The sequence below is a fragment of the Hemiscyllium ocellatum genome, unplaced genomic scaffold (genome assembly GCF_020745735.1).
Source record: "Hemiscyllium ocellatum isolate sHemOce1 unplaced genomic scaffold, sHemOce1.pat.X.cur. scaffold_957_pat_ctg1, whole genome shotgun sequence".
In the NCBI taxonomy this organism is placed as follows: Eukaryota; Metazoa; Chordata; class Chondrichthyes; order Orectolobiformes; family Hemiscylliidae; genus Hemiscyllium; species Hemiscyllium ocellatum.
The window spans coordinates 86,240-149,552 of NW_026869326.1; the positions used below are offsets into that span (position 1 = coordinate 86,240).

At 43.4% G+C, this 63,313-nt stretch overlaps 2 long non-coding RNA genes across 2 annotated transcripts in view; one reads left to right on the forward strand and one right to left on the reverse strand.

Moving 5' to 3' along the window:
- LOC132814829 (uncharacterized) overlaps nucleotides 1-19,118 on the forward strand; it is a 22,517-nt gene extending 3,399 nt beyond the window's left edge. Inside the window, exons 2-3 of the long non-coding RNA XR_009644517.1 lie at nucleotides 17,925-17,994; nucleotides 19,038-19,118. This is a non-coding gene — a long non-coding RNA (uncharacterized LOC132814829). The remainder of the gene's footprint in view (nucleotides 1-17,924; nucleotides 17,995-19,037) is intronic.
- A 23,966-nt stretch (nucleotides 19,119-43,084) lies between these two features.
- On the reverse strand, nucleotides 43,085-46,684 carry LOC132814830 (uncharacterized). Its single transcript, XR_009644518.1, has 3 exons — nucleotides 46,585-46,684; nucleotides 44,136-44,226; nucleotides 43,085-43,163 (listed from the first exon to the last, which is right to left on the reverse strand). It is a non-coding gene; the product is annotated as an uncharacterized LOC132814830 (long non-coding RNA).
- Nucleotides 46,685-63,313: the final 16,629 nt, after the last annotated feature.

The following is a 63,313-nucleotide window of genomic DNA, read 5'->3' on the forward strand; positions in this document are numbered from 1 at the left end:
GACAAACTTATAAACCAGACAACACCAGGTTATAGTTCAACAGGTTTATTTGGAAGCACAAGCTTTTGGAGTGTGCTGTGATTTTTAACTTGATCAGGATTATCTCTATGGTAACAGTTAAGTGCTTCAACAATGAGAGGCCGCATTTTCCCACACAATAGGTTCCCCTCTCACAGTGTAAACTGCTATTCCGGCCCTGGGGACAGCTACTCATCACTTTTCTCCCCCAATCCCATCTAGCTTTCTGTTGATCTTTAAAGTTTTTTTCTAATCTCCTAGTTTCTCCGTGGTCTTTGCCAATTTGTCTGCCTTCTATTTCAATTTGATAGACTCCCTTATTTCCTGAGCCACTCATGGCAGATTACTCCTTTTCCTATAGTCCTCCCTTTTCCCTGATATATACTTTTGCTGAGCACTTCGAAAAATTCCCCCGTTGTCCGGCAACTTTCCCACGGTAAAGTCTTTGCTTCCAGTTGACATTAGCCAACTCCTGCCTCATCCTATTGTAGTCTCCTTTGTTTAAGCACTGGATCCTGGATTGGATCTAATCTTCCAGCTTTCCAGCTGTGTTCTAAGTTCAACCAGATTTATCAGAAGTCTTTTATCAGATTACGAGGTGAGGCGAAGTTTCCTGGATGTTTTGCGTTTCATTGTCAAGGACCTTGGCTTTATATTAAAGTATAGGATAGATATTCACAACAGAGTATTCTGGACGGTGTGAATGTCCTCACAGTCTAAAACCATAAATCACTGTCTCCCCTCAGTTTAAAATTGCAAAATCATTATCTCCCACATGCTTCCTCACTATCTAAGTTTGGAACACTAATCCACCTGACTATCCTGCCTTTTCCGAAAATCTCCTTTGGTGAAGGTGGTGAGTTTTGGATTCAGCTTTCCAGTTATTACCGTAAGAAGATAAGCGTTGGGCGCAGGAGAGGCAATGCAGCCCTTCGAACCAGCCCCACCATTTAATACGGCGATGATTGAGCTCACCTCGGTCTCAGCTGGATTTTCCCACCTGCTCTCTCTCACCCTTCATCTCATTGTAAATTCAACATCTGTATCTCTGCACTAAATCTGCTCAATGTCCTGGCATCCACCGCATTTTGAATAGGGAATGCCACAAATTTGCAACACATTGAGACAAGTACATTCTTCTTGAGAATAGAATAGAGTCCCTACAGTGCAGAAACTGGGTATTCATCCATCGAGACCACACCAACCTATGATGAGCATCCCATTCAGACCCACCCTGTCCCTGTAACCCTGCATTTCCCATGGCTCATGGCCTAACCGGCACATACATGGACACTGTGGGCAATTTAGCATAGGCAATCCACCTAACCTACACATCTTTGGACTGTGGGAGGAAGCTTGAGCACCCTAGGAAACCCACGCAGACATGGTGAGAACGTGTAAACTCCACACAGTCGCATATGGCTGAAATAAAACCTGGGTCCCTGACGCTGTGTGGCAGCAGTGCTCACCACTCAGTAACCTTTCAGTCTCAATTGCCAGTTCCAGTCCATGAAGCAGCCAGTTAGATGCCAGTGAATTGAATTCTAACAGCAGCATTGCCCTAGTAGGAGAGATTGAGGAGCTTGAAGCTGTCTTCTCTGGAGTATCTAAACATGAAACACTTCAAATGAACAAAATCGTCAAGAGCTCGATAGGATAGATACAAGAAGGATGTGCTCCGAGGCGGGTGTGCCTGGAATAAAATAAGCACTAACTACAGTATCTTTACCCAGCATCCCCTTTAGCTACATAAGTGTTGAAGATTTATTTGCTGCTCTAATTCCACTCTCTTGATCACTCCCATTTTTCACTGCTGTAATGTTGATGACTGTGCAAATGTATAAAATTTAATTTAATCCATCCCAAAGCCTCTCAGTGCCTGTGTCTCACTTGTGCTCACCGAGACACTCATTCCACCTGACCTCTTTACAAACCCTGCCCTGATATTTCCTTAGAGGGCTCAGAATTAATTATTCCCAGAATTGTTACTGTACAAAAGGAGGCTGATTGGCTGATCAGCTCTCCAAAGGAACACCTCACTGAATGCCATTCTTCTCCCTTTACCCCATAAACATTCCAATAACACCAGCGAGTTCACAACTAACCACAGCGATTGGATTTGTTTTCTTTGTTCGTGGGATGACGGCATCACTTGCTGGGGCAGCATTTGTCATCCATTCTAACTGCCCAGGAGATGGTTCAGATTGTTAACTCAGACAAAAAGACAGAAAGAAAGATGCACATTTAGATCGCACCCTTGATGCCCTGGGGCAATGAAACATGCTTCAAATCCAATGATTTCAACCTCAAATCTCTGAAAATAGACACAAAGCTTCCTACTTGTACCAGGCAGTCTCTCCAGCGTCCTTTATTTCTTGAGAAAAGAGTTTTGAGCTGTGTACCCATTCCTGGTGATTGTAACCTCTGTGTCCTTTTAAGACGTATGACTGAACCTTTATTTTCCTGTTCCCTGTGAGCGACATCAGCAGAAACAGGGCCTGACCTGTGCGGGTTTCGGTTGGAGTATTTGTATTGACAAATTCATTCTCACCCTCACATACAGTGTGAAATTGCTGTAAAACAGAAGGAAAGGATTGAGCGAGAACCAACAGAAACACAAAGGCAGCGTGTGTTCCTGAGCTGAATGAACCTGGCATGAGGAAAACGTGTCGACAATCACAACTAGTTAGAATCACAGACTCCCTGATGCGCACAAAGAAACTATTTGGTCCATCGAGTCTGCAATGACGCTACCTCCATAACCCCACATTTACCATGGTTAGCCCAACCCACCTAACCTACACACTACAGGCCCTGTTAGCACGGCCAATCCAGCAAACCTGCACATCTGTGGGAGGGTCACATATTATGTCTAAGTGCTCAGGATTGTGGATGAAGGCTCACAAACACTTGACTCTGACACAAATGCTCTTTTTTTTTCCAAAGTAAAATCTGGGGGCAACTGCAACCGGAAAGATTTCTGATTATCTCATGAGGAAGAGAATTCAAAACTCATGCCATTGACCCAGGGGGCGCAGTGAAAGTTACAGAGGTCTGGGAACCATCAGAAATGTAACAGGTTGTGAGCAAGGAGGGGGTGAGACAAGGACAAAAGGACAGTCTGTCACTCGGGGGAAGACCGGAGAGATTAAACAGCAGAAATGTAATCCCTCAAGGCCACGGGGAATGGAGTTAGGGCTGGGAAAGAAACAAGGAAGCAAGGTGAGCAGCTGCCAAAGAAATACATTGAAAAAACAGATCATAATCACATAGAGGGCAGAGTACACAGTCTGAAATTGTTGCTGTCATTGGTGAGTACAGAACGCTGTAAAACCTGGATCGTTCTATTACAGCCAACACATACAGGATGGACAAAGTGGCCTCAATCTGTGCTGTAACTTACTGACAAATTTACTTGAGTTTAATATTCTGGAGAAGTGTCAAATAAATCGCAATGATCCCATTCTGCAGACTTTAGTCCATAGCCCTGCATGTTCCAGGGTTTCAGTTACATCCATGTCCTTTTAGTCTAATGTGATGCTGGCTACTGCCTTTACAAGCCCATCAGTGAGTTCCTGCCCCCACCATCCACTCCCCTTCTTTCTGAGAATTAGTTTCAATCTAAAACCTCCAGTTTCTGACCTCTCTGTTAATGAATAGCTCCTTCCTATTCACTCGATCTGGATTCCTCAGCATCTTATCACTTCAATTAAATCTCAGCTCATCCTCCTCTGAAAACTTCCCCGACTAATCCAACCTTTCCTCAGAGCAGACATTCTCCAATCATGGAAACATTCTGATCAATCGCCTCTGTACCCTCTCTGGTGAGAACACATCAACGTGGGGACTCGGAGTGAGTGCAGTACCTTTATCATGGATTAACTTGTGTTCCTGACATTTCCAGTGTCACCTCCGTGTTCTTGTGGTTGTCGCTGATACAAGAAGTGTTCTGGTTTTCCCACATGGAACTGGATGTGCACTCCAGGGGGCTGGGATTCCCTACCATTTGTTAACTAATCCTAAATTAACTTCAGATTAAAACAAGATTATCAGTTACCCAACAATCAACTTCTTTCATTATTCTCAAGTTACTTTTTTAAAATTATTACTATCTAAACACAACAGGCTTTAATTTGCTGAACAAGTATTCAGGTATCTTCTCTGTTAGAATTACTTGAAGATTATTATCTTCAGCTACATTTGGTGAATTGAACACTGATTGTAAATATATGAATACCAAATGGATTTGAGTTTGATGATAATTAATTTAGTCTGACATTCGTGTTGATTAATATCAATATAAACAGCAATGAGGTTGATTCATACCTGCCCTCTGGGCAATTAGGGATGGGCAGGAAATGCTGCCGGGCCAGCGATACCCTCATCCTGTGAATGAATAAAGGAAAATAAAAGTCTCTACCCAGTGTGAATGTGTACGTGTTCCACAATGCTGTGAACATTCCCAAAGCTAAGTTCTCTATACGCAAAATAACTTGAAGGACTGCCAATACCATTGTTCATTACTTGGTGTGAAAAGAGAAAAAAAAGTCCTTCAAGTTGTGTTTATGAGTAAATTCATTGGTGTCTCAGCAGGATGGCTGCCTGAGTGAATCCCTTACCCTCATCCCCTCCCCTCCCCCCCCCCCCCCCCCCCCCCCACACACACACACACACACACACACACACACACACAGCAGGTGAACAGCTTCTCCCCTGTCTGACTGGTTTGGCCCGTTTCCAGGTGGGAATGGGTAAAGAATTCCCTTCTGGCATTCCCCACATTTCCAGAGTCTGTCCCTAGTGTGGCTGCACTAGTGTTTTGATTTCGGATAAGTGCTGGCAGACTGTTATACACACTATTACGCACCCCACCCAACGCCCCCTCCCTTCCCCCCTCCCAGAACCCAGTATAGGGCAGTAAAACTTTATCTCCTGCTGAGGAAGGACAGCCTGTGTTAGACTGAGTAGGAACACTGAGCATATTTACCTCAATGACAATTTAATCGGTGACCAGAGCAAGTTAAGCAAGTCCACATAAAATGCATTATAGCACAGAGAGAGGCCCATCAAATCCAAGCTGGTGCTCTGTAGCAGAATTCAATATTCTCATTCCCCATACGTCCCCCAAACTCTGCAATTTTATTTCCCTCGGATCTGATCTAATTGTTTTTATCAATCATTCATCTTCTCTGCTTGCACTACCATAATAGGCAGCATGTTCTGCATATTTCCAGCCAATACAGTCAGCAGAAACACTTGCTCATCTCCCGCTGTATCAAAACTTTACATCTGATCTTAATTCTTGTGCCATCACCTATTGAATACAGATATTTTTTGTCTGCTATATCTAGGTGTGTTATAATCTTATATAGCTCTATCAAAAATATATTCAACTTGTTTAATTCAAAGAAAATACAAATTTCTTCAAATCAATTCACTGAGTGCATTTTCTTCATCAGTGAACCACACCAGTAAGTCTGTACTCCACACTCTGAAGATCACTCATATCATTCAATATTGATGTCTAATTTGTTCCACAAATCCAGATGAGACAAGTTTTCTGCACAACAGCAGTAGTTTTATTATTGGACAGCTGGCGGGAGTTTCAAAATGTCTCTAAAGTAGCCGAGTGTCTCCTTGCAGAGACTGTTCTTCATGAATCTCTGCCTTACCCACAGAGACAGTATATTTAATAGGAATTAGACAAAGACATATCAGTCACATGGGCGATTGTCATTACATAGTTTAAAGCAGGTAATTATGACCTTACAAAGCTTGATGAATGGCGATGTCCTGTGATAAAGTGTGAATGGATTACAGAAACTGATTATCGTATTGTTCATGATTATGTGTTGATGGGAAGAGATTAAGGCAGAAGGGTTCTTCCTTCAGTAAATGGGGGATTCACTTACCTATGCTAATATGGAGGGGAGGTAAGACAATGGGAGCGGGAGGCAGTTTAACAGGGTTGTGCCCAGGGCTCTCAGTCTTGTCTGGAAAGGGCAAATTCCTCTGTCTGGGGTTACGGGGCAATCCCCATGTGTGGCTGCAATGCGTTCTATTTTGAAGGTACAGTCCGCCTCCCCCTACTGAGGTGTTATGTCTGTATTGTAAGAGTACAGGCCTCGTACTGTTACAATGCAGCAGTAAGGCTTTTGGCAGGAGAATGTTTAACCCTTGAGTCGCCAATGCATACTGAAAGAAAGCAAAGTATGGAACTGGCCCCTCTGTGGTATTTTAAATTCCCCATTCTGACCAGGAATCTGGTGACCAGAATTGGATGCAATGATTGACTGTGACCTAACTAGAGCTTTGTCAATGGTCAGCATCTATTCCATGAGTTTGTTATCATTCCCTCTATTAATGAAGCCCAGTATCCTATACGTTTACTCAAAACACTTTATGTTCTCTCTCCTTTAATGATTTGTACACATTGTCCCCCATCCTGCTGTCCTGCTCCCTGTGTCTGTTCCAATCAAATATATATTCCCTTTCTACACTGCTTCTCTCAAAATGCATCAACTTACTATGTGTTCTAATGAAGAGACATATTCCACTCAAAATATTATCTCTTGCTCGACACATTCTACACGCCCCGGAAAACAGAACAGGACAGCACTGGGATAATCGGCCCACTATGTCTGTACGGATCATGATACCATTCCAAACTAATTCCATCTGCCTGTAAATGGTCCATCTCCCTGCCAACCCATGCCTGCTTATGTGTCTGCCCAAATGCCTCTTAAACATTGTGATTGTTTCTGCTTTTACCAACTCTCAGGCAAGTACATTCTAGTCACTGACCACCTCCTGGAGAAGAAACTTGCCCGACATAACTTCCTTTAAACCTGCACAGACATTGTTGGAAATGCTCAGCAGGTCATGCAGCATTTGTGAAGAAAAATCAGTTGATGTTTCGGGTCTGGTCACACTTCCTCAGAAACGTTATCGCTGATTTCTCTTCACAGATGCTGGTAGACCTGCTGAACTTTTCACAAAAATGTTTTTGTTTTTGGTTTACAGCATCTGCAGTTGTTTTGGTTTTCATTTCCTTTAAACGTCCCCCCTCTCCCCTTAAACCTACGGCCTCTAGAATTTGTCGTTTCCACCTTGGAAAAAGAGTCAGATTATTCACTCTGTGCCTCTTGGTTCACCCCGCAGCCACTGACTTTCTAGTGACAACAACCCAAGATGTTCCAACCTCTCCCAATCCAGACAACATCCTGGTAAACCTGTTTTCAATCTCTCCAAAGCCTCCACACCCTCCTTATGTGGTGATCAAAACGGCACACAATACCCCAAAGGTGGCCTAATGACAGTTTTATATTCACTCCCCTGACAGAAGAAGGCAAGCCTGCCATCCACCTCCTTCACCACTTTCAGGGAGCTGTGAACGTGCACCTGAAGATCCCTCTGTATATCAATGCTGCTCAGGGCCCTTCCGTTTAGTGTATACATTCCTCTTGCAATGTGCCTCCCAAAATGCACCACCACACATTTGTCCAAATCAGATATATCTGTATTTTCTCCGTATAACCTTCTAACTGATCTTTCTTGCTGTGTCCTTTGACAACATTCTTCACTGTTCACAGCTTCATCAATTGTACCATTTACAAACTTGCTAATTCAGTTGTTTACATTTTCTTGCTAATCACTGATATATGTTGCAAACAACAGATGCCCCAGTTCTGATCCTTGTAGAACAGATGCACTGGCCACAGACCTCCAGCCAGCAACATGTCCCTGTACAACTGTTGCTGGGAGAAGTATCAAAGAGGAGCCTGAGTTTAGCAGCGCGGTGACCTTTATACAGCGCTCCTCATTTAAGCATGGTGGGAGAGTTCCCTCTCGAGAACTCTGTGGCTTCCCCAGCCAAGTACTGCTGGGTTTCCTTCATGCTTTCCGGTAATATTTTCACTCGACCTGATCTCCTGGGTTTGGAATGTTAGCTCGGATATTTCTGTGCTCCCTTTCCCAGTTTCTGATTCGCTGTCCCTCTGCAACTTCCCCTCTCAGCTCATGCAGTTGCTTTGCCAGTTCATTCAAGAATTGTTTGACCCTATCCTTGCCATTGGACATCTCGGGCACTCCCACTGCCACACCCTGTGGCACCTGCGTAGTCCGTCCGGTCACTAATACAAAGGGGGACTGCCTTGTTCCCTTTGCTGGGGTTGATGTTAATTTAATTAGGATGGTGGGGAGTACTCTAACCCATCTCTGCCTGTCTCTGGGAGGGCCTTAGTCAGACTAGCTTTCAGTGTCTGCTTCATTTCTTCTGCTGTACCTGAGCTCTGGGGGTGGGATGGGAGATGGGGTTTCTGTTCAGTACCAAACAGGCCACAGAGCTGTTTAACTATGTTCCCTGTAACATGTGTCCCTTGGTCAGAATCTGCAGGGGAATGCTTCCACCCACTGCGTAAACCTGTTTATTAAGACCCAGCAGGATCTCCTTCCCTGGGATTGGGATGGGTGTCTGTGTCAAATCCATCTGTAATTGTTCCCATGGACCCCTGGGTCCCTGCTGCTGCCTCCATTTTATCCTGATTGCTTTCACTGGCTCACACTGTGAACACACTACACACCTTCGACAAAACCTTGCTTTATCTCTCCCTGTTCCAGGCCTCCCCCTGTAGCGGAGCATCTGATATTGCATTGTATCCTGCTAAATATGGGCTGACCCATGATATGGTTTTAATAATGTTTGCCTTATACAGTGTGGTGGCACTGCTGGATCATCCAGACTCTGTCTTGTCCTATTACTGCCCCACCTTTTTCCCATTCCTCTTTCTCCTGTTGTGGGACTGTTTCTGGGAATATCTTTAAACCTTCCTCTCTCACTTCTGCAGCTCCTGCCACTGCCATCTCCTCAAATGTCTGCACTGTTTCAGTCAGTATTTTACCTGCCTTATCCACATACTCACTGCCCTGTTGGTGTGGGGTTTCTACTTCCCTGTGAGCTCTAATCTTTATTATTGTTGCTTCATTGGGAAAGTTAGCTGCTTCCACTAACTCTCTGACCGGTTCCTCATGCTCTATGTGGCCCCCAGACAAGGTGATGTACCCTCACCGAGCCCAGACCAACACATGGTCATGAACAATACCAAAGGCATGCTGACTGTCTGTGAATATGCTGACTCCCTGACCCCTGGCTAATGTCCGTGCTTCTGTCAGGGCTTGTGATGGTTCTGCCAATCCTGGCCTCCACAAAAGGCCTCCAATAATTAAACAATCTAAAGTTTGCCTTACCCTTTCGCGATGTGCAGATGGATAGTTTTAAAATCCTGGTCTTTTGTTCCAATGGGATTATCCCCTCTGCCTTCCTGATTTGATCTCCCTGATATGATGTCCCAGGTACGCCTCTACCTACCTTCCCAGTTGCACTCTCTGTGGGTTAATTTTAAGCCCGGCCTGCCTGAACTGACACAATACTATGTTTAATATTTGGATATGTTCTTTCTCACCAACTGAGGTAATAAAGTGTTGGTAAGATTAAATAGACTAACTCCATCAGCCATACATCGGTGGGATATAATGGAATATTATGGGATCCCTGAGGTAACTGGATCCAGGTCGACTGTTTTCCTTTGATAGTAAACATCAGCTTATTCTGCCATTATGGACCAGAACCCATTCACAATATCAAGGGCTGAGACCATATCCTGTTGCGATTTCAATCCATTAAATACAGTGGTGTGGTTTGCTACTGTAGGATACTCTTTAGTGGCGGATTTACCGAGGGAGGTATAATCAATAGTGAGGTGGAATGAGCCGTCTGGATTCAGTGAATTAGTCTGGGATACTGTCGGTCTGACTGTTCCCTGCTTCTCTCAATCTGATACTGTCACAATGACTGCCTCCTCAGCCCCAGCTTTAATGGGATCCTGTGTGTGTGGGGAGTGAGAGGGCCCTCGATCTTTACAGGATCCACAGATAATAACCCACATTCCTGTTTGAGTTCCCCGCACTGCTGTATGGGTCCTAGCTATAACTCCCCAGATTCCCTGACTGTTCCAGTCTCCCTGCAAGGTAACTACTCTGGAGATGTCGCCTCTCCTTTGCTTCCTGTCTCAGGCCTGTTCAGGTTGTTCCCATATTACAGTTCGGGTCTCTACGTCAATAGTTGCTCCGAACTGTTCTAAAATGGCAACTCCCAGAATGGTCCCTTCCTCAGTTTCACACTCCCATATCTGAGTATATTTTGCCATATCGGTGATCTGCATCGGGTTATTTCATCCAGCTTCTTCGATTCCCTCTCCAAATGCTCTCATTTTAGTAATTGAGAGGGTGGGGGCAAATCCATATCGGTAACTGATATAGCTGCTCCTGTATTAATATTTATTAATACAGCAAACACAGCATCAATAAATATTCATGGGCTCTGCATGTGCCTACGTGAGCACATGCCACACACAATGTGAACATCTATCTTCCTCTCTCTGCCTCCGTTCCTTGGCTATGTGCCCTTTCCTGCTTCCCTTGTAACATTGTGGGTCTGATTACCCTCCCTGTATTGAATCTATTCTTCTGTGTTTCTGCGTTTGCCTCAGCTCTCATGACCAATTCAGCATTTGATTAGAATTATCTCCCACTGGGAGTCCCATGTTTATAATTACAGTTAAATGGGGTCCCATGTCATCTTTTAAACACATCAAACCTATTTCATCATCACACTTTGGGGTTTGGTAATCCCCCGTGTTCCTTACACACCTCAGGCTTCCTCTCTGTATGATCCTCGATATTACCCTTGGCTCCATGAGTCACCAAGGTTATTTTAGCCCATTCAGCCTGTCTCCTCCCCAGTGTGTCCCTGCAATATCTGTAAATGCCTGGAGCCACTGATCGGCTGTGCACTGGGGGGAACCGGCGTACACCCCCATACCCTCATTGCAGGGACAGATTCTGCTGTACACGTCAGGGCATCTTGGCCTGAGAGATCTTGGCTGACACCATCTTCGGTGAGACTGTGTACCTTACCTAATTCATCCATATTGTCTCAATAAGGCCCATTATTACCATTTCTCCATCAGGCTGGGTGTTCATTCACCAACACCTGTCGTTCAGCCGGGTAAACGGTTAAGGTTTGGTTTCTGTCAGTTCCCTTTGTTGCTCCCTACTGTCTAGCCACGTTGAGCTTTGATGCCGAGCGGTGCCATGGATACGGCCTTCTGGGCCTTACAGGGCAGTGGGTCATCCCACCCATTGCCGTCCCTCTGTCCATACGTGGGCGCTTCGCCATCTAACCTGTTCTACCCAGTGTCACCATCCTCACTGTCTTCTAAGGAGAGCGGGGCACTAGGTACCTCCCCCACTGTAACTACCAGCTGGCCCTTTGGCTTTTAGGTCTCACGTCTGAGAGTCACCACCTTCACTTGTTCCTGTTTCCCATAATAATGTAACCCATCCTGTCCTTCCTGGAATAAAACAGAACAAAATGTGAATTTGGTTTTACTTGACATATTTATAACTTGACATTCACTTTACAGATCTATAGAGGTGAGAATTGTACTGTGATTATTTAAGTGAATTTAACATGATCATACAGTGAAAATAACTCTTAACATCAACGACAATGAATGAACTGAATAATATGTGATCATTTGTACCAGTTCTTGCAATGAAAATTCAATTTTATTTAATGCTTGTCACCCATTACACCATAGGCATTGTTATTAGGGAATAAAGTAATGGAAGGATATCAGAGAAAATAAATAGACTTTAATTTTAGCTTCACTGCAATAATGAACCAAAACAATATTTGGAAATATGGTTAAACTACATAACAAAGTTTCCAGTGTCATTATTGACATGAAAACTATTTTAGTTTGCAAGTTGTTTTGCTCTAAGAATAATTGGAAATGAATTGTGATTATGAATTGACCATTTAAAATGTACTTTGAAGAGAATAGTTAGATATATTTTTGGAGGAAATTAGGGAAGGAAATAAATATGTATACATTGGTATTAATAGTTTAAAAATGTTTGGAAGTTGACTGGGATTCTTTGATTGAGAGAGGCTGCATGATTATAAAGACTAATTCACCTTTTTCATTGCATTGTTGGTTTCACTAGAATCTGTTGTGGTCTAAGCTCTTGTTGTGTGCAATGGACTGTCACTAATAGCTTCATTAACCTGCGAGTCTCAGATCAGGTTCCCTTTGTCTGTAAGTCAGTCTGTAAGTGCGCAATACACCTGCTTTTCTGAGGGGAAACAGAGACTCTTTTCAAAGGAAATAAGTGGCAGTTCACACACCATCGGCAGGGAAGTGTTTTTCTGAAGAATTTCATTGTCTATCTATAAACCGATTGTATCTGTGTTTGTCAGTTTGTGGAGGATTCAGCCCCTTTGTTCTCAGCTGTTTTTATACAAGCAGTAGCTTCATTATGTCTTTGCCAAGAATGTTGTTTACTTTCCCCTTTTACTGTGATTGTGCAGGTTAGAATATTCTGTGAATCAATAATGTTCAGTAACTGAACATTGAATAGTTTAGACTCTAACAGAGTAGTTGCCTTGTTTTCAGCTAATTATTCATTTCTTTTATTTCCTGGTTGTGTTGAATGTCACAGAAACAGGCTCTGAGCAATGTTTCCATTCACTTGTGTTGGAGACACTGAGAGCCATGTGGTCAGTCAGTTTCAGGCTGAGGGATCAGTTTCTCTGTCCTATGAGATGGTGGTCACTTGCTCAGTTTCCGATGGCTCACCTCAGCGTCAGTCCATCAGCTGCTGAAACCCTGCATCCAGCATTTGTTCCCTCTCACCATGACTATTCCAATACAGTCCCAGCTTGTCTCCCACATTCTACCTCCATTACCTCATGATCACCTCAGATTTTGCTGTCTGTGTCCTTGCAGCAAGTTGTGTCAGACACCTTCCTCAGTTTTAACCTGATCTACATTATGTTCAGAAAGATATTTTCAAAATTTGGTTCACTGCTTTTAAACCTACCCGGGCCTTCACCCTGTCCTCCCTGCGTAGTTCCACACCTCCCTGGGGTATCTGCACTTATCCAGTTCCAGCTGTGTGAGGGTTTCTTACTTTGTTCTCCTCCCTGTTGGTGGTTTTAGTTTCAGTTGCCTTGAACCTAAACTTGGTCATTCTCTTCCCCCATTCCCTTCAATGCTCCTTAATTCTCCCTGTTTGATCAAGGTTTTGGTTCCCACCCTTTGTAGCTCGGGAACAGTCCTGTGGTATCATTGCTGAACTGTTAATGCAGAGACCCAGCGAATATTCTGGGGTCCCTCATTCGAATCCCACCATGACAGACGGGGAACTTGAATTTAATAATCATCTAGCAATATGAGTCTATTGATGAAATTATTCTCCATTGTCAGGAAATACCCATCTGGTTCAGTAATGCCCTTTCAGGACGGAAGCTGCCATCCTGACCTGGTCTGGCCTACATGTGACTCCTGACCCACAGCAATGTGGTTGGCTCTTACCTGCTCTCTGGGTAATGAATGCTGCCCACAGCCAGTGGCACCTACATCCAGTGAATGAATTTTAAACAAAAATCTCAGTGTTGGGATCATGTGAGAGAAGCAGAAGGTGACCATTCGGCCCCTCGAGCCCAACCATTCATTAAGACCAGGCCTGATTTGTTCGTGATTTGTATTCCATCTCCCCTCAATGTCCCTTAACAAGAATCTATCAACTTGTGTCTTAAAAATACTCAGTGAGTCCACCTTCTGGGGCCGAGAGTTGCAAATTTGCACAGCCCTCTGATGGGAAACAAATATCATCATTGCTGTCCTGAAAGGGTGAACCCAATTTTAAAGCAGTTCCCTCTAGTTCAGGAATGACCCACAAGTGGAAACATCCTTTCCACATCCACCTTATCAAACCGTTCAAGATGTTAGATACTTCAGTCATGTCACCCCTCACTCTCCCAAACTCTAACTGTAACAAACCTATCCTGTCCAACCGATCCACATTTTATTTCTGTCACTCCGGGTGTGAGTGGGGTTGAAATGTTATGTTATGTTTATTATGCAGTGAATGTGTTGCTTCACTGTGTGGAGTCTAAGAGTCAACATGAGCCATACTAGCTTCCCTGTCTCACTGTATTACATATATCTTACATCACTGTCGTGTTTCCATCCCTCCCTACCTCATCGAACTAAAAAGAATGACAGAGATCGAGAAAAGTTGTTAGAAAATTTGTTGTTGCATAAAAGGTATTTAATCTGTTTGTACAGATTGCATTGTAATTGTAGTAACCAGTTAATTAAAAGTTACTGACAAAATATTTTAAGAGGATCTACTGTTGGTGGTGGAAATGCTGCTGGTTCATATAAGAGAGGGCTGGGGTGAATACTGTACTTGGTTTTGATGAGAAAGTTGAGCAAGGTCAGATTCTTTTATCTTTTTCAATAAGGGGCAGAGATTGCAGCTAGGACAGCGTGGAGCTGTTTTGGTCTTGCAGACATTATAATAATATTTATTTGATGTGATGTGGGTGTCACTGGCTGGGCCCAGCATTTATTGCCCGTCCCTAGTTGCCCTTGAGAAATTGGTGGTGAGCTGTCTTCTTGAGCCGCTGCACTCTACCTGCTGTGGGTATACAGCACACAACTGTGAGGAAAGGCTGAGGCACTTGGGTCTGTTCTCATTGGAGAAAAGAAGGTTTAGGGGAGATTTGATAGAGGTGTACAAGATGGTTAGGGGTTTAGATAGGGTTGACAGTGAGAACCTTTTTCCGCTAATGGAGTCAGCTGTTACTAGGGGACACAGCTTTAAATTAAGGGGTGGTAGGTATAGGACAGATGTTAGGGGTAGATTCTTTACTCAGCGGGTTGTGAGTTCATAGAATGCCCTGCCAGTAGCAGTGGTGGACTCTCCCTCTTTATGGTCATTTAAGCGGGCATTGGATAAGCATATGGAGGTTATTGGGCGAGTGTAGGTTAGGTAGGCTTTGGTCGGCGCAACATCAGGGGCCGAAGGGCCTGTACTGCGCTGTATTTTTCTATGTTCTATGTAATACCTTGGGGTGGGGATTTCCAGGATTTTGACCCAGCGACAGTGAAGGAACAGCTATATATTTCCAATTCAGGGTGATTAGTACCTTATTGGGGAACTTGAAGATAGTTGTCTTTCCATCTAGCTGCTGCTCTTGTCCTTCTCGATGGAAGTGGCCATGGGTTTGAAAGGTGCTGGTTCGTGATTTCCTGCAATGCATCTTGTAGATAGTATACACTGCTGCTACGGAGCATCAGTGGTGGTGGGGGTGTGGGGGGTGGATACTTATGTATGCTGTGCCAATCAAGCGGGCTGCTTTGTTTCGTATGGTATCAAGTTTCTTGAGTGTTGTTAGGGCAGCACTATCCATGCAAGTGGGGAGTATTCCATCACACTCCTGACTTGTGTCTGGTAGATGTTGGACAGGCTTTCAGGAGACAGCAGTTGAATTACTCTTGTAGCCACCGTGTTTATGTGCTGACACCAATTCAGTTTCTGATCAATGATTATTCCCAGGATGTTGATAGTGGGTGTTCAATGATGGCAACACCAGCGAATGTCAAGGGATGGTGGTTAGATTATTTCTTATACGTGATGGTCATTGCCTGCATTTGTGTGGGATGTATGTTACTTGCCCCTTGTCAGCCCAAACCTGGATATTGTCCAGATCTTGTTGTACTTGGACTTGGACTGTTTCAGTAGCTGCGGAGGGAATTAATTATTAACGTTCAATAACCATGGAATTATGCAAATTCCTTTTTCTATCAAATGTCATGGACTGTATCTTGTGGTCACTCTGATATTCACTTTGGTTATCTCCTTACTCTCTTCCTGATTCAGACACAAATGTTGGATCATCGATCAGGATAAAATTACATCAATTTCTCCTTCTTCACGGTGCAATGATAGATTTTGAAAATCTAAGTGTTGCTAACATCTAATTATTGTTCCGTTCAGTCGGGGGTATATTTATGCTCAGTAAATGCAATAATGGCTCAGTACATGAAGTAATGTGAAGATATGGCGGGGTACAAACTCACAATGATTGTGAATATCAATTTTTATTTTAACCATATAAACACAGTTGAATTGTTTTAATTATATTTGACTTCAATGCTCACATTCATTGTATTTCTGATCACAATAAGAGTGAACTATTTCTTGTGACAAAATTATTTAAAATTCATGTCACTTTTTTATGGACGCAAAATCGAATCAACACCCGTTTGTTCCCTCCTTTACCCATCGCAGTCAAGTTTGAATTGTACTATGCTAGCTTGGTACAGCACGGAAACAGGCCATTCAGGCAGCCCGGCCAGGTTCCCTAAACTAAACTAGCCCCATTTTCCTGTGTTTGTTCCATATCCTTCTGGACGTTTTCTATCCATGTAACTGTCCAAAAGTCTTTTAGATGTTATAATTGTACCAGCCACCGCCTTTCCTCTCACAGCTCATTCCGTGTGAGCCAAACACACTTTGTGAAAAAAGTTGCCCCCCAGATCCCTTTTAAATCGTTTCCCCTTACCTTAAATGTAATTTACACTGTAGAATCTTTATGACTGCAAAGTTATTAAAAGTTGAGAGGTACTTAGAAGCAGCATAATAACATTCATAGTTTAGTCAGTGGACGGAAGCAAATAAATTCAAGATATTGTGAACATTACAATGAACAACGGATACAAGTTGAGAAAATGTTGGATTGAAAAATAATTCAGAAGACACTTAGATATTTTCTAATCAACTCTGAGGTGCTTTGACACATCTCTGTTGAAGTTTAGAATTGAATCCATACCTCCTGGTCTTTCAGTACAGACATTACCAGAGCCCTACATAATGTTCCTATGCAAGAAGGGCAGGACTATAATCACATACTTACGGTGGTTACTCACAGGGAAAACTGCTCAAATATTTATTGTGATAATCAGACTGGGTTGTATTCGACAATTCCAGTGTGTAATGGACTGATAAAAGGAATTAGTAATTCATAAAAATGTTGGAACGAAGCGACAATGATCTTAAACAAATATAAATCTCATGATAATCAAGTAATTAAATATGTTTGAAGCAGTCATTTATGTACTCAAAATTAAACTGCTTTGTAATGCTCATGACTTGGAAGTAAAGCATTAGTCATTCAATGTGACTATTAATCGAAAGATAATTTCCCTCATTTTCACAAAATTGTGATTTCTAAGAATTCAAGATTTATTGTAAAAGAATAGAGCAAACATTTGTTAATTCTGGTTTGTATACACAAGAAACACGTGAAATTAATACAATGTTTAACATGAAAAATACTTAGCTCTTATTGTAATAATTAGAAATATAGAAATGTTAGCAGTGAAATGAAATACAATTAATACAAGGATGCAAAAAACTGTGGATACTGGAAATCAGACACAAAAATAGCTGATAACAAATTTAAGAATGATGAGAAACCCTTACTGCAATGTAATTGTACAATATGTTGGAAAGAACTGAAATATTGATGTGAAAACTAGTTAGTCATCTCTTAATTGATAAGACTGATTAATGATCATTTAATTAAAATGAGAATTCAAATGAAAGAGAATGAGATAGTTACTATGAGTGTTGGGTGAGAAAACTTTGCTTGATTGCAGGTGTGTTGACCTGAAACGAGTGTAAATATTTCATCATGATACTGGCACTAAGAAATAATAGATTCAACTCTCATGATGGTGTGATAATTGAAATTACAATTAAAGAATAATTAATGTTGGAACTAAACACTTAAAACGATTCAATATTTTCACAGCAGTTTGTACTAGATATTCAATAAGATCAGTAAACTGAGAATTAAAATATTGGGTTAATTTCAAAACAAAAATCACACCTTCAGAGATTATTCATCAGAATAGTTTTGTCATTGAAAGAAACCTCATTTATTCAAGAATTCTGCATTTTCCTCATTTTCTGTCTTTTTCCCACAGGGATCTGCACTGGAACCCTTCTGTTTGCGGGACAAATATATATAAGTGACATGGATTAAAATCTAATTTGGTGAGTTAATAAGTTTGCAGACGATACAAAGTTCAGTGCAGTTGTGGATAATGTAGAGGGTTGTCAAAGAATGCAGCAGGAAAAAGATAAATTGCAGATATGGGCAGAGAAATTAAAGGCAAAGTTTAATCCATACAACAGTGAGGTGTTTCACTTTGGGAGCTCAAATATTAAGGAAAAGTAGGTAATGGCAGGACCCTGAACAGCTTTGTTGTTCAAAGGGATCTTGGCATTCAAGACCATGGCTCCCTGAACGTGACCATGCAAGTAGATAGGGTGGTCAGGAAGGCAAATGGCATGCTTGCCTTTATTGGTCAGGGAACTGATTACAAGAGTCAGGATGGCATGTTGCAACTTTATAAGACTTTGGTTAAGGCATACTTAAAGTATTGTATTCACTCCTATTCGCCACATTATAGGACGGGTATGGTGGCTTTGGAGAGGGTACAGAGGGCATTTACCAGGATGCTGCCTGGATTTGGAGACGTGAGAAAAACTCAGGTTGCTTTTTTGTGGAGTAGCGGAGGATGGAGGAAGAATTGATGCAAGTCTATACAATCAGGAGATACGTAAATAGGGTTGACAGTCAAAATGGTTTTCCCAGAGTTGAAACGTCAAAAGTATGTGACATGCATTTAAGGTTAGGGGAGACAGTTCAAGGAGCATGTGAGGGGCAATTTGTTTTTTACAAAGGGAGTGGTAGGTGTCTGGAATGAATTTCCAGGGTTGGTGGTAGAGGCAGATACATTAGGGCTTTTTTAAATGTTCATTTAGATAATTTGGAAGGATGTGGACAGAAGGGGTGAGTTTATTTTGCATTATGTTCAGCACAACGTTATGGGCCAAAGGGCCCATTCCTGTGTTGCACAGATCGTTGAGAGAAAACTCATGTCTAACACATATGACATTTAATCTAATCAATATTTAGTCACTGGTGTCAAAAATAGGAATAAAGTAAGTAGAGAATGAACTTGACTCTAATCTAAAGATATAGTTTGACATTTACACAGGTAATGCTTTGGTATTTTTTTCTGAATTATCAGCTTTGATGGAGATGTGTTGAAAATGTTTGCAGTTACTGATCTGCTGAACCAAAATGACCCCTTTTAAACTGATGATTGGACTAGAAACCTTTTAGAAAAGTTGAAAATATTCGGTAAGGTGAGATGCACATCATAATTTAATCCTATATTTCTTATTGACAATACTCCAATAAAACGTTTTTTTCACGTCTATACCAAAAAGATTGATTTTCCATCCAATGCTCATTGGAAATATCTGAATGCTACTTATTTCAACAATCAAAGTAACCATAGCCTCATCGATTAAGAGTTATCTAATGACATTTTGCCAATAATTACTGTTTATTTCGGCACATTGTATCTTCAAACAACAATGTGAGATTTCTCTTTAATATTCAGTTCACTGACAGCATATTAATAATTTAGTTATTGCTAATATCTAATAACTGATCAATCTAGTGAGGGATATAAAAGTGGAATTATGGCTCAGTACATCAACTGATGGAAAGATATTGCAGCGTTCAATCTCCCAATTATTGTGAATATCGATGTATATTTTGATATGATTTGATTATATTTTTCTTCAACGTGAAAGTTTATTGTATTTCTGATCTCAGCAAGGGTTAAATATTTTAAAGCTAAAAATATTCAAATTTGTGACTTTTTTTGTAAACACGAGAAAAAAAAGTTACATGTGTTTGTTCTTCCCTTTATCAATCAGAGTACATTTTGAATTGTTGGAAGTTGTACATTTGTGGAAGGAAGGGGAGCTGCCTGCAGCTGAATAGTCACATTGAATTTTTTTTTGGTGATTCCATCTGCTGCTAAGCATTCTAATTATCTTTTCATTATCAGAAAAATTGCTTTAAACCTATTCAGCAGTTGTATTTTTCATGAATTTACAATAAGTGCATGATATGTCTATTTATTTTTCCTTCAATTGTCATGATATTAATTTTTTCGTAAGAGCCTATATACTTAGTACCATCATTATTGTGAATTACCATTTCATTCTCAGTCCATTGCATAGAAACAGTCGAATTAATTCCCAGCCCAATTATCAGAGTGAACACTGGTTAGTTTTCATTTGAGTAATCACAAGTAATTATAATCCCACCCTTCCTGGGTGGGAACATAATGAAAGGAACCTGTGGAATTCCAGTAGAGTATCTCCCACGAGACCAGGAAGTGTGCGTTGAGTTCCCATCTTCAACAGAGATGCACCAAAACAGCTTCGAATGGTGATTAGAAAATATCTAAGCAGAGTTTGAATTGCTTTTCAATCCAATTTTGGATTTGCTCTGTCTGTTGTTCATTCCAATAATCACAGAATCTGCAATTTGTTATCTTCAGGTCATTAATAAATGTATGTATCACATTACATTGTCTCTAAATTTTAGATTTGAGGACACTGTAGTTTTTCAAATTTAAAATATCACAATACCTTACTACTCCCACTTATCTCACATTGTGTATGATGGCTTCAAAGCATTTTGCTAAGCAATTCTACTCAACATAAAGATTTTGTTGACTTTAAATAGTATCTTCAGCACTCGCTTATCAGTCTATTCCTAAATCAAAGAATCATAGAGTCATAGAATCCCTACAGTGTTGAAACAGGCTACTTGGCTCAACAAGTCCACACCGACCCTCTGAAGAGTAACCCACCCAGACACATTCCCTTGTTCTATTACTCGACATTTCTCCTGACTAATGCACCTAACCTACATATCCGTGAACACTATGGGCCATTTAGCATGGCCAACTCACCTAACCTGTAGACTTGGATACTATGGCATTGTTATTGAAATCAATGCTCACACAAAACACTATTCATAAAGCCAGACAATGGTCTCATGATCATTTAATTACTGTTCAGTGGAATAAGCTGAGTAACTGTTTTATTGTTCCTGAGATCAATCACCACAGTAAGCATCTGATTATCATTCCCTCCAGTAAATACAATGAGTGTCTTCTGAAATTTCTGTTCTGTAATTATCCAAGATACGTATTGCGTACAGCAGTGTTTATTCTTCATTACGAGTGGCCAAGGATTCTAACAGCCATTGATCTTGATCTTATTGTTACTGAGTGCAGTAACCACAGTAAACATTTCATTATAATTCTTGCCAATAAATACAAGAGCTATCCTCTTACTTTTCAGCCCAGCAATTACACATGATTGTCAATGCTACTATATTAATACATATTTGTTCAGGCCAATCCAAAGACAAAATGACCAATAATATCCCTTGCAAAATTCTTTGTAAATATCTGATTTTTGCTCAGGTGAAACATAACAATTATCTCAGCCTTTGAAATTCAGAGAGCTCCAATTATGTTTCCCTGCAATATTATTCTTCATTTCTATATATTACTCAGTCTAATATCAAGATGAGATATCTCATTATTCTCAAATTCACAAATATGATTTTTAAAATCCCTTTGTTGCTAATATATCTTATATACAATAATTGTGCAATCCAGTAAGGGGTATAAATGTGGAATTATGCTTCCGTACAATAAATACTGCAAGGACATTGCAAAGTGCAATCTCTCAATCATTGTGAATATTGTATTTATTTTAAACTTGGAAACATTTTTGAATTGATTTGATTATAATTTACTTCGATGCTGACATTTACTGTATATCCAATCACAATATCTGTTGATTATAAGGAGGTATCATCATTCATCATTCATTCCAATAATCACAGTATCTGCTATATACTTTCTTCTGGTCACTAATAGCAATATGTATCTAATTCCACTCAATCAATATTCCTCGGAAAATATTTGAGAATGTTGCAGTCATAAAGCTGAAATATACAAAGTCATGTTAGTCATTAATTTTCTCTTGTTCTGTAGATCTTAGTTAAAACAACACATAGAATTTTATGTTCCAGTGCTATAAATATGAGAAAAGATCAATTGATTCTTCAGTAAAATAAACAAATGTCACATGATATTATTTATCTATTTTTTAATTACTGGTCAGTTTATGAATTGTGTGAGATTTGATTTTTGCTTTCCAGTCATTTATTTATATTGAATGTGACATTGAAATGGTGTGAAAATATCAGGTTGTGTTCATTTGAAAGTTGGATTTGCCAACTCTCACTTATCCCATTGATTGCATGATGGTTTAAGAACGTTTCACTCAACAATCATAGTAAGTATAAAAAAAACTGTCAGATTTTAAATCAGATCATTCGCATCCAATTATCAATCTGTTCCTAATTCATGTAAATATCTCAATTTTATTGAAACCAATGTTCACACTAAACAGTACACATAGAGCTGCACAAAGACTTCCATCACCACCTGATTATTGTTCAGTAGAATAACCTGAGTAAGTACCTGATTGCTCCTGAAACCAATGACAACAGTAAGCATTTGTTTACTATTTCATGCAACAAGTGCAATTGATATCTTCTATTTCGGTTCAGGAGTTAAAGATGATTTATGTTGCTTAAAACAATGCTTTTACTTTATCACGGATATTGACTGTAATACAATCATGCAAACAACAAACGTTTTGTCATTCTAAAAATCTTTAAGTTTATTTATTTTACATTTGTGTGCAAGAGATATTTCAAATTACAACCACTTTTGTTGTATAATTCAGCAAACCTAAACTTTGAATTTGGGAAAGTCTCCATTTTTGCAAAATGGAATTCGTTTTCAGTTTATATCACACAGTAAATGACTTTTTTTTTCCGAATCATGCGCTCTACAAAATGATTATTGGTTTCATTTAATTGGAAGAAAAGAACTGATTTGAACATGTTGATTCTTTTTGTCCTTTCTATTCCAACATTATTCATCACTGTACAATAATGACACAATTATTATAATTCCTTTATGTACCAAATATCTGCATCATTTGTTTATTTTCATGCTCACTTTCATTATCTATTAACTTTCTTCCAAATTTTGACACAAATGTCTGAAATCTGATCATAATATTAATCATCTGAATTAAAATAACATGTCTCTATGAGGAAACCATTTGATAGAAATTCACATTTCTTGTGTTACCTGTATTTAGTAAAGAAAAATAAATGTTCTGTAATCACTGGCTCATTTTTTCTTCAATTCATAAAGCTAGTTTCTATATTGTATTCCACAATTTACCAATTTTAATAAATATGCAATCAACATAACAACAGTGTTTTTGAAATATTGAATCATTTTAATTGCTCATATAACAACATTATCAAGTCATTGTCATAGTTATAATTATGCAATTATTTAAGAAAGTCTTTTGAACAAGTGAGATTCACATTTTAATTTGACCAATTGTTTCTGAGTACCAACACTGCAATATGAAACTTTATTTTCTTTTATTAGAAAGAGCTTAATTCTAACATTTCAGGCACATAAATTGCTATTCTGCAGTGTTACAAAGGTGAAAAGCAAGTCAATTTCTTCATCAGTGAAATAAACAAATGTCACTTCTCGTTATTCATTAGTTCGCTCATTCCTAAATTTGCAACTAAACAATGCAATTCACCTTAGTATTGTTGTATTTTGATCATATTAATTTTCTAATTATTGTTCATTTGTGATTTGTTAGAGATTTTTATCTTTGTTTTGCACGCCTCTTACTTATCTCACTTCTTGCATGGGCATTGAGAACAGAGGGTCAGTGGTTAGCACTCGTGTGTTACAGTGTTATGCAAATGTGTTTGATTCCATCCTCAGTCACATCTTTGTGTGGAGTTTGCATGTTCTGGTTTTCTCCCACAATCCAAAGATGTGCAGATTAGGTAAATTGGCCATGTTAAACTGCACGTTCTGTTCAGGGATGTGTAGGTTAGGAGCATTAGTCAGGGGTAAATGTCCAATAATCTGTGAGCAGAATGGTGCTGAGTGGATTATTCTTTGGAACGTCAGTGTAGACTTGTTGGGCCAAATGGCCTATTTCTACATAGTAGGGATTCCGTATAATTAGAATTGTGTTTCGCTAAACAAAACTGACATTTAAAAAAAAGTTGCCTTTGAAACTTATCTCTAACAGTCAATAGTCAATCTTGTAAAATATCTCAATGTTACTGAAATCAATGTTCAAACAAAACACTGCACATAAGGCACACAAAGATCTTCATCACCATCTAATTACTGTTCAGTGGAATAATCACAGTAAATATCTTATTGTTTCTGAGATTAATCACCACTATCACAGTAAGGATCTGGTTATCATTCCCTCCAATAAATGCAATCGTTGTCCTCTGGTATTTCAGTTCAGTAGTTATACACCATACTGGTTGTTCACCGCATGGTTATTCTTTATTATGAATGGCCAAGGGTTCTAACGGCAAGAGTGTTGTTCGATCTGATTTGTTGCATGTTCTCGAACAGGTTTTCTATGTAAATATTGCAAAAAATGTGTTTACTTGGTCTTGTCCAACTGCTGATGCTAACCTTTTCAGTTCATGTTCATTAAACATATTTGGAGAAAGTGAGGAAAGCTGAAGCTGACGATCAGAGCCAAGAGTGTGGCATTGGACAAGGGCAGGCACATCCAAAGAGCAGGAGGATCGACCTGTCGGGCATTAGGCCGTCATCAGAAAAGATTCCTGATGAAGGGGTGATGCCCAAAACGTTGATTCTGCTTCTCCTCGAATGCTGCCTGACCTGCTGTGCTTTTCTGGCACCACGCTCTTGACATTAGAAAAATTTGACTGAATATTCAGAGATTATACTAAAAGCTGCCTCTGTCAATTTAATTTCCTTTGCTTTCTATTCACTAAAGTTTTCATGTTAATTGTTTCTCCTTTTCTTCTTAAATCGGATACAAATCTCAAAATACAGAACGCATTAAAATTCACATGAACTATAAATCTGCATTCTCGACAAGAAAACCAATGGAAGGCGAGATAGAATTCTTGAAGAGCCAACACATTTAAATGAAAAAGCAATGCCTTCCAAAAAATGTTTGCCCATCTGTATCTCTCCTTCAATTCAATAATCCTGCAAATAGTTTATAATTGTTAATTGATCTCTCTGAATGAGTACCTAATCAATGTCAATGTAACCCGCTGAAACATTAACAACAGATTGATAACTGGGTGTTATAGATCTTATTTGAAGTCAACAAATGTTTAGAATTTACTCGAATTCCACCAGGAAACATTCTTGAATCATAATACAAGAAATGAGATATGTGAGAGACGTGCAAACCTTATTTTTAAATGAACAAACTCCAATCTATTGGTCAAAATGAACAGGTGAATGGAAAAATAAAAGCAAGTTTCTGACAATTCATAAACCGAACAAATCCAAATTCACTTTGATAAAAGGACAGAGTAATATTTAGATGAACACAACATTTAGTTACAAAGTAGGTAACCAGCTGGCTGACATGTAATTGGTGGTAGCACTTGTTAGTTTACTGAAGAAGACATCAACTTTATTTCAAATTTATAGCACGAGAGAATAATGTTTAATGTGTTTCAATTGTTTGGACTTGCCCCTTTGTAACAAAAAAAATCAATCACATTACTTAGACATCGTAATCTTTAATTCTGCAACATTTTCAAATATTCTCCAGGAACTTATAAGCAACAGAATTAGATACAGGTATCCCCACAATCTGAAAGTAGAGCATTATTATGAAACCTCACATAAACGGAAAAGGGGCAAATCGAGGAAACATTAATTTAAATGGGAAACATCTCCCCTTTTTTCATAAAAGTGAAAATCCTCCTCAGATTTCTTTTAGTTAGAGAAAACAGGGACAGATGTAAGTCCTTTGTAAAAGCAATGTGGCTAAAGTGAAGTTTCCAACACATATTTCTTGGTAACCTGACTCAAATAAGTATCAGATTGTGTGATTTTTGATATAATAGATAAGTGCAGATCTAATGTTGAATTGAAAAGCAGTTCAGTCTGTGCTTAGGTGCTCTCTAATCACCATTCAGAGCAGCTCTTGGTATATTTCTGGTGAAGGTGTGATTTGAAACCTTCCCTCGAGTCCAGTAATATAGACACTGCCACAGCTCCACAAGCTCCTTTCATAATGTTCCCACCCAGGACGGGCAGGACTGCAATATTATGTTTAATGTGGTTACACAAATGAAAACTAATCAGCTGTTTATTGTAGTAATTCAAATGGGAATTAATTTGGTAGTTTCTGTGTGTAATGGACTGGAAATTAAACAATATTTAACAATAACAATACAATGGTGGTCTTAAATAAAGAGGAATCTCATGACAATTCTTTGAAGGACAAATTGATAAAACTGCGTGATCATTGTACTTTGATTTAAAAATGCAATTTCCCTTCCTTTCAACAATGTACAACTTCCACAAATTCAAAATGAACACTCATTGATAAAGAAAGGAACAAGCAGATGTTAATTCTATTTTCTGTACATAACCGTGCGATGAATTTTAAGTAAGTTATATATATGTAAAAATGAAACTGTTGTTGTGCTTGGAAACACAATAAATGTTAGCATGAAGTGAAATATAATCAAATCAATTCAACTGTATTTTCTCAGTTAAAATACAACTCAATATTCAAAGTAATCTAGTGATTGTACACTGCAATATCTTTACATTAATTCAGTGCTGAGATATAATTCCACATTAATACCCCTTATAGTGAAGCAAACTTGTGCCAGGAGTCAGAGGGGATGGGGAGGTCCTTAATGAGAACTTTGCTTCAGTATTCATGAGTGAGTGGGACCTTGTTCCTGTGAGGACAGCGTGAAACAGGCTGATATGGTCGAACAGTTTGATGTTAAGGCAGAGAATGTGCTGAAAACATTGAAACATCACAGGGATAGATGTCCGCTGGGCCAGAGAGGATATAACTTAGGTTGTTATGGGAAGGGAGGCAAGTGATTACTGTGTTTTGGCAATGATCTTTGCATCCTCACTGTCCACTGGAGTCATATCAGATGATTGGAGGGTGGCAAACATTATTCCCTTATTCAAGATAGGCAATTGAGATAATCCTGATAATCATCAATGAGTCAGTCTTACATCAGTTGTGGGCAAATTATTGGAGAGGAGTCTGAAAGACAGAATTTATGATTATTTGGAAAAGTATTGATTGATTAGAGATGGTCAGCATGGCGTTGTGAGCCGCAGGTTATGCCTCACAAACCTTACTGAATTATTTTGTGGATGTGACAAACACATTGGTGAGCACAGAGCAGTGGATGTGGAGTATATGGATTTTAGCAAGGTGTTTGATTAGGTTCCTCATGGTAGGCTCATTTAGAAAGTAATGAAGCATGGGATACAGGGAAACCTGCCTGATTAGAGAATAAATTAGATGGCCCAAAGAAGACAGGGTGAGATTACATGGATAGTTTTCAGCTTGGAGCACGGTGACCAGTAGTATTCTGAAGGGATTAGTTCTGGGACCTCTGCTTCTTGTGATTTTTATAAATGACTTTGATGAGGAAGTAGAAGGGTGGGTTAGGAAGTTTGACAATGACACGAGGGTTGGTGGAGTTGTCGATAGTGTGGAGGGCTTTTGTAGTTGCTAGAGGACATTGGCAGAGCTGGGCTGAGAAGTGGCAGATGGAGTACGACCTGGGAAAGTGTGAAGTTATTCATTTTGCAATTTCAAATTTGAGTGCATATTTTCGGATTAAATGCAGGATTCGTGGCAATGTGGAGGAACAGAGGGATCGTGGGGTGCACGTCCATACATCCCTCATGGCTGACATCCAAGGTAATAGGTTTATTGAGACGGTGTATGCTGTGCTGGCTTTCATTCGCAGGAAAATTGAGTTTAAGAGCCATGAGGTTATGCTGCAGCTCTATGGATCCCTGGTGAGAATACACTTGGAATATTGTGTTCGGTTCTGATCACCTCATTATACATAGGATGAGGAAGCTTTAGAAAAGGTGCAGATGAGATTTACCAAGATGCTGCCTGGACTAGAAGGCATGTCTTATGAAAAAAACGTTGAGGGAGCTGGGGCTTTGGTCATTGAGGTGAAAGAAGGTGAGAGTTTACTTGATAGATTTTTATAAGATGATGAGAGACATAGATAGAATGGGTAATGAAAGAGTTTTCCCCACAAAGTGGCATAATTTTAAGGTGAATGGGGGAAGTTGTGGGGAGATGTCAGAGATAGTTTCTTTATAGATAGTGGTGGGTGCATGGAATGCCCTGCCAGTGGTGGTAGTAGATTCAGATCCATCAACGACTCGAAGCGACTCTTGGATAGGCACATGGATGATAGTAAATGAAGGGCGTGTTGTTTAGTTTGATCTTAGAGTAGGTTCATTCAACTCAGATCCAAATGCTTCCTTTATGGTTCTGTGGGTGCTCACTCACTCCTTCCCTTCAGTTTTACATCAATTTCACACTGAATGTGAGGGTGGGAATGAATTTGCAAATATAAACACTCCAATCGAAACCCCTCACAGGTCAGGAACTGTTTTTGCTACTTTCATCACTCACAAGGAACAGGAATATAAAGGTTCAGTCAAAAATCTTACAGGAACATAGTGGTTATAATCACCAGGAAAGGCTGAACAGCTCAAAATGCTTTTCTCAAGAAAAGAGGAGGCTCAGAGACAGCCTGGTACAAGTCGGAAGCTTTGTGTCTGTGTTTTCAGAGATTTGAGGTTGAAATCATTGGGTTGGAAGCATGCTTCATTGCCCCAGGTCAACAAAGGTGCTATCTAAATGTGCATCTTTCTTACTATCTGCCTGAGTTAACAATCAGATGGACAGGTCAATGTCTGAGTGTCTTACCAAATCCCTGATTGAATCTGTCTCCCCCCCACAAACTCAGGTGCCTCACCACTCACTGGGTCGCGGAGAAACTCTGCCGTTACAATGAGAACTGTCCTTGCTATCACCGCTCCTCGTGCTTCCGCCTAATCCCCATTTCCCTTCATCCCAGATGCCTCTAGTCCACCCACATGGACATGTTGAAGAGCTTGACAGGAGAATGGATTGAAACCGAGAGTTCAATCGACAGAATGAAAGAGGAAGAAGGAAATAAACGGTGATTGTGGATCCCAGCGGATACAGACTCCAGGATTAATCCTTGTCGGTATTCCTGCAGTAATATGAGACAGCACTCCACGGTGAGAGTTAAACCCAGGAGGCAGGAAGGGGAGCCATTGAACATGAGCAGGTTTAGTTCAAACACAAGAGGTTTGTTCAGTCAGTAACAGTGTGTTCGACATGGAGGTGAAGTGAGCAGTGAGGGGAAATGTTACCACAAGCTGACAATGGATAACTTTCATTGGAACAGGAGGAGGCCATTCAGCCCCTCGACTTTGCTGTGCCACTCATGATGATCATAGCTGATGTGTGACCTAATGTACAATTTTTGAAACCCTTTAATTTCATCAATAAACTCCTCTGCAACAGACAAGATGAGTATTGGAAAACTAAACATCTGCAAATGCTGGGAAGTCAGAAATAAAAACAGAAATTGCTGGAAAAAAATCAGTAGGTCTGGCAGCATCTGTGGAGAGTGAACCTTCCAGGACCAGTGACCGGTCAGGTGACCAGCTGCAGCTAACCATTCTGCCTGATCTGGAACAGGTTCTGGTGCGGGGGGGATGAGATTGTCAATAACAACTGAGAGAAACAGGAGGACGGGCTCAATCAGAATAAGGAATTTACTTACCCCTCTCAGTGGGACACTCACCAACACAGTCACACTGCGGAGAGGCCGCTCACCTGCCCCACGTATGGGGAGGGATTTACTCATCTTCCAATCTGCTGAGGCACCAGAGATGGCACAGTGGATTTAGACCCTTCACCTGTTCCATGTGTGAGAAAGGATTCATTCAAACCTCTCACCAGCGGAGACATCAGTGCATTCCCACCGGGGAGAGACCATTCACCTGCTCAGTGTGTTGGAAAGGATTCACTCAGTCCTCTGACCTGCTTAAACACCAACGAGCTCACTCTGGAGAGAGGTCATTCACTTGTTCCCAGTGTGGGGGTAGATTCACTCAAATGCAGCACCTGCGGAGTCCCCAGTCAGCTCACACAGGGGAAAGGGCATTCAGATGCTGTGTGAGAGAAGTGATTCAGTGATTCATCCTGCCCCACCAGGGGGAGGGGCCATTCAGATGCTCAGTGTGAGAGAAGGGATTCAGTGATTCATCCTGCCCACTGGGACCCCAGCGGGTTCACACTGGGTCGGCGCTGTTCACCTCTCTGTGTGACAAGGGATTTGCTGCGTCTTGAACATGATTGAGAGACCAGTGAGTGTTCACAGGGAAGTGGCCATCCACCTGCTCCATGTGGACTGCAGGACTCTGATTCTGATGTTACTGTTCATCCGAGTCAGGAGTGGCCCTTGTACATGATGACACTGTTGGAGTATTGATTTTGTTGTTGTTAACCACATTAACTGGGCTGGAGTTGACTGAACTTACATCGCCACTCTCTAAACCTCAGGATGTCTCTACAAACAGCAATGGGACAATGAGCAGGGATTATCTGTTTTGATTTAAATTGTGATTATAGCACTCCTGCTTCACAGCATCAGGTTAGAGACCAGCCTTGGTCAATGTGGATTTCCCACATTCTCTCCATAATAGTGTGGGTCCCCTCCAGGTGCTCTGGTTTCCTCCCACAGCCCAAAAATGTGCACGTTATGTGGATCGGTCGTGCCACCTTGTCCACAGTATCCAGGATTGTGCAGACTAGATGGATCAGCCTTGGGAAATGCAGGATTACAGGGATGGAGTTCAGTGGGTCGGATGTTCTTCGGGTAGTTGGTGGGGTTTGATGGGCCAATGCTCTCCTCCACACTGTAGGGATGCAATTCTATGATTGTCGATAAAGGCTACACAGCAGGGTGTCCTTGGAGAAGGAGCATGTGGTCTGTATCAATGCTCTTGATGCCTTTAGATAGAGGTGGGCACTGCATGGAATATAGTGCTTTATCCCCACCGCTGCCCCCTCCCCACAACTCTACTTTGATTTCGTCCTTTTCTCACTCGGTCACTTGTAAAGGTTTGCATGGCCCGTAATGGGTTTTGTTTGGAAATATTCAATCGGTTACACAAATGGTTTACTGCTACTGATATGTCGAGATTAGAGTGGTGCTGGAAAAGCACAGAAGGTCAGGAGCCAGAAAAATCAACATTGTGGCAAAAGCCCTTTTCCAGCACCACTCTAATCTAGGCTCTGGTTTCCAGCATCTGCGGTCCTTACTTTTGCACTGCTGGTGATTATATGTTCACCAAAAGCAAAATGGCATAATGATGATTTTGATGGTGGGAAGGTTGCTGTGATAACATTTCTGGGTCTGAGAAATGGGGAAAAAGAACGCTTCGCAGCTCACAGAACGAGACCTGAAAAACAGTTATATCAAACCAAAGGTTCAGACAGGGAGGGAATATTTCCCTGGAGCTTGAGTAGCTGAAAAGTGAATGGACAAAATTTTGCTTTACAGAGGTTGAAAGTTTTAAAACTGTTATATTCAGACAGTTGAATTTATTTTCTTTAATTTTATTTGCTGTGCAAAAACTTTGACAACATTTTAAAACCAAAATTCTCAAACCTTGTGTTAAAGATAAATGTTAAATAAAATCCATCAAACCTTCCCTCACTGAAACCTGTTGTGGTAGTGCAATCTCCTGGAGAATCCCTGCCCATTCCATCCTACCCGGGCTCCATGACTATATACATACCTGGGATATAGCAGCAGGAGACGACCATTCAGCCTTTCCACCTGCTCCACATTCAATGGGAAACAGCTGAGCATCCAGCTCAGTCTCCTGTTCCTGCTGTGTTCCAATCCCTTTTCATGACTTTACCTCGAAGAACTATATCTAAGTCCTCCTTTGGCTTCACTGCCTTTTGTTCCAGTGAAGTTGCTGTGTTACTGTGTGGGTGTAGGCAGGGGTAATGTGATGGTGCTGCCTCCTGGAGGATGCACTCAGCATCCCTCATCATCCTGCAGTAACATCAACCGGGTTTCAGCAACTAGAGACAGAAACCATTTCCAGGATATGGGCATCACTGGCTCTGCCAGCATTTATTCCCCATCTCTAGTTACCCTTGAGAAGATGGTAGTGAGCTGCTGTCTTGAACCATTCACAGTCCATTTGGCGCAGAGAGACCGACAATGCTGTGAGGCAGAGTGATTCTCTATCTTTGGTTCTTCAAATGCTGATTAACTTAATCACAATATGCACATGATTTTGAGATTTCAGTCTGCAAACCTTCACCATCTAGCCCCCTGTATCAAGGAATATGTACAGGTTAGAAATTCAGAACAGACAATTCTAGTTTCTGTGGAATATCTTTTTCCCCTTTCTTCCCCCAAAGCTGTAACCCTCCAGCCCACTTACTCTATCCCACCATTCTGACTCTGCTGCCCCCTAGTGTACACCCTCCCCATTCTCATGGAGTTACTGATAAACAGATCCATGCCACCGCTTCCCGTCCCTGGTTAGACTCTGCACCTTTTCTGGCTCACTTCCTTTCCCTTCAGTTGCTGCAAGTCAATAATGTAACAGCAGAATGAAACAAAAGGAAACTGAAAGGGAGGTGGCAGATCCTGGACAGAAGAGGAACCTTCAGTCTGGGAGAATCGGTCAGATCCTTCTTTGTTTCCCATTGGTCGATGTCCAGTGTTATGACGAGTTGGGAATGGCCTTTGGACCCGCATGGGTGTAGTGACACTTTGACCCCCCGCCCCTCCTCCAACCAATACGCTCCTCCTCCAGCCAATCCCAGTGTGAAGTACTTTCTGCTAGTTACCCCAAAGCACATGCTCCGAAATCAGCCCACATTCTGTACATTTACAGTGCCAGGCATCCCCACACACGTGTGGTCCCCGCCTCAGGGATTGTGGGAGTTGTAGTCCCCATGAAGCCACTGGAGACATGTTTCTGTATAGTGAATGAAAAGTGTGGACTGGAGGGTGTTGTGTATAGGATCCCCATTCAGACACACAGAACATATGGGCTGTCACTGGATTTTACTGAGACATCTGCTTCCACAACCTGATTTCTGATGTAAAGAACACAGATTCAGCCAATTGCGGGGCAGGGAGGTTAATAAGGGGGAGCAGATTTTACCAGAGGTGGCTCAGTGGCCAGCACCACTGCCTCACAGCGTCAGGGACCCGGGATTGATTCCAGCCTTAGCTGACTGTGTGGAGTTTACACGTTCTCCCCATGTCTGTATGGGTTTCCTCTGGGTGCTCCAGTTTCCTCCAACAGTCCAAATATGTGGAGGTTAGGTGGATTGGCCAAACTAAATTGCCCACAGTGCCCATGCATGCGCCGTTTAAGCCATTAAACCTGGGAAATGCAGGGTCACAGGGATAGGGTGGTTCTGAATGGGATGCTCATCATAGGTTGGTGTGGACTCCATGGATGAATACCCTGTTTCTGCACTATAGGAACTCTATTCTATTCTCAGGAAGAATGTACTTGTCTCAATGTGTTGTGAATCTGTGGAATTTCCTATTCAAAATGCGGTAGACGCCAGGCAATGAGCAGATTTAATGAAGGGATGTTGAATTTGCAATGAGCTGAAGGGTGAGAGAGAGCAGGCGGGAAAATCCAGCTGAGACTGAGGTGAGCTCAGTCATCACCGTATTAAATGGTGGAGCTGGTTCGAAGGGCTGCATTGCCTCTCCTGTACACAGTGCTCATCTTCTTCCGGTAATAACAGGAAAGCTGAATCCAAAACTCACCACATTCACCAAAGGAGATTTTCGGAAAATGCAGGATAATCAGGTGGGTTAGTGTTCCAAACTTAGATAGTGAGGAAGCGTGTGGGAGATAATGATTTTGCAATTTTAAACTGAGGAGAGATAGTGATTTATGATTTTAGACTGTGTCGTACATTCACACCGTCCAGAATACTCTGTTGTGAATATTTATCCTGTACTTTACTACAAAGTTAAGGTCACTGATAATGAAAACCAAAACACCCAGCAAACATCCCCTCACCTTGTAATCTGATAAAAAGACTTGTGATAAGTCTGGATGAATTTAGAGTACAGTTGGAAAGCGGGAAGATTAAATCCAATCCCAAGATCCTGAGCTTAAACAAAGGAGACTACAATAGGATGAGACAGGAGTTGGCTAATGTAAACTAGAAGCAAAGACTTTACAATGGGGCAGGTGACGGCCAATGGAGAAATATCAAAGCAATTTTTCCAAGTGTTGAGCAAAAGTCTATATCCATAAAAAGGAAAGACTGTAGGAAAAGGAGTAATCTGCCATGAGTGGCTAAGGAAATAAGGGAGTCTATCAAATTGAAATAGAAGGCACACAAATTGGCAATGACCAGCGAGAAACTAGGAGATTAAAAAACTTTAAAGATCAACAGAAAGCTCGATGGGATTGGGGGAGATAAGTGAGGAGTAGCTAACCCGAGGGCCAGAATAGCAGTTGACACTGCTCGAGGGGAAGATGTGGCCTCTGTAATTGTTGAAATACTTAACTGAAGTCTGCCATCATCGAGATAGCCCTGATAAAATTAAAAATTACGCCGTGCTCGGAAAGCTAGTGCTTCCAAATAAACCAGTTGGACCATAATCTGGTGTTGTGAGATTTATAACTTTGTCCACCCCACTCCAACACCGTCTCCTCCACATCAGAATCCTGACAGACAATCCCACTGAAACTGAAGCGCCTGTCAGGTACTGAAGTGAGCCACGGGGGGCTGTGGGGCAGGGGTGCGATGTGAAAACAATGTGCTGAATTGAACTAGACTTTTTAAACTGCCGTTGCCATGGAGATAATCCTGATAAACAGCCTCCATTCAAAGCTACAAACTTTGCTAACATGGACTTGGCTGTGTCGCAGTAATTTTTTCCAGACACACTGACATTTGAAATATTGTCCACGGACAGAATACACACCTTTCCTTCCAGATGAAAAGGCCAATGATATTCAGATCGGCACGGATCCAGTAACCATCAGGTCTGAACATGAAGCTCAATTTGAATTTCTCATTCACAAATCCACCCTTTCAGTACCCTACAACAGAGAAAACAACTCACCACTGTTAATACAGGATGGAACTTTATAAGATAATGATAGTATTAAATTGTAGTTTCCTTGTTCCCCCCAAAGCTTTAAATCTCAGTCTCACAATTTCTCTCTCTTGTTAACTGAAGACCAAACCAATCTCCTCACTCCTTTCCTCCACACCCAGTTTTCACAATCTCTCTCCTCTCCTTGAATTCAGTTGCCTAGCTCTTGTCTGCAGACTAAGAACCAAATCAATGATTCTGACTCTGAGCCTCCCGGGTGTTGGTGAATCCTCCCGCCAGGTCCCCGGGTTTCCTTCCTGGTCGGAATCGCATTGGGGAAAAATCAATCTGGAACCTCATTTATATTCCCCACCTCCACCCGCTGATGAGAACCATCCTGCACACACTGCATCCTGCACACTGGCAAAATCATATCTGGTTGAACTGAAATGAAGCAAGTTAGAACTCTAATTGCAGGCCCATCCTTGTCCCTTTCCATAACAATCCTGAATTTTCACAAAATGTGTTCTGATGACTTTCTGCAAAATCCTCCCCCATTCATACTTTGACCACTCGTCAGGATACCAGGAGAGGAGCTATTCCCCGGGTCCTGTTCCCAGAGGAGAAAGATAGGGAGCTGACAATGATAGATTAATCCCATACACCCATAGCCTCCCTCCCTGGCACTGGTTCCCCCCTCCGACAGCACATGTTCCAGATCACACAGGAGCCTGAGTGATTGACAGCAGCTACTGCCCAATAAGGTGGAGGGGGCGGGGCTGGAGGACTGGGACAATGGGATTGTAAACAATGAATGAACGAGGAGGGACACTGGGGGATGGACAGGTCAGTGAGGGACAGGAGCAGTGTAGCAGCAGGAGGGGATCCTGGACAAACTGAGCAATGGGAGAGGCTGACAGGAGAGAAACTATAGAAAGGTTCTGTTAAGGCTCAGGCAGGGACAGCTGGGAGACAGAATGGCCTGGTGGCTTGGGCAGGTTTTCCAATCAGCCTCTTCAAAGATGCTGTTCCTCAACTCTGAACCCGATCCACCTGGTCCAGAGGCAAGGACACTATCACCATTTCTTGGTGGGCTAGTGGAAAGAAGGGAAGATGTTCTCAATCTCACTCACATGGAAACTCCATGAGCTCCTCCCACTTACTGTCTACAGTGGGTACAGAAGAGACAGAGCAGATGGTGGGGGGAGGGATAGGGATATAGGGACTGCCTTTCAAATGGAACTCACCTGTGTTGATGATATTAACAAGACTCAATACACAGTCACTAACACAAAGCTGGTGCACGTGAACTTTATCCAGAATATGAACACCCATAACTAGGTGACGCAGACCCCAATGTACAGAGTTAAGTCCTGTATATTATTAACAGTTTTGTGTGTGAGGCATCACATCTCATGAACTTGAGTCAGTTTTTTAGAAGAAGTAACAAAAATGATTGATGAAGGCAGAGCGGTCGTCATGATCTACATGGCCTTCAGTCAGGCGTTTGACGAGGTTCCCGAAGGGAGACTGGTTAGCAAGGTTAGATCTCATGCAATACAGGGAGTACTAGCCATTTGGATACAGATCTGGCTCAAAGGTCGAAGACGGAGGATGGTGGTTGAGGGGTGCTTTTCAGGCTGGAGACCTGTGACCAGTGGAGTGTCACAAGGATCGGTGCTGGATCCACTACTTTTCGTCATTTATATCATTGACTTGGATGTAAACATAAGAGGTATTGTTAGTAAGTTTGCAGATGACACCAAAATTGGAGTTGGAGTGGACAGTGAAAAAGATTACCTCAGAGTACAAGGCATCTGGATCACATGGGCAAATGGGCCGAGGAGTTCAGTTTAGAAAAAAAGTGAGGTGCTGCATTTTGGAAAAACAAACCTTAGTAGGACGCATACAGTTAATAGTAAGTTCCTGGGGATGCTGCTAAACAAAGACCTTGGAGTGCAGCTTCATAGTTCCTTGAAAGTAAAGTCGCAGGTAGATAAGATAGTGAAGGTGGCAGTTGGTCTGCTTGCTTTTATTGGTCAGAGTGTTTAGTATAGGGGTTGGGAGGTCATATTGTGGCTGTACAGGACATTGATTAGGCAACGTTTGGAATATTCCATGCAACTCTGGTCTTCCGATCAGAAGAATGTTCTCAAACTTGAAATGGTCAGAAAAGAATTGCAAGGATTTGCCAGTAGTTTTGCCTGGCGTGTCGGAGGCTGAGGGGTGACCTTATAGAGATTTATAAAATCACGCCGGACATGGGTAGGTTAAATAGACAACGTCTTTTCCCTGTGGTGGGGGAGTACAGACCTAGGGAATAGGGAGATGAGGGAAGGCAGGGATGGGGTGGCAGAGGGTGGGGAGACAGAGAGGCTGGTGGGATAGAGAGGGATGGCACAGAGAAGGGGGAAGAGAGAGATGGGGAACAGACAGTAGGGACAGAGGAAGCAACGGGAACAGGTGCGGTGAGGCAGCAGACAGACACATGGGGAACAGACAGAGAGGGGGAGACGGGGATAACAAACAGACAGGGGAGACAGGCAGAGAGGGGGAAGATGGAGAGAATTTTTACAGATCAAAATTCAACCCTGTTGCTGTTTTCTCTCCATCCCCTTCAATCCCTCTGAAGGGCTCAGAACAACTGCATAGTAAACTGCAAAGTCGAGTTTCAGGGAGATCATTTGTTGACATTTGGGATGGTGACCATTATTGGTCAAGGCACTGATTAATAAATGGACTGGGTTCAATTCCACTGTCTGTGTGGTGTTCACACATTCTCCCAGTGTGTGTCTGCGTGACCTTCCTCTGGGTGCTCTGGTTTCCTCTCTCAATCCAAAGTCTTGCAGGTAAGGTGGATTCGCTGTGGGAAATGAGAGGTTACAGAGTTAGGGTGGAATGCTGTTCCGTTGATTGGTATAGTCTCATGGGCCGAATGGCCTGTTTTCACACTGTAGGGATTCTGTCACTGAGTATAGAAGTTAGGAGGTCGTGTAGCGGCTGTACAGGGCATTGGTGAGGACAATTTTAGAATACTACATTCAATTCTGGTCTCCCTGATTTCAGAAAGATGTTACCACAATAAACTCAACCTCAATGACAGGTTCCTGGGAAATGCTGATGAATAAACAGACCGTGCAGTGTGGGTTGATAGTTCCTTGAAAGTGGGGTTGAAGGTAGACAGGTCGGTGAAGGTGATGCTTGTAATGCTAGCTGTTATTGGGCAGCGCATTGAGGATAGGAGTTGGGAGATCATGTTTTGGTTGTACAGTTTATTGGCTCGGCCACTTTTGTGATTTCCGCACTGCTTTCAATTCCAGTCTCCCTGCTCTCGGATGGATGTTGAGAAACTTGAAAGAATTCAGAAAAGATTTACAAGGGTGCTGCCAGTATTGGAACATTAGAACCATAGGGAGAGGCTGAATAGGCTGAGGCTATTTTCCCTGGATCACTGAACACTTGAGGTGGCATTGCAGAACTTTATAAAATTATGAGGAGCAAGGATAGGGTGACTAGTCATGGTTTCTTTTTTATCCCAGGGTATGGGAATCTAAGAGTAGAGAGCATAGGTTTAACAGGAGAGGGGAAAGACTTCAAGGGGATTTGGAGGCTTTGGAGAGGGTGAAAACAGGTTTACCAGGATGTTGTCTGGATTAGGAGAGGCTGGAAAAACTTTTGTCTTTGGCAAGTCAGTTGCTGCAGGGTAACCCGAGACGCACAGACAGAGTGAATAATGTGTATCTTTTCTCCAAGGTGGAAGTGACAAATTCTAGAGCCAGACATTTAAGAGGAGAGGGGGCAGTTTAAAGGAAATGAAAACCAAAACAACTGCAGATGCTGTAAACCAGGAAGAGAAACAGAAGTTTCTGAAAACGCTCGGCAGGTCCAGCAGCATCTGTGAAGAGAAATCAGAGTTAACGTTTCTGAGGAAGGGGGACCAGTCCCGAAACATTAACTCATTTTTCTTCACAGACGCTGCATGACCTGCTGGGCATTTCCAACAATATCTGTGCAGGTTTAAAGGGAGATATGTCAGACAAGTTTCTTAAGCAGAAGGTGGGTCAGTGACTAGAATGTACTCTCCTGGGAGATGGTAAAAGCAGAAACAATCACAATGTTTTTGAGGGGTTTGGGCAGACACACAAGCAGGCATGGGGTGGCAGGGATATGGATCACGTACAGGCAGATGGAATTAGTTTGGAATGGCATCATGATCCACACAGACACAGTGGGCCGATTATTCCGGTGCTGTAACTGTTACATTTTCCAAAGGGAAGAATGTCTTTTGAAGAAGTAACAAAGGATTGATGAGGGCAGAGCGGTGGACATGATCTACGTGGACTTCAGTAAGGTGTTCCGCAAGGCTCCTCATGGGACACTGGTTAGCAAGGTTAGATCTCATGGAATACAGAGGAAACCAGCCATTTGGATACAGAACTGACTCAAAGGTAGAAGACAGAGTGGTGGAGGGCTGCTTTGCAGACTTGAGGCCTGTGACCAGTGGAGTGTCACAACAATCGCTGTTTGATCCACTACTTTTTGTCATTTATATAAATTACTGGGATGCGAACATAGGAGGTATGGTTAGTAAGTTTGCAGATCACACCAACATTGGAGGTGTAGTGGACAGTGAAGAAGATTACCTCAGAGTACAATGGGAGCTTGATCAGATGGGCGGATGGGCTGAGGAGTGGCAGATGGAGTTTAATTTAGAAAAATGTGAGGTGCTGCAGTAAGGACTTATCCACTTAATGATAAGGTCCTCGGGAGCATTGCTGAACAAAGACACCTCGGAGTGCAGATTCATAGCTTCTTGAAAGTGGAGTCGCAGGTAGATAGGATAGTGAAGGCAGCGTTTGGTATGATTTCCCTTATTGGTCAGAGCATTGAGTACAGGAGTTAGGAGATCATATTGCGGCTGCACGGGACATTGCTTACGCCACTGTTGGAATAATCCATAGAATTCTGGTTTCCTTCCTATCAAAACAATATTGTGAAACTTGAAAGGGGTCAGAAAAGAATTTCAAGGACGTTGCCAGGACTGGAGGATTCGAGCTACCGGGAGAAGTTGAGTAGGCTGTGTTCCCTGGAGCGTCACAGACTGATGGGTGACCTTATCAAGGTTTGCAAAATCACGAGGGGCATGGATAGGGGAAATACACAAGTTCAGATGGTTGGCATAGTCTCATTGGCCGAATGGCCTGCTTCCACACTGTAGGGATTTGGTCACTGAGTATAGGAGTTAGCTACAGTTGTGCTGTACTGGGCATTGGTGAGGCCAGTTTTAGAATGCTACATTCAATTCTATTCTCCCTGATTTCGGAAAAATGTTAGCACAATAGGGCTCAACCTCATAATGACAAGTTCCTGGGAAGTGTGCACAAACAAATACACTGTGCAGTGTGTGTTGATAATTCATTGAAAGTGGGGTTGAAGGTAGACAGGTCGGTGAAGGTGGTGTTTGGTATGCTCGCTGTTATTGGGCAGTGCATTGAGTATAGGAGTTGGGAGATCATGGTTCGGTTCTACAGTATATTAGCCTGGCCATTTTTGGAATTCCCAGACTGCTTTCCATTCTGGTCTCCCTGCTCCAGGAAAGATGTTGGGAAACCTGAACAAGTTCAGCAAAGATTTACAAGAGTGTTCCCAGTATTGGGACATTTGAACCATAGGGAGGGGCTGAGGCTATTTTCCCTGGAGCAGGAGATGCTGTGGGATGGCTTTATACAACTTTATAAAGTTGTGAGGAGCAACAACAGGGTGACTAGTCAGTTTCTTTATTCCCAGGTTAGGGGAGTCCAAAAACAGAGGGCATAGGTTTAACGTGAGAGGGGAAAGACTTCAAGGGGACCATAGGAACAACTTGCTTGGTACATGTATAAATGAGCTGATTGGCATGGACGATTAGGACAGAGGGTCTGTTTCCATTCTGTACATCTCTATGACTCTGTTTCACAAAATTTGAGCAGGGATTCAGAAAATATCTACAAGGTTATTGCTAGGACTGTGGAGTTAAAGGGAAAGGCTGAATAAGCTGGGGCTTTTTTCCCAGAGCTTCCGAGACTGAGGGGATACCTTACAGAGAAGCACAGATAGGGTGAATAGCCAAGGTCTTTGTTCCAACCCAGTGTCGGGGAGTTCAAAACTACAGGGTATTGGATTTTAGGTGAGAGGAGAAAAGGTTTCAAATGGACCTGAGGGCCAAACGGTTCACTCAGAGGTTGGTGAGCGTATGGAATGAGATGCTATAGGAATGATGAACACAGGCCAAATTAAATTTAAAAGGCGTCTGGAGGGGGACATGAATAGAAAGTGTTCATGTGTGATATAGGCCAACTCTCCCAAATGGAGCTGGGTCAGGTTAGGATATCTGGTCGACATGGACGAGTTGGACTGAAGGGCCTGTTTCCGTGCTGGATAACTCTCTGACTCGAAGTGCCTCAGCAAAATGGTGGAAATCCACAATAAAAACAAAACCTGCTGGAGATCCTCAGCGGGTCAGGCAGCATCTGAAATGGTGACAGATGCAGGAAACAGTGCAGCCTTGAAGTAGTGTTGAGATGATCACACCAAGCACTACAATATCGATTACTCGCTGAGTGCCAGAACGTGGAGCGAGAATAAATAGGTATTTGATGACCAGCATGAATACGATGGGGTTGGAAAGCTGACGTTCTAGGTCAGGACTATTCATCAGGACTGACACAGGGTCCCGACCCAAAACATCAACTTTCCTGCTCCTCTGATACTGCCTGACCTGCTTCGCTCCCCCAGGTCGACATTGACTTCCAGCAATGCCCCCATTTTATCCATACTGGTGATTGTGTTCAGATCAGGCAGCATCAGTAGTGCTTGGTGTGACCATCTCAACACTAGTTCAAGTTCTACCTGCGCCTCTACTTTCGAGGAATTATGAATCTGCACTGCAAGGTGTCTTTCTTCAGCAACACTCCCCAGGACCTGACCATTAAGTCTATCAGTCCTGCTAAGCTTTGCTTTTCCAAAATACAGCACCTTGCGTTTATCTAAATTAAACTCCATCTGCCACTCCTCAGCCCATTTGCCCATCTGATCAAGATCCCATTGTAATCCGAGGGAACATACTCCATTGTACGCTATATCTTCAATTTTGGTGTCATCTGCCAACTTACTAACTATACCTCCTATGTTCACATCCAAATCATTTATACAAATGACAAAATGCAGGGGGCCCAGCACAGATCCTTGTGGCACCCCACTGATCACAGGCCTCCAGTCCAAATAACTATCTTCCACCATTACCCTCTGTCGTCTAACTTTGAGCCAGTTCTGTATCCAAATGGCTAGTTCTCCCTGTATTCTGTGAGATCTAACCTTGCTAATCAGTCTCCCATGGGGAACCGTGACGAACGCCTTACTGAAGTCCATACAGATCACATCTACCGCTCTGCCCTCATCAATCCTCTTTGTTACTTCTTCAAAAACAGCTCAATCAAGTACGTGATACACGATTTTCCACACACAAAGCCATGCCGACTATCCCTCATCATAGAACATAGACAAGTACAGCACAGAACAGGACCTTACGTCCACGATGTTGCACCGAGATTTAATCCTAATGTAAAACATACTAACTTAACCTACGCACCCCTCACTGCTATCCATGTGCACGTCCTGCAGTCGCATAAATGTGCCCAAAGACTTCGCTTCCACCACCAACGCTGGTAACGCATTCCATGCATTCACAACTCTCTGTGTAAAACACCTACCCCTGACGCGTCCTTTATACCTTCCTCCTAAAATCTTCATAGTATGACTTCCCATACAAGTCAATCCTGCCCTATGGAAAATTCTCTGGCTATTGATTGTATCTATTCCTGTCATTATTTTGTACAACTTTAAGGTCTCCTCTCTTCCTCTTTCTGTCCAGAGAGAAGAGTCCGAGCTTATTCAAACTTTCTTCATACAGGAAACCTTCCAGTCCAGGAAGCATGCTAGTAAACCTTGTTTGCACCCTCTCCAAGACGCCAATTTTTATTTCTCACTTGATGATGGCCCTTTCTGATTCCTGCGCTGAGCTTCTGAATTTCATCTTAAAACTCTGTGTCTCATTTACCTCCCAAAAACATCGACCAGCCATGTGTCATCTATTCTAGTATCACCGTTTCTGACCTGATGTCCAATGGAGCCGGTCATATTCCTATAATAAACATCTCAGCTGTATACAGAACAGAAAGAGACTCTGGTGATCCAACTGTGAGAAAGAAAACTACCACCGAACTATCCTGATCTATTTTCCAGTACTTGTGGAAAAGTCTCCTCTATCATAGCATCGCAAGTGCACACGAAGTACATCTCAAATGTTTTCGGGATTTGTGTCTCCCACCCTGACAGACAGTGAGGTTTAGTGCAACTGTTGCTCTATGACGACATCACCCACAGGAACACAGAGCAGCTGGGTCTGTGCAAACCAGAGATCGCCCATACATTGGGAAGGATGGCAGGGTCCCTGAGAGGGGGCACAGGAGATTTACCAGGATGGTACAAGGAATGGGGGATTTTATTTGCAGGGACATGGGTGTTAATGGTACAAATCAATAATATCCATATACAATAGATGGACTCTCCTTTCTAACCTCTCCCCTTGCCTGGGCTGGGTAACCTTCAGGTTAAAACCACCACCAGCCATCTCTCCCTAATGGGAGAGCAGCCCTATGGTCTAGTCGGACAATGCTGCCTTTCCCTTTTACACTGTGATGCCACTGTGCCTCGGGGGTGGGGAGAGGGAATGCTGAAGGTGGGGGATGGGACACCACTCAGGCACAGTGCTTTGTCCTGGAGGATGTTCACTTTCTTCAATATTGTTGGGGGCTGCACTGATGCAGGCAAGTGGAGAATGTTCCAACACAATCCTGATGTGTACCTTATCGAGAACAAACAGACATTGGGGAATCAGGGGTTTGGGGAAACTGATTGTTCTCCTTGTAGCAGAGCAAATTGTGGCTGCCCTGTGACAGAGGGGTTTACAGAAATTATACATTAGGATAATCAACCTTACACTCATCAGCTCATCATAAACTCATGACAAGACATATATGAAAGACTTGGGGGAGATCTATTGACAGGATGGTTTGATTCAAACGAGAACTTTTATGCATCAAATAGGAATGAGCTGGAACACAATACTCACAACTAAATGCAAATATCCAGGTCTTTATGAATTGTGTAATTCTGTCAGAGTTTGGTGTTACAAATACTGAGGTTACCATCTGAATGTCCACCTGTAATACAAGTTTATAAAATCCGTCACTGTAAGATCAGGTTAGAAACTCGCACCATCTCCTCCTCCTGGCCCAGGATGACTGGACACATTACCCCTTGTGGAGGTCAGCAGTCAATTCAGGGGGAAATCTACGTGGGTTTCTATCAGTTTCCATCTTGAGACTTCATGTGACCAAACAGGGCAGATCTTTGACACATGGGAGAGAATGTTCCAAGAGTTAGTGAGATGTGGAGAGCAGGATTTGCTGCTTCTTCTTTCCTTCCGTGGTGCCGCTGTGCCTCATCAATAAGACATGGGTTGGGGGGGGGCGGGGGTGCTGAAAGGCTCATGCAGCGCGATGGGCAAGTTGTCACCATTCTGACCAAATAGGCAGCAAGCTTCTCCCAGTCATTCCATAGAGTATCCCTTAAAAGACAGGAATTCTGCATGCTTCCCACTGCCCAGTGTTCCCAGGAAAAGTTTAGAAGAATGATGGGGAAAATCTCCTAGGAAAGGCATAACAGTAAAGTTCCAAAAGGATTATAAACAGTTTACAGAGAGGGATTCATTGGAGAAGTGGGCAACAAGTCGGCAAATGGGAAAATGTGAGGTTGTTCATTTTGGAGAAGATAATAAAAAGAACAGAGGACTATGTAATTCGTGGAAACTGTAGAAAGCTGCACCACAAAGGGAGCAAGAGGTAAATGTGCAGGAAACAAAGCAAGCTAGCACAAAGTTACACCAGGTTATCAGGAAGGGGAATGGAATATTGCTCCTGATTTCAAGGGATTTGCAGGATAAGAGTTTGATGTATATACCTGAGAGCAACTTTATACAGTGCGAGTGAGACCACATCTGGAGGAATGAGAGAAGTTTTGCTCCCTTTATTTAAGGTAATACATCACTTCATCAGAGGCATTCAGAGAAGATTGACTGGGATGATCCTTGGTTTGAAGGGATTCTCTTTTAAGAAAAGGCTGAACAAGTCGGGACTCTACTCACTCGATTTGGGAAGAATGAGAAGGGAACTCTTTCAAACATATCGGCTTCCTCAGGGGTTTGACAAGGTAAAGACTGACAGGATGTGTCCCAGCATGAGGGAACCTAGAACCAGACTCTGGGTCAGTCACAGAATCAAGGGTTTTGTCAACTTTAATGCAACACCAACACGGGTAAGGGGTTTCAGTAGCAAGGGGGCGAGGGGGAGACAAGCAACATTTTAGATTGGAATTCCTGGTGTTTGTGATTGTGTAGATGTCTGATCAGAACGTCACCTTGGGGTCAGAATAGGAGAGCAATATTGTGAAGAGTGTAGTTCTGCCTCAGTTCCCAGTGAGAGAGAGGGGCTCAGCAGTAAGGGAAAGGAATTTGTAACAGCAACTGAAGGCAATGAGTTTAACCATTGCAATGTTTCATTGGAGGAAATTTCAGCTAATCGAGTAGTGGGAGTGTGGCAAGCAGTTTGATAACAGTGGAGTAATGGAGAGGGATGATGGGGAGGTAGAGCTGGACATTGTCAGTGTACATGTGAAACCTAACAGTGCTTTTGGACGATGTCACTTCCTGGCAGTATGTAGGTGAGAAACTGGAGGGACCAAGGATAGATCCTTGAGGGACACCAAATACAAGGACTTCAGAAAGGAAAGGGAGAGTGGAGATGGAGAAGGATTTTCCAACAACCTTGAAGTAAAATATTAGTTAGTAGCAGAATGGGTGAGCAGGACATAACCAGAAAAGACAGACAGAACAAGGAACGATATCTGTGAATTGGTGAGGGGGAGTGATGAGGAAGAGGAGCCTGACTCCAAAACTGTTATTTCGACATTTGTGAGATCACCCAACCCCACCCGAGTCTCAGCTAATTGACTGAAATACTTGTCCATCCCTGTGTTATCTCCAGACTTCATTATCCAAACACACTCCTGGCCAGCCTCCCACATTCAACTTACATATAATCTCAAGAATATCTAAAACTCTACTGCCCAAGCGCTCACTTGCTCTAAAACTTGTTGATCCAACAAAGGGCTCCCATTTACAAGCAACTTAAAATTCTCACTCTTGATGTAATTCCTGGCTGTGAACATCCCTGTCTCCCTGCACCACACAACCTGTGAGACCCCGACAACTCATTTTCTTTCAGACTCCCATATCCCTTTCATATCTGTTTTTCTCCTTTAAGGTATTCCCGAAAACCTGCTTATTTGGCAATTCTTTTGATCACCTGACCTAATATACCCATCTGTTGCCTAATGTCAGAAATTATCAATAGTATTTCTGTAAAATTATAAAAATGATAAAAATACAAACTGTTGTTGATTTGCACATACATTTTCAACTTTTCTCTGTCGCTGAGTGAATAATCTGTAATGTCTCTTACCCAACCACATTGTGGGAGCACCTTCACCACACAAACTGCAGCTGTACAGGAAGTCAAACATCACCCTCTCCACAGGCAATGGGGCTTTGGCATTAATCACTGGGATCTGTGGAGGGAGAAACACACAGTTGATATTTCAGGGAGTGCTAAATGCATTACAGGGAATGAAAATGTTGCAGATTTCGATGGTCAGAAATAGAGGGAAAATGCACTCTTTTGTTGTAAAAAGGAATTATTCACTCGCAAAGTGATTGTGGAAAATTCAGTCCGTTTAGAGAGCAGCACGTTGTTAGGGGTTGGGCAGCAGAGGAAAATTAACTCACAAAAGGTCTGTGAAAGTAACAGTAAAACACTGAACAACCCAAACACCCTGTTTCCCAACACTTTAACTCCCCTTCCCGCTCCACCAAGGACATGCAGGTCCTGGGCCACCTCCACTGTCAAATCCCAGGCATCTGATGCCTGGAGGAAGAACGCCTCATCTTCTGTGTTCGGATCCTCCAACCACATGGGATCAATGTGGATTTCACCAGTTTCCGCATTTCCACTCCCCCCAACCTTATCCCAGATCCAGCCTTCCAACTGGGCACCACCTTCTTGTCCATCTTCCTTCCCACCGATTGGCTGCTGCTTGACCGGCTGTGCTTTTCCAGCATCACACTCTGACATTGAAAACACCCTGACTCTGACACTCTGTAATTCCTGCCCTATCACTCCCTGCCAGGCAAAGCTGTGCATGTGTCCCCCTGCAGCTTGCCCCTCACAAAGTTGGCTGCCACACACATGTCCCATGAATCACTGCCCCCAATAAAGATGGCGGCTCTCACTCGCACCATTCACCATTTGAAGCATTTTCCCGTTTGCCACAAACACGGTCCTGGGATTTTCAAATTTGTGTTTTCCGATGTGCACTAAGTTCTGTAAAATGTCTCAGCCCGTTCCATTAAAATTTCCTTTTCTTCCTGGTCAATATGCCTTTCCTTTCCCCTGCCCTGCACCTTCACACGTTCCCAATGCCACGCCCCTCATTCACTCCGATTGGTTGGAGGACCGACAGGCACTGCCTGGTCTTCCAGTCCCATCCCTATCTTCTTATAAGAGGTATAAGAGAGAGAGGGTTCATTCCCGTTTCTACTGATGTCAGACATTAACAACAACTACCTGCATTGTATGGAGCCTTTCACACTAACAATTCTCCTAAAGTGGTTCACGAATGCTGGAAACATTGATTAAAGAGAACAACTTTAAGATACATATTTAAGGAGAACAGAGGGGGTTAGGAAAGATATTCAAGAGGTTTTTTTTTAGATTAGATTACTTACAGTGTGGAAACAGGCCCTTTGGCCCAACAAGCCCACACCAACGCTCTAATGAGCAACCCACCCAGACTCAATCCCCTACATCTAACACTACGGGCAATTTAGCATGGCCAATTCACCTAATCTGCACACTTTTGGACTGTGGGAGGAAACCGGAGCACCTGGATGAAACCCACACAGACACGGGGAGAATGTGCAAACTCCACACAGACAGTTGCCTGAAGTGGGAATTGAACGCTGGTCTCTGGCGCTGTGATGTAACAGTGCTAACCACTGTGCCGCCCGTCTGCAGCTCCAATCGTGGAGTGATGTATGTGGGGAACAGCTTACAATGGAGACAGTTAGTGGTTAACCACAGCTTAACAACCCCATGTCCTAGCCCCCTACCCCACACACCAGGCCTTGTTCTCACAGCCTGCCATTACACACCACCTATGGTTTGCCACTAAGTCTCCATTAACAGCTAGTCACCCTCCCCCAGCCAGATAGTTATCTACTCCTTTATCCAACCATTCTTCTCGCTCTATCCATACCTATCCTTTACTACTTACATCCTCCCCTAAACCCTACCTTCTACATATAAACCAACATTTGTTCTCACAGTAACATCAGCTGTGAGGCAGGGACACCGGATCTGAAACGTTAACTCTGATTTCTCGTCACAGATGCTGCCAGACCTGCTGAGCTTCTCCAGAACCTCCTGGTTGTTGTTTCTGATTTACATCTTCCGCAGTTCTTTTGGTTTTAATTTACCGGGGGTTTGTAATTCAGGTCCTACAGCCTCTGTCCCAGTCCTGCTGTCTCTCCCACCCCCACCCAGTGACACTGCACCTTCACAGCTCATGGACAGGTGTCGTCTTGCTGGCCACACCCCTCATTCACTCCCATTGGCTGCAGGGCCACACAGACTGTCCTCCCATTGGTCTGGAGCTGCCATCAATCAAGCCATCCCCCATTGTGAGGTGAGTGGTGGGCTCCTCGCTCTCTCTGCCTTGGGATGAGATTCATACTTCACAGTGAATGGGGCAGTATCACAGAGCACAGGGGCTGGGGGCTATTCAGCCCATTGAGGCTGTGTGCTCTCCCTCTGGAGATGCTGCAAATCCGTCCCAACTCCCCTCGCATTTACCCACAGCCTCCCAATCTTTCCATAGAAAGTAAAATTGCAAATCTGTTTGAGAACACCCGCTGTTCAGACTGTTCCAGATGCTCAGAAGGTACTCAGTAAAATATAGGTCACATATTCACATTACTTTCCATTTAACAAAGTAGTTACTAATATTGTGACATTGTTAACAATTCCCCTCTCTCTGCAAATTAAAATATCCCAGAAAAAAAGTTGCACCTGGTCGCAATCACTGCTTAATCTTCTCAGATCCAAGAATTATCTGTGCTGAGATGTTCAGCCCAGAAACAATGGACCAACTCGCCCATGCCAACTAGGAATCCTAAACTAACGGAGTCCCACTTGCCAGCTATTGGTCTGAATTCCTCAAAACCCTTCCTCATCACGTACCCAATCGGATGCCTTTTAAATGTTGTAATTGTATCAGTCTCCACTACTTCATCTGGCAGCTCATTCCATTCACACACCACACTCAGCTTGAAAACGTTGCCCTTTTGATCCCTTTTAAATCTTTGCCCTCTCAACTTAAACCCACATGGTCTTGTTTTGGACTCACCTAACCTGGGGGAAGAAAAGACCCCAGCTGTTCACCATATCCACGCCCCTCGTGATTTTATAAATCTCCCAAACGTCACCTCTCAGTCTTTGATTCTCAAGGAAAATTAACCCCAGCCTATTTAGCCTCTCCGTGTAGCCCAAATCCTCCAACTGTAGCAAATCTCTGTAAATCTTGTCTGAACCATTTCAAGTTTCTCAACATCCTTCTCAGAAAAGGAAAATTCGAACTGAAAACGGAATTCCAGAAATGGCTTTATCATAGAACAAAGAACATAGAAAAATACAGCGCAGTACAGGCCCTTTGACCCTCGATGTTGCGCTGACCCAAGACCACCTAACCTACACGAACCCACTATCCTCCATTTGCCTATCCAATGCCCGTTTAAATGCCCATAAAAAGGGAGAGTCCACCACTGCTACTGGCAGGGCATTGCATGAACTCACGACTCGCTGAGTAAAGAATCTACTCCGAACATCTGTCCTATACCTGCCTCCCCTTAATTTAAAGCTATGCCCCTTCGTAATAGCTGACTCTATACGTGGAAAAAGGTTCTCATTGTCAAATGTCCTATACAGCCACAATATAACGTCCCAGCTTCTGTATTCAATGCATTGACCAATAAATATAAGCATACCAAGCACCACCTTCACTACCTGCCGACCTGCGACTCTACATTCAAGGAACAATGTACCTCTTTTTTCAGCAACACTCCCCAGGACTTTACCATTAAATGCATTAAGCCCTGTCCTGATTTGCCTTACCAAAATGCAGCAGCTCACATTTGTCTACATTGAACTCCATCTGCCATTCCTCACTCGAATGGCCCATCTGATCAAGATCCTGTTGTATTCTAAACTAACCTTCTTCACTGTCCACTACATCTACAATTTTGTATTTTCTGTAAACCAACCTCATATATTCACATCGAAGTCATTTATTTAAGGACCAATATCCATTCCTGCAGCACATTGTTTTTCAGAGACTTCCAATCCACAAAGCAACCCTTCATCACCACCCACTGTCTCCTACCTTCAAGCCTGTTTTGTATCCAAACAGATAGTTCTCCCTGCATTCCATGTTATCTAACCTTGCTAACCAGTCTGCTCTGTGGAACCTTGTTCAATGTCCATATGTACAATGTCCAAAGTCTGTCTTCATCAATCTTCCTAGCACTTCTTCAAAAAGAAACTCAATCAGGTTAGAGCGACAATTTCCCACGCACAAAGCCTTGCTGACTCTCGAATCATTCCTTGTCTTTCCAAATACATGTAAATCCTGTCCCTCTGAATCCCTTCCAACAACTTGCCTGCCACTGACTTCAGGCTCACTGTTCTCGTGTTCCTTGGTCTTTTGTTACCACCTTTTTTTAAAAAAAATAAGAATGGCACCCGTCTCCCAGCACCTCACCTGTCACGGACGATAATCCCAATATGTCAGGGAGGGGCCCAACAATCACTTCCCGAGCTTCCCATAAATTTCTGGAATACACCTGATCAGGTCCCAATTGCAATTTAAGACATCCTGAAACTCCTCCTCTGTAACAGAGGCTTTTCAAGTTATCAGTATTCATTTCTCCAAACTCTTCCACATCCTTCTCCAGTGAAAAAAAAGACATGGAATATTAGAGTTGCGAGGTAGGAGCGAAGGACTTCTGGGAAGGTGAGTCTAACTCAGTAGCTGAGAGAGTAGCTCAGACTGAGCTGTCTCAGTCCACAAGGACAGAACTGTTCAAATGGGGTTTGCAGGAGGTGGTGATGGATCCAGCAAGACGGAAAAAAATACTACATCTTATCGTTATGAGCCTACCAGCTGCAAATGCATCTGTCCATGACAGTATCGGTAAGAGCGACCATCCCACAGTCTTTTTGGAGACAAGGACTCACCTTAAAGTTGAGAAAAACCTCCCTTGTGCTGAGTGGTACTATCACCGTGTTAAATGGGACAGATGTAGGAACTCAAACTGGATCCCTCTGAGGCACTGTGGGATAACAGCAGCAGCAGAACTGTACTCCAGCACAATCTGTAATCTCATGGGTTTGTACATCCCGCACTCACCCATCACAATGGACAGGAAAGAAGGGCATGCCATGAGCAGCACCAGGCGTACCTAAAAATGAAGGGCCAACCTGGTGAAGCTACCAAACAGGAATATCTGCATAATCAAACAGCATCAGCAGCAAGCAACAGAGCTAAGTCATTCCACAACCAATGGAGTGGATCAGGGCTCTGCAGTTCTGCCACACCCAGTTGTGAATGGTAATGGACAATTAAACAACTCGTTGCAGGAAGCACCACAGATATCCCCACCCTTACTGATGGAGGGGTCTCATACATCCATGCAGAAGATAAGATGACAGCATTTGCAGCAATTTTCAGCCAGATGCAAAGTGGGATGATCCATCTCAACCTTCTCCAGTGGTTCCTAACATCACAGATGTGAGCTTTAAGCCAGTTCGGTTGAGTTTGAATAATACAAACAAAATGGTTAAGTAGTGTAAAGGCTTTGGGTCCTGCTAACATTCTGGCAATAATACTGATAGCTTGTGCTCCAGAACTTGCCACCCACCAAGCCACGTACCGCTCCAGGACTGGCATCTACTGACAATGTGGAACGTTGCCCAGGGACGTTCAACACAAAAACAAAGGGCAATCCAATCCAGGCAATTTCCCTCTGTCAGTCCACACACGATCAGCAGTAAAGTGATGGAAGTAGTCATTAGCAGGACGACCAAGCAGCAGCTGCTCAGCAACAGCCAGCTGAGTGACACTCATTTTAGGCTCCACCAGGGCCACTCAGCTCCCGATTGTGTTACCGCCTGATTCACAACCTGACAACCAGCTGTATCCCAGAGGGGAGGGGAGGGGAGGGGGACAGCTCAGTCCCACTCCAAGACTACTATTTCTAGCTGATTCCACCCTCATCTCAGCTCATATACTCAAACTCTCATTCATCGTGTGTTATCTCCAGACTTAATTATCCAAACACACTCCTAGCCAGCCTCTCACATTCAACCTCTCTGTAATCTCAAGAAAAATTGAAAACTGTCGCCCATGTGCTCACTTCTCCCCAAACATGTTGATCCATCAAAAGGCTCCTATTCATAAGCAACAACAATTTAGAGAACTCACTCTTCATATAATTCCTGGCTGTGATCATCCCTAGCTCCCTTCACCACACATCCTTCGAGACCTCGACAACCCATTTTCTTCGAGACTCCCAATGATTTGTTAATTCATTACTTCAACTGTGTGGCTGATTCTACAGTTGCTAAAGCAACATGGTCTGGAATTTGCAGACAAAACCTCACAGGTCTGCTTTCCACTTTTAAGACATCCCTCAAAACCTACTTTTTGGTAATGCTTTTGGTCACCTGACCAAATATCTCCAGCTCTGGCCTCATATCTAAAGTCCTCAATAATATTTTTGTGAAAGCATGATAATAAAACTACAAACTGTTCTTGATTTGGACATTATCTTCAAATCATCACTGTTGCTGTAATGAATAATCTGTAATGTCTCTTACCCAACCACATTGTGGGAGCACCTTCACCACACAAACTGCAGCTGTACAAGAAAGTCAAACATCACCCTCTCCCCAGGCAACAGGGCTTTGGCATTAATCACTGGGATCTGTGGAAGGAGAAACACAGTTGATGTTTCAGGGAGTGCAAAATGAATTACAGGGAATGAAAATGGTGCAGAATTTGATAGTCAGAAATGGAAGGAAAATACACTTGCTTATTGGAAAAAAGAATTCTTGACTGTCAAAAATATTCAAGATAAAAGTAATCTGATAATAGAGCAGCACATGGTCAGGGGCTGGGCCACCGTGAAAAACTCATTTACAAACCAAACATACCCCCATGGTTGGAGACTGAGGAAGCTGGACATTGACAAAGTGGTCCTGAGGGAGCCCAGAGGTGAATCAGAGCAGGATTGGCTGCTGTCATCACAATGACTCTGTACCAGAGAGAGGCTGCACATGCGCCTGGCTGCACCTTGCCCCCTACAAAGATGGCGGCTCCGCACGTGTCCAGTGAATCCTTGTCCCGAATAAAGATGGCGGCGCTCACTCAGCCCTGCAGCCGCTGAGGCAATTCTCCATTTACTGCAAACACGGGACTGGGACGGTCACATTTGTGTTTTCCGACATGCACAATTTGTTTGTAAAACCTCTCCGCTCATAGCAACACAGTTTTTGTCCCGTTTCCCTGTTTATTTCTTTCCTTACCGTCTCCTTTCTCTCCATAACTTCCCGAGCATTCATTACAGAGACTGTCGGGCGCGAGGGTGATCACATGGTTTACGTTAGCTCCGCCCTTCATTCACTGTGATTGGTTGGAGGACTAACCTCCCGCAAGGTCCTCCAGCTCCGCCCACCGTCCTTTCATTGGTCCGGTGCTGACATCAATCACCCGGGGTCACTGTTGGCTGGAGCATGCGCAGTGTGTCCTGCTTGTGCTGAGATGTTGGGTCATGTGATGGGAGGTAACAACAATGAGTGCAGATGCTGGATCCCAGATTCTGGGTCAGTGGTGCTGGAGGAGCACAGCAGTTCATGCAGCATCCAAAGGGCAGAGAAAAAGCCCTTCATCAGGAATAAAGGCAGTGAGCCTGAAGCGTGGAGAGATAAGCGAGAGGAGGGTGGGGAGAAAGTAGCATAGAGTCCAATGGGTGAGTGGGGAGAGGATGAAGGTGACAGGTCAGGGAGGAGAGGGTGGAGTGGATAGGTGGGAAAGAAGACAGGCAGGTAGGGCAAGTCCGGACAAGTCATGGGGACAGTGCTGAGCTGGAAGTTTGAACTAGGGTGAGGTGGGGGAAGGGGAAATGAGGAAACTGTTGAAGTCCACATTGATGCCCTGGGGTTGAAGTGTTCTGAGGCGGAAGATGAGGCGTTCTTCCTCCAGGCATCTGGTGGTGAGGGAGCGACAGTGAAGGAGGCCCAGGACCTCCATGTCCTCGGCAGAGTGGGAGGGGGAGTTGAAATGTTGGGCCACGGGGCAGTGTGGTGGATTGGTGCGGGTGTCCTGGAGATGTTCCCTGAAGCGTTCTGCTAGGAGGCGCCCCCAGTCTCCCCAGTGTAGAGGAGACCACATCGGGAGCAACGGATACAATAAATGAAATTAGTGGATGTGCAGGTAAAATTTGATGGATGTGGAAGGCTCCTTTAGGGCCTTGGTTAGAGATGAGGGAGGAGGTGTGGGCACAGGTTTTACAGTTCCTGCGGTGGCAGGGGCAAGTGCCAGGATGGGAGGGTGGGTTGTAGGGGGCGTGGACCTGACCAGGTAGTCACGGAGGGAACGGTCCTTGCAGAAGGTGGGAAGGGGTGGGGAGGGAAATATATCCCTGGTGGTGGGGTCTTTTTGGAGGTGGCTGAAATGTTGGTGGATAATTTGGTTTATGCGAAGGTTTATAGGGTGGAAGGTGAGCCCCAGGGGCGTTCTGTCCTTGTTATGGTTGGAGGGGTGGGGTGTGGAGGGCGGAGGTGCGGGATGTGGATGAGATGTGTTGGAGGGCATCTTTAACCACAGGGAAGGGAAATTGCAGTCTCTAAAGAAAGAGGCCATCTGGTGTGTTCTCTGATGGAACTGGTCCTCCTGGGAGCAGATACGTCGGAGGTGGAGGAATTGGAAAACGGGATGGCATTTTTGCAAGAGGTAGGGTGGTTGAGAGTTTACTGAGGGTAAGAATTCCCTTTGCGTGAGCTCTGCAGTAGATTTCCTTTATTCATGGAGCGAATTGCCTTCCTACTCATGACTGTATAGCTGTGACTGATGAATCAATGCCATCTGAATTAGTACAAAAACACCCCATTTTCACAACATCTGAGATCTTTAGCACATTGTATCACGCTCTTCTTTGGAGACAAAAAAAAATGAAATGGAGCCTCAAGGAATCGGAGCAGGAGTAGGCAATTCATCCCTTTCAGCTTGTTCCCCCATTCTGTCAGATCATGGCTGGGCCAACCCAGGCCTCAACACCTCTTTATGCTTGATCCGCATAGCCCTCAACTGCTCAATATTTCAAAAATCTATCTGCCCTCTTTTAAAATAATTTGAGATAGAATCATAGATTCCCTACTGTGTGGAAACAGGCCCTTCAGCCCAACAAGCCAGAACAACCCTCCGAAGAGTAATCCAACCATTCCCCTCCCACATTTAACTTCCACAATTGTTTGTGTGAGAAAATTCTAGCCATTCACTGAGAGAAAAAAATCTTGACTTTTTCAAAAATGAATGTTCCCTTGTTTGAGACTTCACTGGTGCTGGAAGATCTAGTCAACATCTACCCTATCAAGCTCCTCAGAATCTTGTTTCCATAAGATCATCCCTGCTTATCTATTCTTGATAGGTTAACCCTTTCATGCTCGAAGCAGCTAAGTGAATCTTTTTTGAATATTCTCCGATGTTGGTTTATCCTTTATTAAATATGGGAGCTAATGTTGTATACAGCACTGCAAGTGAGGACTCAGCAACAGCCAGCGTGGTTAACCAGTCCTCAATCCATGCTAATACATTACCCCGATACCATGAGCTCCTCAATTGTGCAATTCACTTTTATGTAGCACCCTATCATTTGCATTTTTAAATTCCAAATACAGAACATCATTGGATTGTCCTGCTAGTTATCTCCTCAATGAACTGTCGCAAATTTGTCAAATATAGTTTCTCTTTCACAAAACCCAGACTACCATGTTTAATGATAAGCTTTTTTAAATGTCCTGCTATTTCTTACTTTAATATTCGACTCTGTAGATTCTTTCAGTAGATTTGCTAAGTATGATTCCCCTCTCTTAAATCCATGCGGACTCAGTCCAATCCTGTCACTGTTCAGTAAGAAACTTGACTGTACTCCAATATAGTTAGTAAATGTATCTGTAGTTATTTTAAAAATTGATTACTTATAAATGCTGGACCCATGCAACATCAATGAATTTGTGACTCTGAATTTGGGTTATTGTTTTTTTTTACTGTTAATTCCTTTTCGTACTGTGTTATGCAGACAGTACCAAGTGATCACTCTTAATTGTGAGTAACTTTGATAATAATATATTTTAAAAATGACATCCCAAAATGCTGCCTCATTATTGTGCAAGGAGGATTTTATTCAATAGTTTGCAGATAAAATTGAACAGCATTTTGCTGCAATTTGGCCAGACTGCAGGTTACACCAAAGTATGAGTGCCTCACCTTTAGAGTGTTCCCAGATATCGTGCAGCTGCAGTATTTTGGTTTGCACTCAGCTATATGTTGTTCTCACTTGTTTCTTTGTGAAAGATTACAAAATTAATTTGGATGAAAGAAGTTATGTTTTCTTTCATCAATATTAGGAGAAAAAAAGTCAGTATTTCAAGTGCTGATAAAGTAAAATAAACTGATAATCAGTAGAAAGGGTTTAAGATTGATAGATTCTTGTTGCCTCGAGGAATTAAGGGCTACGGGGAGAATGCTGGTAAGTGGAGTTGAAATGCCCATCAGCCATGATTGAATGGCGGAGTGGACTCGATGGGCCGAATGGCCTTACTTCCACTCCTATGTCTTTTGGTCTTATGGTCTAAGATGGATATGGAACAAATGCTGGCAAATGGGACTAGATTAATTTAGGATATCTGGTCAGCATGGGCAAGTTGGACTGAAGGGTCTGATTTATGTATTGTACAACTGTGACTTCATTCTCTCAATTATTCAAGAAGTTGAATACTTCGAGGAGGAAAAGGAGAATTTATGCAGAGAATGCACTTGAAATGATGATTGAGGTATATCAAACTCACATTGTTTCATCACCTTTTCCTCTGGGTTCTTCAATGAACAAACTTGTTTTGTTCTCTGAATAACTATGTATCATGTGATTTGTTTTGCACAAAATATTTCGTTAGGATCGAGTGAACTATTAAGAAGTGTTCATGTTTAAAATTTAGGCAGCTTGATTGTGAATCTCCTCTTGGCCTGAACACCACTTTCCTGCCAGCCCTCCTTAACCCTTCAACCCATTACTGATTAAAAGTCTGTGTGTCTCTTATTTAAATTTACTTCATGTCCCAGAATCCACAGTGTTCTGAGATAGGGAATTCCCCAGGTTCACCATCCTCTGAGAGAAGTAATTCCTCCAACTTTCCCTTCATTGTAAACTTAGGACGACTCATTGTAGATTGAATCATCTTCTCTGCCTCTACTTGGTCAATCCCTTGACCATTTTATAGACCCTCCAGGATACCACCTCTCATTCTTAGGCTGCAATGAATATGAATGTAAATAGTGGTTGTCGTTCAGCTTGTGGCATTTTGATAACTGTGGCAGAGGATGTTTGTTCAAAACTGAGCTCGACAGTTAGTGCTTTTCAAATAAGAAATAGTTGACGAGATTAAGTACATTAATATGTTGGCGTTTTGTTGTTAGGAAGACTTACTGTTGGGAAGATTTGGTTAAGGGAATATTGCAGTCAAAGCTGTGGAAGATTAACCTCCACCCATGTGTGAGGTAGTACACTGTGGTCAAAAGAATAAAGAGACCACTTCCTCTTTGGAAATATGTCCTTAAATAGGGCAGAGGGATCTGGAGATAGCAATGAGTCACTGGCAGCAAATGGCACCAGTTTGTGAGGTTAAATAGAAAAGTAGATCATGGGTTTATTTCTGGGACGACAGAATGGAAATGTGTTCGATATGTGTAGAACCATGGACAGATCACCCTTGGAGCACTGCAAACAGTTCCGATCTTCATATTGTAATATGAATGTAGAGGCAGTAGGGAAGATAAAGAATAGTTACTGGAATTATATTCAAACTGAATTTGAATTCATCAAGTAAGATTGGACAGTCTTGTCTCATTGAAAAAGAGTGACATGGTCCAGTTATGTTTGATCGGGTAGACATGGAAAAGATGTTTCTGCTTGTGAATGTCAGAACCCACTGGATCTGTGGATATAATTGTAATCACTATTAAATCTCACGGGGAATTTGCAGAGGGCGACAAAGTCTTTACCAAAATGGGGTTTGAATGTAGAACTTACTTCATCAGGAATAATTGAAGTAAATAACAGATGAATTCAAGGAGGAGCTTGGAATACAAGAAATCAAAGAAAACTATGTTGATGGGTTTAGGTTGGGAAGGAAGCCTGTGTAAATCACAGATACTGAGAACCTGTTTTTGTGTCCTGAAACTATGCATCTGTGTTGTTCTGTGCCATTTCTATAGGAGCAGCAGCGGCAGCAGTAAACAAGACAGCTCACACTTACCATTCTTGGAGAAAAGCAGAACCTCTGGCCACACAAAAGGGAAATAGCTCTATTGAGGAGGTGGTTCAAACAGTGGCCAACGACTCAATCTGCAGAGACAGTGTGCCTTCATTACCTGGTGAGAAAGGGGAATTCTTTAACCAGAAATGATGTTTTGTCCTTCCAATGATCTCATGACTTAAGCAGGGAAATGTGTCTCATCAGTTAGATGACTTGAATCAATCAAATCTTTTGCTACGTTAGCACTCCTTCCCTACCCAAAGGATATGTGGGTCAAATAGGCACATGTCTTGCACTGCTTTAATTCAAGATTCCTTTATTCAGTCATGAGCTTAACCTATTCAATCCAAGTTCCTTGTGTTTCCCTTGGATCTGTGGGTGTGCACAAGGAAACTTAAACAATGTGTGATTCAATATCAAAGTTTTGTTGAATCAATAATTGTAACCCCACTCTGCTCCTTGAGCAGATAGTTAATCCAAGGATTCTAGCTCAGCCCTTAACTTCAAGTTCAAGTTCTAAACCTTTCAGTGAGCAATGGAAAATAACAAAGAACAATGTCAATCATTTATTGTCTCTACAGCCTCTGCTTCTGTTGCCACTGAATACTCCCATAAGTTTGACGAGCCAATGACTAAAGATGAGATTGAAGAGAAATCCTTCCATTCCCTTCTGCCATCAGAGAGCCAACACCACTTTCATATGGGGAAGGAACGCAGCCAGCAGGATGGTTCAGATGAGGACATAGTGCGGGACCAGTCGGCTTCTCTTATGGATTAGGGTGAGTGGTGTTACCAATTAGTGGGATCTCAGTGCTTGGAATAGTTGCTCCTCTCCATGTTCGAGGTACCTTGCCATGAGATTCAGATGGAGAGGGCGAGGACCATATGGTGTAACAAGTGTGAGCCAACAGTTGGGCAGGGCCTGTGTTTCTGAAAAAAAAAGCGAGTACCACTCGGTCACAATGTGCCCAGAGTTTATAAATCATGAAGGAGAATAAATACTTGACATTGTTAATCTTTGTGATCGAGTTCCCATATAGTGAAGACAACGATTAATATTTATTGGGATTCCTTGCTCCCCCAATCAGATAAACACAAGGCAAATTTGACTGTGAAAAATGTCACTGAATTTACACCTTTCTACTGTTCATTAAAGGTAATAAGATGCAAAAGATATTTTTGCAGAGGAATTTGATTTGAACAAGAGACATTTGTGCAGATAGTAAGAGGTATTCTAATTGGAAGGATATGCTTAGTGATATCCTGCACGGACCGATGTTGGAGCCCTAATTATTCACTACTCATAATGAAAGGAAAGCCACATTCAACATTTGGGGCCACTCTGCAGATGACAGCGATTCCAAGTGTAGGTAGATGGAAGCACAGCATTAGAAAGCAATCTTGATAGATTCAGTAAATGAAAAAAAACAACGACAGATGAGTTTATGTCGGCAAGTGAGAGGTTGGATCAAAATAGGATATTTTGTGATTGTGAAAATAGAGAGAGTGGACTCCAAAGAAACTACATGGGATTGATCCAGCTGTATAGTTCACGAAAATGTCTCAAACAGGTTCAGAAAAGTGACCAAGGGGCCGGTGGAATGTTGACATTGATCTCGACAGAAGACGAGATACCAAAGGATTAGAAGTCATGCTTCAGCAAATCCGAACCCAGTTAGACCAAGCTGTCAGGGCTGGGCACCATGGCTGAAGGAGAGTATCCCTCTGAGGGGAAGTGCAGTGTAGATTTACTGAAGTGATACTTGGATTCCAAGGCTTAACTTAAGAAGAAAGATTAAACAGATAAAGTGTTCGAGTCAGAACATTGAGGTGTGATAACGGGGAACACATTTATACACAGAAATGGATAAAGTTTGATAAAGTTCCACAAACAGCGATTGATTGGAAATTATTTGCAAATTTCAAATTTGAGGTTGGTTGATTTGGAATGAACATGCTGAAGGATTATGGGACAAAGACAGGGATTTGTCATGATGATGAAGATTACCATAGTTTGGGTGAATGGTGGAATAGGCTCACGGCCCTCCTCTCTCGTGTTCTGACTTTGTAACCGTGGCTCTCTATTCTCTCAATGTAATATGTTGTGTTTTTGTTCCCCATGAACCTGGCAGCAAGTTCTCGCTCTCTCCTATCCTTATCTATCACCTCTCCCTCTCACTCCTCTGACTCTTTCACGCTCTCTCTGTTGCTCCTCTCTAACCCCTCCCTTGCTTTTCTCAATCACTCTCTCCCTCACGCTCTCTCCCCCACCCTCTCTCCCTCTCTTTCCCTCGCGCTCTCACTCTCTCTCCCGTATTTGCCCATCTTTACCGCAACTCTCTCCTTCTTTCTCTCGTTCCCTCTCGCTCGTTCTCTCTCTCACTCATTCTCGATCACTCTCTCCCTCTCTCTATCACGCCCCACCCCCTCTCTCTCTCTCTCTCCGTCTCGCTCCTCTCTCTCCCCCCACTCTATCCCTCTCTCTCATGCCCCTCTCTCTCACTTGCCCCTCTCTTTCTTTGGCACCTCTCTCTCTCTCTCACCGCATTGCTCCCTCATTCGCTCTAGCCTCATCGCTCTCGCATCCTCTCTTCCTCTCTCACCCCTCTGTCTCTGCTTCTCTGGCCTTCCCTCTGTCTCTCGCCTCCACTATTACTCTTTCGTCTCTCTCTCTCATTGCTCTACCTCACGCTCGTCCCGTCTCTCCATCTCGCTATCCCTTCACTCTTGCTTCCTCTCTCTCTCTCACGGCCTGTCTCTCTCACTGTCACTCTCCCCCACTTTCTCTGCAGCCCCTCTCTCTCTCTGTCCTGACTCCTCCTCACTCTATCTAGCAATCCTCTCTCTCGACCATCTCTCTCTCTCTCTCTCGCGCTCACTCTCTCTCTGTCTCTCACTCTCTCTCTCTTGCCCCCTCACTCCATCTCTCTGGCACTCTCTCTCTCTCGCCGCCTCGTCCCTCGGTGTCTCTCTCACGCGCTCGGTCTCTCTCTTGCTCTCCCCCTTTGTCCATCTTTCTGTGTCTGTTGCTCTCGTTCTGGCTCTCTCTCGCACCACCCCCTCATTCGCCCTCGCCCTCCTCCCACTCGCCCTCCTCTCACTCGCCCCCTCCCTCTCTCTCTCTCGCCCCCACCCTCTCACTCTCTCTCGCCCCCCCCCACCCTCTCGCTCTGTCGCCCCCACCCTCTCGCTCTGTCGCCCCCACCCTCTCGCTCTGTCGCCCCCACCTCTGTCTGTCTCGCCCCTCCCTCTCTGTCTCTCTCGCCCCTCCCTCTCTCGCCCTCTCTCTCGTCCCTCCCTCTCTCTCTCACCACCCGCTTTCTTGCTCCCCTCCATCTCAGACTCGTCCGATCCCTCTCTCCCTCTCGCCCCCTTCCTCTCCCTCTCGCCACTCCCTCTCCCTCTCGCCCCCGCCCTCTCCCTCTCGCCCCCGCCCTCTCCCTCTCGCCCCCCCCTCTCCCTCTCGCCCCGCCCCCTCCCTCTCGCCCCCTCCCTCTCGCCCCCTCCCTCTCGCCCCCCCCTCCCTCTCCCCTCGTGCCCCGTCCTCTCCCTCCTCTCGCCCCCCTCCATCTCCCTCTCCCTCTTGCCTCCTCCCTTCCTCTCTCAAGCCCAACCCCTCCTTCTCTCACCCCCTCACACTCTCTGTCTTACCCCATCCCTCTCTCATCACCTCCCTCTCTCTCACCCCCTCCCTCTCTCTCTCACAGCCCTCCCTCTCTCTCTCTCTACCTCGCCCCCTCCCTCGCCCATCCCCTCCCTTTCTCTCTCGCACGTCCCCTCCCTCTCTCTCGCCCCCTCCCCCTCCCTCTCTCTCGCCCCCTCCCCCCTCCTCTCTCTCTCGCCCCTCCCTCTCTCTCTCGCCCCCTCCCTCTCTCTCTCCCACCCTCCCTCTCTCTCTCGCCACCCTCCCTCTCTCTCTCGCCACCCTCCCTCTCTCTCTCGCCCCCCTCCCCCTCTCTCTCGTCCCCCTCCCCCCCACATCCACCCCCTCCGCTCTCTCTCTCACTCCCCCTCTCTCTCTCGCCCACACCCCCTCCCTCTCTCTCCCACACCCCCATCTCTCTTGTCCCCTCCCTCTCTCTCTCTGCCCCCCCCTCCCTCTCTCTCTCACCCCCCTCCCTATCTCTCTCGCCCCCTCTTCTCTCTCTCTCGCCTCCCGCCCTTCCTCTTTCGCCCCCCCCCTTGAACAGCTCCCACTCTCTCGTCCCCCCCCCACCCCCTCCTTTCCCCTCTCTCTTGCCCCCTCCTTCGCTCTCTCGCCCGCCCCCTCCCTCTCTCTCTCTCACGCCCGCCCCCTCCCTCTCTCTCTCTCGCCACTGCCCTCTCCCTCTCGCCTCCTCCCTCCCTCCCTCTCTCTCTCGCCCCCTCTCTCTCTCTCGGCCCCCCCTCCAACTCTCTCTCGCCAAACTCCCTCTCTCTCTCGCCTCCCTCCCTTTCTCTCTTGGCCCCCGCCCACACTCTCGACCCACCTCCCTCTCTTTCCCCCCCC